The sequence below is a fragment of the Anomaloglossus baeobatrachus genome, chromosome 1 (assembly GCF_048569485.1).
Source record: "Anomaloglossus baeobatrachus isolate aAnoBae1 chromosome 1, aAnoBae1.hap1, whole genome shotgun sequence".
Taxonomy (NCBI): domain Eukaryota; kingdom Metazoa; phylum Chordata; class Amphibia; order Anura; family Aromobatidae; genus Anomaloglossus; species Anomaloglossus baeobatrachus.
Genome location: NC_134353.1, coordinates 257,195,299 through 257,267,387, shown reverse-complemented (window position 1 = coordinate 257,267,387; position 72,089 = coordinate 257,195,299). Strand labels below are relative to the sequence as shown.

Here is a 72,089-nt window from a genome sequence, read left to right as displayed (position 1 = left end):
GGCGGAACTTTTCTTCTAACTCTGACGCAGAATCTCTGAGCTCTTCAGTTCGGCTTGGATCAAGAATTTAAAACAGAGAGCGCCCTGCTGTCTCATTGTCCCTCTCGGTCCCATAGTGTAGCACAGGGGACACATAACATAAGCGTGGTACTAGTTTGATGAAAAAGCAACATCGGCAGTACAAACAAAACAAACTGGACAGTACAGACAAAACAAAGTGTTCAATGTATCTGACTGGTGTAACCCCTGCAGTAGACCTCTGAGACCTCTTTCTGGTGAGACTTGGCTGTTTTCCAGAAGAATGGTTGCCACAGAGGGCTCAGAAGGGTCCTGGTGCATTTTTTCTCAACACAGCATTAATGGCTCATCCGTGGAGTTACTTATATCATCAGGCGGCGGACTCACTACTCCACTTTGAACAGCTCACCAGTCATATCCAGGTGACACGGTCACAGGTCACAGGACTGGTACAACTGTGATCGACGGAGTCGGAGCAAATTCGGACTGACATGGCCATAGCATGTCCCGGTGGAGAACTCTGGGTCCAGTCATTCTATCTTCAATCTACATCTTGTATATCGGACCATAAGCATACACCTACTCGATCACTGTGTAAGGCTGCATCTTGAACCTTTCACTCAGTTTGTTCTTGGCACGCTTCTCCTGGAACAACACTTGGTCATTGAGTCAGGGGGGAACTTCCTGGACTGGGTTGTGGTCACTGTGCACTTTCTTCTGCAGCTGCTGTCTGGCTAGCCACTGGATAGTCTGCAACCGTTGGTGGTGTTCCTTCATCCATAAGATGGCAATCCGCTCTATTATGTCTTCCAGTTGGTCCAAATGAGGTTCAAAGACCTCTTGCCCAGCTTTTCTGAACAACAGGTAGGGGCTGTACCCTGTAGTGGAGTGGACCCGATTGTTATTGGCCCATACCAACTCTGACAACTAGTCTGGCCAGCGCGCCTTCTTGTCGTTTCCAAAGTCCTCAGCATCTGGAGTACTGTCCTGTTGAAGTGCTCACATGCTCTGTTGCCCTGGGGGTGATAAGGAGTGGTCCTATATCGCTAAATGCCATACAGACATAGCGAAGATAAAGCAGACAGCTGGGGGCTGGTATTGTTAGGCTGGAGACACCCATGATTATTTCGACCCCCAGCCTAAGAATTGCAGAGTGCAGCTGTTACGGGGGCCTGTCTGATAACCTAAAGGAGTATCAGACAGTCAGGGTCCACCGTGCAAAGACTCTGCTGCAGACTATGGCAGAGTGCAATACCTCTGTTAACTCACAGAAGGATATAATAAGTAAGTAAAGCAATTCCTCCCTTACTTGGAGGGTGTGTGGAATGATCTCTGTTAATAATCACAGAGACAAAGGCAATGTGTGCGAAATGGCACCTACCTAGGTCCGCTCTTCTAGTGGTGCAAAAGAGACGAACAGCAGCGTAAGCCGCACAAAGCTCCTACCTGCGTTCGCTCCACTAGTGTGCGAGGACACGAACCACTAGATATGGCACCTGCCTAGGTCCGCTCTTCTAGTGGTGCAAAAGAGACGAACAGCAGCGTAAGCCGCACAAAGCTCCTACCTCTGTTCGCTCCCCTAGTGTGCGAGGATACGAACAACTGCCAGACGCAGTATAAGGAACGTTACCCTAGCGGCAACGTCCACCTACGAGTCGAACCACAAGGCCCAGCCAGACCATGTGCCTCAGGCACCTGCCTATGTCCGCTCCCCTAAGAGGTAAGGATACGGACAGCAGCCGAAGCTGTAAGGTATAAGAACGCTACCCTGCCGGTAGCGCTCACCTAGCATAGACAGAGGAATGCCTAGAGGAACGCGCACAGAGCGTCTACTCTTATGCATGAACCAAGAGGACTGAGCGCCATGCGGCGTGTGTCAGGGTCTTATATAGACTCTGTGCCTCATCCAAGATGGAGGACACCAGAGCCAATCCGCTGCCAGAACGACAAGAGTGACATCATGCTGGCCTATCACCGAGCAAGGCATCACAAGCACATGACCAGCGACCAATCGGCATAGAAGGTGTCAGAGACATGTGACCTCGTGTCAGCGATGATGTCACCCGCACATGTGCAATGGCTCCAAGATAGGACTTAGTCTCCAGCGCTCGCACATGTGCAGTAGCAAGAAATCTGGACTTAGTCTCCAGTGCTCGCAGCAACCGTAACAGCAGCTGCCCATCTAAAGGATGTGACAATTCCGGGGCTGCTGCCGCCTACTATTCTTAGACTAGTGGGGTCCTAATAACCATGGGACTCCCCAGGCTGAGAATACCAGCCCCCAGCTGTCGGCTTTATCTTGTCTGGGTATCAAAATGAGAGGGACCGCACGTTGTTTTTTAAAATTATTTATTTATTTAAATTATGGAAAAAAAAAAAGCCACATGCAGTTCATCTTATTTTGATACACTGCCAATATAAATCCACAGTTGGGGACAACAACCTGTAGCTGTGGCTTTATCTGTGCTAGTATTGGTATACAGGGGGATCCTACACCTGTTTTTTATTTATTTATTTTACACTGCAGTATAAGGCCGCAAGCAGCGCCTGTGATTGCAGCCGATCACATGCAGTCCTAAAGAGGGTGGGGGAGTGGTCTACCGGCATACAAACAGACCCGATGGTGGTCGAGGAAAGCAGTGAATATGTATGAGCACTGATGAGTGGACCTGGAAGTAGTGTTACCACCGCGGGGAGGCTCCTGCGTTAAACTTTTTATTTTTTTTAATATCCGTGTGGCTTAACCCAAACGGTAACACGAACTTCCCAGAGAAGTCTCTGTCTGGGTCCAGGACCCGAACACCTGCTGTTTGGTACGGACGCCGAACTTTACAGTTCAGGTTCGCTCATCACTACTTGTAACCTTCAGAGCTTCCACCAGGTTACGGCCATTATCACACACGACCATGCCTGGTTGGAGCTTCAATGACGAGAGCCACAAATCTATGTGGTCTGTTAGAGCTTTCAACAACTCTGTGTCGGTGTGCTGTTTGTCATCTTAAGAAATTAATTTCATCAGAGCCTGTTGTCACTTCACCAAGGCAGTGGTGCAGTCCTTATAGCTTGCAACTGAATTGGGCAACAATTCGGAGATGGAGGATGAGGAGGTGCAGGAACTACTATGGAAGGTGAAGGAAGCCTTGATGGAACTAGGGCCCACACTTCTAGGAGTCAGAAACATGTGTGGGCATCCCAGTATCTGACTCAGTCCTGGACTCCACCAGGTTCACCCAGTGTGCCGTCAAGGAAATGTAGCGTACCTGGCCACAAGCACTTGTCCATGGTTAAGTAGACCTTCCCGGTAACTGCATTGGTCAGGACACAGGTGATGTTATGGGACACGTGCTTGTGTAACTGTGTCACATAATCACCATCCACCCCTTGAAACAGTAATTGCCGCTCCCCATCTTTGTTTTCTTCTAAAAGTGGCTGCTCAAATATTTGGGCATCTCCGCACATGATATCCTCATGTCTATTTTGAAACATGCATGGTAAGAGGCCAGAAGAAGCCATAAATGGAAAGGTACAGAGCTCTTCGGAGTGTCCAAGTGTGGGGTCACTTGTCTTCTGGGACTCGCTACGGTGGGAAGGAGGAGGATCAGGTTGAGCATTATGTGGTCCAAACTTTTGACTAGTCAGAATAGGCCATGTGGAAGACAGGGTGGTGATGGTAAATTGACTGATAGCATTATCTGCCATCTAACTCACAAGTTGCTTGCACTGTTCTGACTTCAACAATAGTGTCCCGTGCCCCCCAGCAAAGTGGGACAAAAAGCTAGGTCTAAATGATAAGTGTGTTTCGTACACTCCCACAACATGCCCAGTTTGCCTGTGCCCACAGCCATGACCTCAGAATGCACCACCATCAATGGGACATCCAGTTCCACGTCCCTTACTGCACGCCTTGCGCATGTTAAATGATAGATAAGTGTGGTGTTATTGGAGACTAGAATGTATTTAAATTAGCCCTGAAAAGGACTGTTGGCTGTATATGGCAGCGTCAGCAGGTACTATAAGACAATATACCCTGCCTAAATGCCTCTGGTACACTATACCTACTCCAGAAGCTAACCCTACTCTATTTGCTGACTCAGACCAGTATTATTAGAGAATAGAATGTATGTAAATTAACTATGAAAAGGTATTTTAGTTGTACGTGGCAGCACCACCAGGTACTTTAAGGCAATGACCCCTGTCTAAATGCAGCTCATAAACTATCCCTGCTCCAGAAACTAACCCTACTCTATTTGCAGATTCAGAGCGGTGTTATTAGAGACTAGAATATATTTAATTTGGCCCTGTAAGGACTTCTGAAGTGGTAGCACCAAGGACTGTACTGGAATGAACTCTGTCTAAATGCCTCTGGTACACTAGCCCTACTCCAGAAACTAGTTTTTCCTTTTTGTATGGATTTTTGTGCATTTATGTGGTTTTATATTTGTATGATGATTAATAAACTTTTTGCTATTAATAGTGGTGTGCTCAGTCATATGTTAAGCTGCTTTTTCTTTCATTCTCCCTAATAAAAATAGTATTCACAAGGAAAATCCCAATTTTTAAGATAATTCCAAAGTGAAGTACAGAGGGGTTGGTAATTGAGTTTATAAAACGTAGTGCATCAACTTGATTCCCAGATGATTTAGATGAGAGTCACAAATCCAAATTTCATGTTTATAAGTTTATTGTAACAGAACATGATTTCAGATATTTTACCACTGACCCATAGATCAAATAACTGAAGAACTAAAACATTTAATGTGAGGCAGGTAAGATGGTTTCCAGTTGCTTCTTGTACTGAATAGAACTAAATTACATTAAATCTGCAGGATTACAAATCCAATCTATAGTAAATTTTAGCCTACAAACAATATATAGTCAATCGATCACTAGGCACCATGAGACTGGATAATTTATTATGCAGAAAAACCTGAGTGCAGTGGAAATAGTTCATATAAAATAATATGTACAAGTAAATTCAAAGCTCTTGTTTACCTTATAGAGAATTTTTATTCAGCCTTATTGAGGCACTGATAGGAAGGAATATAACAAGGGACAAAATAGGTAATCATACTGCATCAATCTCAGGAAGTGTCTGTTTACCACACAGAAAACTTCTAAAGGCAGGTAACGGTCACTTCTATGTTATCTCCATAAACAAGAGTTGGTTATAGAGCGTAAAGCAGCTGCATGCGGAGTTTCCTTCCTTACACAGTTCCCTAGAAGCAGCAGGTAAGCCATGTTTCACCGCTGTCAGACATGTATTTCTCATTCTGTGAACTGCTTCCTGCTCAAGCTTGGGCAACTAGGTACTTTCAGAAGCTGCATTGAGAAGCTTAAAATAACAGTATAATAACAGTGCAAAAACTGTCAGCTCAGCTTTTCAAACATTTACAGTACATTTATGCTCAAAAAGGTCTCTCTATCTCTCACTCTTGATTCAGATATAAAATAGATCTCAGTATGAAAACCTTTAATTACATATGGATGTAATTGCAATTTGAAAGATCTTTTGGTAAAAAATAGAATGACCAATTGTCTTAAAAAAGCACTTCCATCAACATTTTTGTACTCAATATATTGCAGTCATCCTATTTCATAGCACTGTGTACTTACAATTGCTAATTTTCCCCTTCTACCCAGTTAATTCTTCTCTTTTACACTGGGTTTATAACATCACGTGATCAAAATCAGACTAGCTGAATCCATCTATAAAGAAACAGGAAGTCTCTTTTCCCTACTTGTGTCATCACTGCAAAAGTCAATGACAACGGGGACAAGAGAAGCAGCTGTGACAGGGGTTGAAGAGGTGGATGACTCATGCAGGGAAAATTGACCATTGAAAATTTGTTTCTAAATAAAAAATAGAGAAAAGAGGAGAAGAATTAACTGGGTATAAAGTCAAAATAACTAATTGTAAGTAAACGGCACAATATAATATGAAGATTCCAATATATTAAAATGATAAAAACTTTGATGGGAGTGCTTCTTTAATAAATGTATATGCCAGGGTAATGTTTTGCAATTACCATTTAATAACTCCAGTGATACAAAGGGAAGCAGTAACACATTAAATACAACAGTTCATTACATGGAAAACATGCTTTGTCATTTGTTTTTAGTTTTCACCATATTAGGAAACCCATTAGATATCTTTTTGAACATTTTATAGTACACCATTGTTCTGTCAGTACAGGCAGAGATGCATATGTTTGATAAAACATATACAAGAGACCAATGACAGTGAGCCAACACTACTGAGGTTTTAAGGTACTTGAGCACGTTCCACCCGCACTACAAGGAGTAGCCAGATGGATACTTAAAACTAAAGCAATGGGTTTTACTTAATGACAAGATAATTTAAGTAAATATTAATATCATCCTGTTAAATTGTGATTATATTTTTGCTTATTTCTGTGTTATTCTGTATTTTGTTCCATATAAAATTGTTTTTAATATTGAATTCCAAGCTGAGGAGTTAACTCCTGAGATACCAATCCGCTCTCTCCAGCCCATTATACAGAAGTTAGCTACTTACTTCCCCTCCTTCTAAGCTCCTGTCTGAGCTACTGTTATTAGTTGTGCCAAATCACAAACCCAGACTCCACCATTGGCAGCTTCCAGAAAAGTTCTACTAATCAATGCTCTAAGTTACTTGCACCACATGCTTGATCAAAGGCCCCCGTTTTCTTTCTAAGTAAATATAGTAATAACAGTGTAGACTTAAGCACAAGCACTGAGAGACCATTACTGTATCACAGTAGCAAAAGCTTAGCAGTTGGGCCAAACTACTCAACCAGAACTGTAACTCAAGGCGAAATGGATCACACACTAGATGCAAAACTCTAGAGATTTCAAGAACTGGACTTTCAAAAGGTAAAATAAATATGAAATAAAGACAAGTATACTGTATATCATATATAAAAGATATTTTAAGCAATAAAGTGATCCAAGCATGATTAGAAAAATTTAAAACTTCCCATTTAACTAAATCCTAAAAATTATAGTCCAATATTTATGATGTATCAGGATATGAAATTTAGCACATTTTGTGAGTATATTTTTGAAATATTGTCAAAGTTTCAATTTTAGATGACTAATTGACATTAGATGTCACCAATTATTCACTGAGACTATGTAATTCATAGGCACAGCAGGTTATAAAGTTGACAAGTAGTGATGAGCGAGCACTAAAAAGTTCTGTACTCGATACTCAAATTGAGAAGGTGAAACAGGCCCGATTTGAGTAACGAGTATAATGGAAGTTAATGAGAAACCCAATTATTTTTCTGGAAGACCCCCCAAGAAGGCCTGGGAGGAGCAGGAAAAATGGTTAAATGGATGGAAACAACAGTCAAAAGGCATGGAAACAGCATGGTGAAGATGCCTGGATGCATCTCTGACTCCCAGGGCACTGTTAGGAATAATGTTACAATATTACGCCACTTTTATGGACTGACAATAAAATATACAAAACCAAAGATAAAATGGATTTTACAGGAAAAAATATTAAGAAACATTCTTTCCTGTATAATGACTTGTATATAAGGCAAAATAAAAAAGAGGAAAACAAATGACTCCTCCACCCCTTAGACTATGTTCACACATAGCGTTCCTGGTGGTCCTATGGCAGCACACAATGGGTTAATACCTTATTCCTAGCTGGAACAGAAGATCGGTTAATTAGCAATAAAACATAATGACACTGACACATTCCCTACAATAAAGGGAGTAAGAAGACCCTACACCATGTATTTTTCCTCCTTGCAGGCGCAGACAATTTTTCCGGATAGGTGCAAGTGCTGTATACATTTGTAAGTCCCTCGGGTCCTGTTGCATATTCTTCCCTGTATACAGGGGGGTTCTCTCGTCCCTGGGAGTAGAAGTCCTGGCGAATGTATACAAAGGATATTTGTCCCTCAGTCATGATGTTAGCCCAGTGAATAGGTGGTTCGTTCTAAATGTAAACCAGTTTGCCCAAGTGCCCAGCCACCTATAAGCTCCTTGTCAGACTTTAAAACACTTTTTTCTCCCTTTATTCTTGTCTCCATGTGGATAGTTCATGGAGGGGAATGGTGGCGTACCCGGTAACGTGTAAGGGCGGCGTCACACGCGCCGATATATCGTGCAATCGCATGAGCGATCGCACTCGCCCCCGTTGTTTGTGCGTCATGGGCAATTTGTTGCCTGTGGCGCACAAAGTCGTTAAACCCCTGTCACACGTACTTACCTCCCGAATGACCTCGCTATGGGCGGCGAACATCCTCTTCCTGAAGGGGGAGGGACATTCGTCGTCACAGTGACGTCACACAGCTGCCGCCCAATAGAAGCGGAGGGGTGGAGATGAGCGGGACGTAACATCCCGCCCACCTTCTTCCTTCCGCATTGCCGGCGGCCGCAGGTAATCTGCAATTCGTCGTTCCCGAGGTGTCACACGGAGCGACGTGTGCTGCCTCAGGAACGATGAACAACCGATGCGCAAAAGGAGGAATGATTTTATGAAAATGAGCGTGTCAACGCGCAACGATAAGGTGAGTATTTTTGCTTGTTAACAGTCGCTCGTAGCTGTCACATGCTACGATATGTCAAACGATGCCGGATGTGCGTCACTAACGACGTGACCCCAACGACATATTGCCTGATATATTGTAGCGTGTGACGCTGCCCTAAGACTTACGTTACTCGCTGGAGACAGGTACTGGGTGCGTGCACCACTCTAACCCAGGGCATGCACACTCTAGCTGGGCCAGCAGGAAGGGATTCCTCTGTGGGTGACTCACTTGCACGTAATATTTAAGGCCTAAAACACACTTCCGCATAAAAAACATACGTGTCTCACGTTCCGTTTTTCGGGTTCGTGTTCTGTTTTTTATGGGCGTTTCTCCAGCATGTATGACATCCGTGTGATGGCGTATGCTTGCCGTATGTGCGTGTGGAATGGCTGTGTATGCGTACGTGTAATGTCCGTGTGAAATGATCCGTGTGTGATGCTCAATGTCGTTGATACATGTCGGCTGACAGCAGAGTTGCGCGATGAGAATGAACTCGGGTGAACTTCACCCGACTTCATTGTCATACCGCGGCTCTGTCTGGGTGTCGCGTACTGATTAGCGGTCACTCGTGATTGACTCACCGGTGACCGCTAATCCCCTGAGTGACTGAAGTGAGCAGCGCGATTTGCGCTGCCGTCACTTAGGATACCCGCAGCCAGCTGGAGTCCTCCACCCGAGATCGCAACTCACCTGTGACTTCATCGCTGTCACTCGGGCGACTTGCTGTCACAGGTGGAGGATCCAGCGGTGGCCACGAGTTACCTGAGTGACATCATCGCTGATCGCGCTACTCACCTCAGTTGCTGTGTGTCGCTGACAGGAGCAGCAGTGTTCTTCTGCAGCTCCTGTCACCTTCATGTAGCAAAGCTGGAAGCGACACGGGACCTCCGTGGATTACGCCGGACATGGATGGGTTTTTGGGGCTTAATAAAGTGGTGAACGAGGGTATTTGTTAGTGTTTTTTATTGCAAATAAAGGATTTTTCGTTGTGTCTGTTTATTAACTTTAAATTACAGGTTAATCATTGGGGGTGTCTCAATGATTAATCTAGGACTTAGTGGCAGCTATGGGTTGCTGCCATTAACTCCTTATTACCCCGATTGCCAACGCACCAGGGCAAATCGGGAAGAGCCGGGTAGAGTTCCAGAACTATCGCATCTAATGGATGCGGCAATTCTGGGCGGCTGCTGGCTGATATTTTTAGGCTGCGGGGCTCCCCATAACGTGGAGCTCCCCATCCTGAGAATACCAGCCTTCAGCCGCATGGCTTTACACTGGCTGGTATCAAAATTGGGGGGACCACACGTCATTTTTTTTTTAATTAATTATTTTACTGCACAGTATATACCCGCCCACCGGCGGCTGTGATTGGTTGCAGTGAGACAGCTGTCACTCAGCGTGTGGGTGTGTCTAACTGCAAAAAATCATAGGTGCCTGTGGGCGGGGGAAGGAGGGAATAGTAGATTGATTAATGAGCGGCCGGCATTTTCAAATTAATTGAAGCCGCGTAACTTTGGAACAGCTGTTCTTCGCCGCGCTGATGATCGGGGATTGGTGAGTATGCAACAGGGGAAGATACAGACCGAGCGCCAAAGGGATGATGACTGAGAACAGCAGAAAAAAAAGGTAAGTAGACTGATATTTAACAAAGAAAAAAACAAAACCCGACATTGTTCGTTTAAAAACGCACACGGACGGTACGTGCTGAACACGGACATGCTACGTGTGCCGTCCATGCACGCACGGACCAATTGACTTTAGCGGGTCCGTGCCTGCGCGTTGACGGCCAAAAACGGACATGTCGACCATGTGGAAAAACGCACACACGTACTAACCACACGGACACACGTTCCGTGTGATTTTACGTGTGTGTGCCATCTACCATAGGGTAACATTGGTCAACGTGTCTCCGGTACGTGCAAAAACGTACCAAACACGTACCAGAGGCACGGATGTGTGTTGCAGGCACAAAGTAGTGCAGCATATGTTTGTTAGCGCTAACTATCTGTGTGCAGAGGTATTTGGTGCACCTTTAGGCCTCTGCCACACTCACGTGCCTCCGGTACATGGGTGCCTTTTTTTTCACGTACCGGAGACACGGGCCCACGTGGTCCTATGTATTGTTAATGTTTTGGACACACGTAAGTATTCTGGAACAGAACGTGCATCCGTTTCGTACTTATGTGTGTCCGTTTTTTAAAAACGCTGACATGTCCGTGTTGTTCCGGCAGCACGGGTGTCACACGGCCCGCACCCGTACCACACAGATGTAGTTTGGATGCGGGCCCGTGTGACACGCGCCAGAGAAAGACACGTGTCAGTGTAAAAATAATAAAAACACATACCCACCTCCACCATACCTGCAGTCTCTGCCGCGGCTGTCCCCTGCATCTATCCCCCAGTGAATTTGAAAAACGCTTCTTCTTCACTGGGGGCCGGAAGCAGTGTCAGCGGGGCATGGCCTTGGCCGGACGCTGTCATTCAGCACCACAGACCGCGCCGGATGATGCAGGTAAGGCGTTATTACGTATAACAGACGGAGAACACGTACGTGCCATAAACACGGCACACGGGGACCAAACCACCCCTTTAGCACGTATGTGACAAAAACTTTACGATTTGTCACGCAAGTGTGGCAGAGGCCTTAGGGGCAGTTAATCACACTGGGCCATATGGTGAGAATTTGCCTTTTCTTTTTAGATGTTGGTTCCTCAGAAAAGGAAAAGGAAATCAAGGCATAGGCTCTGTTCTGCCTGTAACCAGCTGTTAGCTGATGACTACATTCAGGACATATGCTTCTCCTGTGTTACACCTCAGTTGGATCCCTCTCTCCAATCAGAGGCTACATCGTTCCTCAGCTGGTTTAGGGATCAGCTTTCAGACACCTTTCAGGAATTTAAGGTCTCCACCAGGAAAGCATTAAACATATCATAGGGAGCGCTCTCCCCAAATGTTGTCTTCCGCCTCATATGTGCAACCTGATAGTGGTAGCACCTCAGAAACGGCAGATGATTATCCTATGGATGACTTATATCTGCTTAATAATGAGGCTGTCTCCTCGCTTATAAAAGCTGTGAAAAAGGCGGTGTAATCAGACTGAGCCACTGACCATAGGTCAAAGAAACAAAGGTTATTCTATTTTCCTTCTCTAAAAGAAAGGGTATTTGCAGTGCATCCGATGTTGATTGAATGCCTCCAGAGTGAGTGGATGAGGTCTTTAAAAGGCTTAGATTTAGATTCAATAATGTCTACAAGGTAGACCCATTACAATCCCTGGACTGGGAACAACCTCCCAAGGTTGATCTCGCAGTAACCAGACTGACAAAGAGATCTGTCTTTGTGACGCCCCTGGCCTATCAGGTCGTCACAAGGTATTGCACAATCTGCCCTCCCATGCAATATCCACCTCCTTCTTCGTTTTGGGTCCCTAACTACATGGTGTTGCCTACATCAGCTAATCAAATCCTAGATACACCCTGCACCACATCCACCCAGCACACCAGTGGACGGCTTGAGTGGAATAGAGTCGCCCACTAGGGGGGTTGGAGAGGAGGTCAGGAGTGTCAGAAGGAGAGAGTCGGGTCTGAGAATTGAAAGTAAGAGGAGGTCAGGAGCAGGGCTCCTGGGAAGTAATCTAGGTGGCAGACGGTGGTCTGGGCCTAGAGGAGCTGGACCCCCAGTCGCAGGGGATAGTGGCAAGGGGCACAGATCTGTCAAGGAGGATAGCCGGCGACCTTGTAACATCACCGGGCTGGGACCAAGGCGTGATGGGGTACGTAGACCCTAGGTCGGGGAGTAGCTTCATGCAACCCGATAATTTACCTGAGGAGAATGGAGTCTTCAAAAGCCGTTCCCACCCACTCCAAAATCGGGGTACTAGCGCAACGAGGGGGATAGGACTTTCCACTCAAAATGGTCCAGAAAATCCCAAGCGTGAACCCTGAGAGCAAGCTCCCACACTTAGTGGGGAGCGGGACCCGGCAAGTTTCATACTACCGGGACCATAAAAGAAGTAAACTTAGTGCCAGGAGGTAGGTCACAGATCACCAGGCAACACCATTGGAGACGGGACCTGAACTAAGCTCCCCTCAGCGGCAGCGGTGTCCAGAGATTTGTTTGACCAGTTGTCGGTGTCAGCTTAATGGAGTGAGTGAGTACCACAGTGACCCCCTTGCATCCAACGGCACTCCCCCTACCATCACTGAGCCCTGGGGTATCCCCCCTACCCGTAGATGGTCATAACACCTGGCTTCCCCATTCCATCATCCTCGGGTACTTCGAACTGCAGAGGTGGTACTCCTAATTACCACATACCACGGGTTGCGTCACAAACTCTAATACATCCCTTGTAAATACCCCCCTTCATTTGAGTGGCCACACGACCCCCGGGTCCGGAGACCCTCAAGCCACTGAGAAACCCGGATCCGAGCAGCTCCACTGCTGGCACGGGGGCGGCACATCTTTCCAACTGAAGAATCCTCTTTTCAAGAATCCTCTTTTCTTAAAGAGCAAATGGAGATGAAGGCAGACTCTTTTCTAAAGAAGAATTATGTAGCCGCTGTTTAAACATTAAGATCGCCTTGGCATCTGTTCCGGTTGCTAGAGCAGTATGAATATGGCTGCGCCAATCATCTAACTATTTGAAGCAGCGAGTCTCTGGGGAGGAGATTGTAGATAAGCTTCCTCTTCTCAAAACAGCCATAAACTTCTTATGTAATGCATTGCTTGATATTTTAAAGTGCACCTCTAATTCTTGGGCTACAACAAACTTAGCTAGAAGAGCTCTACGGATCAAACAGCGATGTTCTGTCAAAAATTAATTTCTATAATTTACCTTTTCAACCTTCAAGTCTGTTTGATTCCCACTTGGAGGACATACTGAAAGTGCTCACTGAGAACAAGGGTTTGTCCTTCCCCAATCTAGAAAACCTGTCAGATCCTTTCGGCCTCTGAAAAGAAGGTCCCCCCAGGCTTAGAAGCAGAGTTGGAGTAAAAAAGCAGTACATGCCAAAGCCAGAGTGGGCCATTGCCAAAAAGAAGCCATCCTTTCGTAAGGAGGCAACCTTGTGATGTCAGTTATTCAACAGGAGTCGGAAGAAGATTATCCAACTTCTATCCAGCTTGGGTACAAACTTCCTTGGTTGCCTGGGTCCTGTCAGTGATAAAAAGAGGTTATTCCTTAGAACTAAAATAATTTCCTCCCAATCGCTTTCTGTTTAATCAAAACAAAAATGCAGTAGTGTGGCACCTGCTGCAAGAAATTCTACACAAGTAGACACTAAAAGAAGTTCTACCTCAACAAGTACATTTATTTCCAGTTCCCAAAACTGGGGAAAAGTGGCATCTGGTCATAGATCTTACCTTCCTTAATGGCTTCTTTTAGAAAAAGTTCAGAATGCAGACTATTCAATCAGTATTGTCAATTCTTCATAAAGGTGGTGTTCTATCAACCACAGATCTTCAGGATGCATATCTGCATGTCCCAATTCTTCCAGCACATCCGAGATTTTTTCACATGGCCATCCTGTGGGGTTCATGAGTGTACCATTTTCAGTTTACCTGCCTTCCATTTGAGATCTTGGTAGCTCCCAAGGGTCTTCACGAAGGGTACCGTCACACTTTAGCGACGCTTCAGGGAACCCACCAGCGAGCTGACTTGGTCAGGATCCCCGGTGAGTCGCTACATGGTCGCTGGTGAGCTGTCAATCAGGCAGATCTCACCAGCGACCAGCTCCCAGCCAGCAGCGACACGTGGAAGCGATGCTGCGCTTGGTAACAAAAGGTAAATATCGGGTAACCAAGCACTTGGTTACCCGATATTTACCTTGGTTACCAGCGCACACCGCTTAGCGCTGGCTCCTTGCACTCCTAGCCAGAGTACACATTGGGTTAATAAGCAAACCGCTTTGCTTATTTACCCGATGTGTACTCCGGCTACGTGTGCAGGGAGCTGGCACTGACAGCGTGAGAGCGGCGGACGGTAGTAAGGGCTTCGCTTGGTTACTTGATATTTACCTTGGTTACAGCTTAGCGCAGGCTGCCAGATGCCGGCTCCCTGCACATTCAGATTGTTGCTCTCTCGCTGTCAAACACAGAGATGTGTGCTTCACAGCGGGAGAGCAACGTCCAAAAAATGAACCAGCACTGTGTGTAACGAGCAGCGATTTCACAGCAGGGGCCACATCGCTGCTCAGTGTCACACACAGCGAGATCGCTAATGAGGTCACTGCTGCGTCACAAAAACCGTGACTCGCTAGCGATCTCGCTATGTGAGAAGTACCCCTAAGAAATAAAAATTGCATGCTTCTACTTAAATGCCCTACTTTCATGATAAAATATTACTGTAGTGTAGTGTTAAATATCTCAAACATTTTCTGAGTAGGAGTAGATCGAACACACAATAGATGTGCAAATGTTTCCATTATACTCTCAGATTTATGATCCACGCGTGGATCTAGATAAAAATATAGATATAAAACTGCACAAATGTGAGTAACTTTAATTTCCTGATAACCTATAATGCAATGGCAAATCATTGTCACCCTGAAATGTAGAGCTGTTACTGGGGTAATAGAGAGCCGTATTAACTGTCTTGACTGTGGCTTCTAGGGAACATTAGAAATCACTTTGATCTTGGCAATGTTCGTGATGTGAAGGCTGTGTATTGCTGGGGTCAATGCTTCTGATGGCGTGTGCACAGTGAGTAATGCAATGAAACCTGTGGAATAAATTTATTGTAAGGGAAGGACACAATGAAACCTTAAAAACGTTCATATGCGGTCTTGCCTGCCTCCTAGTGTCAAAGTAATGGATAACATTAACGTTTTTCAGACATTTATTTTTTTAAGTTTAAAGCATGAACTGAGGTAAAGTTATTGAAATTGTCACTAATCAATTTAGATTGAGTTTTGACATACACTGCTCAAAAAAATTAATAGGGAACATCGGATCTCTATTATTGAGAGTAAAGTGACAAAATCTTTAATAGAAATTGTCTAAATTTGTTGAGAAGAAAATAATGCTTCACTGATCTTTGGAAACCAAAATCATCAACCAGTTGAAGGCTAGATTCCAAATCACCCTTAAAATCAAAGTGAACAATCAAAATCATAAACCGATACAATTTGTGTCAATTTCATCACTAAAAGTTCATAATGTCACACTGTGGTGTGTGTGTGTGTGTGTGTGTGTGTGTGTGTGTGTGTGAGTATAGCCCCCACATGGCTGTATGGCAACATCTCGGTAAGATCCTGATGAAATGGATGGTGTCCTTGTGATCTCCTGACAGCCAAATTCACAGCATCAGTGAGCTCATGGACAGTGTGGCACTACTTTGCAGCAGGTGCACCAAGACATAATGTTCTGGAAACTCTTGGTTTGAAGTTATGGGAAATGTGAGGGCCTGTTAACAGTATCAATATCCAGGGACTGCCTACACACACTGACTATAAGGCTAGGTATTGTCCTGCCTCAGGAAGAACCAAGGGCATACTGTACCAGAGTAATGTCAAACTGTGGCTTTAAGGATTTCATTCCAGTGGTACAGTTGACCACCATGTGAAGATTTATGCAACATTAATGAGTTAGTGATGTCTGGGAAAGATATGTCCATCACCAAACTGGTCATGCTGGAGTTACAGGTGTCTCACGCGTGTCCCACCCCAGCAGCAGTCGAACCGCTCGGATTTGGGTGTTACTACTCGTGGCTTGGGGGTCTCCGGACCCGGGTGCTCGGAGTCACGCCACAACGTAATGGGGGGGTTATTTACAGGGGAGTTGGATAGTTTGTGACACCACCCGTGGTGTGCGGTAATAGGGAGTACCGCCGCTGCCGTTGGGAGTACCCGGGGTGATGGAGGGGGGCTGCCGGATGACGTTACCCTCCACGGGTAGGGAAAGGCCCCAGGACGCCGGATGGTGGGATGGAGTGCAGGAGGAGCGCAGGCTCGCTGGTTGCAGGGGTTAATCAGGTACTCACTCAGCAAGAAAGCAGATGCTGACAACGTGGTAAACCAAGTCTCTGGGTGCCGCTGCCCTCTTGGGGGAGCTCGTCCGGGTTCCGTCCCCTGCAGCACTGGCTGGTAGTCTGTGACCTGCCTCCGTGCACAGAATTTGAAAGTGTTCAGGTTGCCCGTAAGCTTGGAGCTGTCCGGGCCCCGCTCCCTACTATAGGTAGCAGAGGAGCTTACTCTCAGGAGCTCACGCTTGGGATTTCAGCGGGCTGCTTTGCTTGGAAAGCCCTATTTCCCTAGTTGCGCTAGTGCCCGCGATCTCTGAGCTTCGTGGGAACAATCCATATAGGCCCTGTCCTCCGCAGGTTAATTGCCGGGTTGCTTGAAGCCTCTCCCCGACCTAGGGTTCATGTACCCCGACGTGACTTCGGTCCCAGACCGGCTATTGAACTGCGGCTGCTGGCTATCCTCCAAGACTAGCCAAGCACGCAGTCCCAATCTCCCGCGACCGGGTCTCCGACTCATCCGGGTCCAGACCACCGTCTGCGACCTAATCTGCTTCTTCCCTGGGAGCTGCAACTCCCAGCTCAATCCGAGCTCCTCACAGCTCGAGGGCTATCACTGAACTTCCTCTCACTTTGCTCCCCTGGAGCCGACTGACTTGTCACCTCCCACCTCCCTGCCTGACCCCTAGGTGGGCGGCCCTATTCCAACTTAGCAGCCCGCTGGTGTGCCTGACAGGGTGTGGTGTGAGGTGTGACTAGGATTTTTTAGATGCTAGTGGAGGCGGTACTTCAAGTTGGGAACCCAGAACCATGGGGGTTTGAATCCTGCACTGAAGAGAAAGAGCATGCAGTACCCTGTGACGACCTGACTAGCTCAAGGGCGTCACACAGGCATCACGGCATCTCCAAATTGTTTTGTTCAGTGCAAATCTGCTCAAATCTAGGGAGAGAATGAGGCACCAATGGTAGAACTGCTACTATAGGACACCAGAGCCCACATCACACCCTCATGGAGTCAGTTTGGTACAAAATATTCACTCCAGTAGCAGTACTCCTGCTCACATAAAATGAACAGATTCCAGCCCTGCTGCTTGGGCGAGAACCTCTTATGGCCCTGTCCAGTACTCCTTGTGTATTGGCCCATGCCCTGGTATCTGCTTCATGCTTTTGAGATGGTGCCAGAAGACATATCAGACCTTATTGTGATGGCACGGGTGTGGCATTCTGTTGAAACTGGATAACCTGTGCAACCAGACAGTGCTGAATGTACATCATGCTTAAAGTAGTGACAAGGACACCAGCAAAGCTAGAGAATGATCAGGTCAGGAAAAATAACTATTTATCGCCACCAGCTAAATCATCCCTCTTTGTGGGTTTCTTGATGTTGCCTCTTCAATGGACCTTTTCTAACTTTATTCGTACCAAAGCCGGTGAAATAGTCACGAACGCTTAGGTTTCCTATCACTCAAGTTTTGACTCACCGTAAAGCTGAGCTCAGATTTACGCATTTCACAGTACAGATATGGACTGCAATGCCCTGACCCAAACTTAGTTTCATATATGCCCATAGTGCTTTGCTCAGGAGACCTGCTGTCAGTTCTTTCAATATGAGCATGGCATATACAGTGCCTTGCGAAAGTATTCACCCCCTTTGAATTTTTCAACCTTTGCCACATTTCAGGCTTCAAACAAATATAAAAAAAATTAGATGTATGGTGAAGAATCAACAAAGTGGGACACAATTGTAAAGTTGAACGAAATTTATTTTAAACGTTTATAAAAAATAATAACTGAAAATTGGGACGTGCATTATTATTTGGCCCCTTTAAGTTAATACTTTATAGCGCAATCTTTTGCTGCGATTACAGCTGCAAGTCGCTTAGGGTGTGTATCAGTTTTGCACATCGAGAGACTGAAATTCTTGCCCATTCTTCCTTTGCAAACAGCTGGAGCTGAGTGAGGTTGGATGGAGAGCGTTTGTGAACAGCAGTTTTCAGCGCTTTCCCCAGATTCTCGATTGGATTCAGGTCTGGACTTTGACTTGGCCATTCTAACACCTAGATACGTTTATTTGTGAACCATTCCATTGTAGATTTTGCTTTGTTTTGGATCATTGTCTTGTTGACAGACAAATCTCTGTCCCAGTCTCAGGTCTTTTGGAGACTCCAACAGGTTTTCTTAAAGAATGGTCCTGTATTTGGCTCCATCCATCTTCCAATCAATTTTAACCATCTTCCGTCCCTGATGAAGAAAAGCAGGCAAAAACCATGATGCTGCTACCACCATGTTTGACAGCGGGGATGGTGTGTTCAGGGTGATGAGCTGTGTTGCTTTTACGGGAAACATATCGTTTGGCATTGTTCCCAAAAAGTTCGATTTTGGTTTCATCTGACCAGACCACCTTCTATCACATTTTTGGTGTGTCTCCCAGGTGGCTTGTGGCAAACTTTAAACAACACTTTTTATAGATATCTTTGAGATATGGCTTTCTCCTTGCCACTCTTCCATAAAGGCCAGATTTGTGCAGTGTACAACTGATTGTTGTCCTATGGACAGACTTTCCCACCTCAGCTGTAGATCTCTGCAGTTAATCCAGAGTGATCATGGGCTTCTTGGCTGCATCTCTGATCAGTAGTGATGAGCGAGTACTAAAATGCTCGGGAGCTCGAGGCTCGGGCCGAGCATCTCAAAATACTCGTGTACTCGGCCCGAGCACCGAGCCCAATGTTATCCTATGGGAGACCCGAGTATTATTCTGAAATGACCCCCGGCAGCATGTAGAAACCATAAAACTGTAAATTAAAAAAAAAAACGTGCGTGTGTGTGTAAGCGTGCATATATATATATATATATATATATATATATATATATTATATACACGCGGAGTGGAGTGCGGGAGGGGCCGTAGCCGAGCGGGGAAGTGTCGGGCTAAAGGCACGGTCATGCTGTGAGGGCCGGCCAATCACTGCAATTCCAAAGTAACAGGGCTGTGGCATTGCAGTGGTCTGCCAGCCAATCCCTGCATAAGGGATGGCTCTAAAAAAAGCACCAACATGAAGACCACGAGTATCGCGAAATTACTCGGTCCCCGCCGAGTAGCCAGAGTACAGTGATACTCGTGCGAGTAGTGACAAGCATACTCGCTCAACACTACTGATCAGTCTTCTTGTTTGAGATGAAGGTTTTGAGGGACGGCCGGGTCTTGGTAGATTTGCAGTGGTATGATACTCCTTCCATTTCAATATGACCGCTTGCACAGTGCTCCTTGGGATGTTTAAAGTTGTGGAAATCTTTTTGTAACCAAATCCGGCTTTAAACCTCTCCACAACAGTATGACAGACCTGCCTGTTGTGTTCCTTAGTCTTCATGATGCTCTATGTGCTTTAAACAGAACACAGACTACCACAGAGCAAGTGCATTTATTCGGAGACTTTATTACACACAGGTGGCTTATATTTATCATCATTAGTCATTTAGGGAAACATTAGATTATTCAGAGATCCTCAATGAACTTCTGGAGTGAGTTTGCTGCACTGAAAGGTAAATAACATTAACATTTTTATCTTTATGTTTGAAGCCTGAAATGTGGGACAGGGTGGAAAAATTCAGGGGGGGGGGGGATAATACTTTCGCAAGGCACTGTATATTTGCAGATACCTTGACTATCAGTACAGTGTCAACCACCTACAAGGGACAACACTGGATAAATAAACCAAATAAGAAATATATCTAAAGGGTGTGATCAGCATTTTGATTGCATGTTTTGCAGACGTTAGAGCACCATGGATGTTAGAGTAAAGAGTGCAGTTTTTCTAAATGTATACCATTTCAGTGACCAATACATTACTAAGCTTATGCCATTATGAAGAGCCACTGTGATGGGGGTCACCTTTTGTTTGTTTGATGACTAGAGGAGTGAAAGAGCACCATGTCAGACCTAATTTAATGATTAAAGGGAACCGGTGTGATCCTTTTTTATGGATCAAAGATATTAATCTATTTCTCAGAAAGCTCAAGTGGAGAAAACACTTTATAACAAATGACAGAATAAGATGTCAACAACTTGGTATTCCTTTGGAATCCCTTGGTGATGTTAGGGTTTTGGCCGGACTTGCGGAGGAGAGCGACCGTGAAATTGGGGAGGGTCCCTTCTCAGAACTGAGACCTAAGAGCCTGCGATTACCTCCACCTGGAGAATACAGCAACATTGATATATTTGCCAAATTAGTATTGGCGGAGATTAGTAAAATAAACCCAAAAAGAAGGGAATTTTGTTTACTTACCGTAAATTCCTTTTCTTCTAGCTCCAATTGGGAGACCCAGACAATTGGGTGTATAGCTACTGCCTCCGGAGGCCACACAAAGTATTACACTTAAAAGTGTAAGGCCCCTCCCCTTCTGGCTATACACCCTCCCGTGGGATCACGGGCTCCTCAGTTTTAGTGCAAAAGCAAGAAGGAGGAAAGCCAATAACAGGTTTAAAGACAAATTCAATCCGAAGAAACCTCGGAGAACTGAAACCATTCAACATGAACAACATGTGTACCCGAAAAAACCAAAAATCCCTAAGAAAACAGGGCGGGTGCTGGGTCTCCCAATTGGAGCTAGAAGAAAAAGGAATTTACGGTAAGTAAACAAAATTCCCTTCTTTGTCGCTCCTAATTGGGAGACCCAGACAATTGGGACGTCCAAAAGCAGTCCCTGGGTGGGTAAAAGAATACCTCGTGATAGGGCCGTCAAACGGCCCTGTCCTACAGGTGGGCAACCGCCGCCTGAAGGACTTGTCTACCTAGGCTGGCGTCCGCCGAAGCGTAGGTATGCACCTGATAATGCTTGGTAAAGGTGTGCAGACTCGACCAGGTAGCCGCCTGGCACACCTGCTGAGCCGTAGCCTGGTGCCGTAATGCCCAGGACGCACCAACGGACTGGTAGAATGGGCCTTCAGCCCTGAAGGAACCGGAAGCCCCGCAGAACGGTAGGTTTCAAGAATTGGTTCCTTGATCCACCGAGCCAGGGTGGATTTGGAAGCTTGCGACCCTTTACGCTGACCAGCGACAAGGACAAAGAGTGCATCCGAGCGGCGAAAGGGCGCCGTGCGGGAAATGTAGATCCTGAGTGCTCTGACCAGATCCAACAAATGCAAACTTTTCTCAAATTGATGGACTGGATGAGGACACAAGGAAGGTAATGTGACATCCTGATTGAGATGAAAGGGGGATACCACCTTAGGGAGAAACTCAGGAATCGGACGTAGAACCACCTTGTCCTGGTGAAACACCAGGAAGGGAGATTTGCATGACAGCGCCGCTAGCTCGGACACTCTCCGAAGAGACGTGACCGCTACTAGAAAGGCCACTTTCTGTGAAAGACGAGAAAGGGAAACATCCTTCATAGGCTCGAAAGGCGGCTTCTGGAGAGCAATTAGAACCTTGTTCAGATCCCAGGGCTCTAACGGCCGCTTGTAAGGCAGGACGATATGACAAACTCCTTGCAGGAACGTTCGTACCTGAGTAAGTCGTGCTAGGCGTTTCTGAAAAAATACAGATAGCGCTGAGACTTGTCCCTTAAGGGAGCTGAGCGACAAACCTTTTTCCAACCCGGATTGCAGGAAGGAAAGAAAAGCAGGCAATGCAAAAGGCCAGGGAGAAACTCCCTGAGCAGCGCACCAAGATAAGAATATCTTCCACGTCCTGTGGTAGATCTTCGCGGAGGATGGTTTTCTAGCCTGTCTCATGGTGGCAATAACCTTTCGAGATAATCCTGAAGACGCTAGGATCCAGGACTCAATGGCCACACAGTCAGGTTCAGGGCCGCAGAATTCAGATGGAAAAATGGCCCTTGAGACAGCAAGTCTGGTCGTTCTGGTAGTGCCCATGGTTGGCCCACCGTGAGGTGCCACAGATCTGGGTACCACGATCTCCTCGGCCAGTCTGGAGCGACGAGGATGGCGCGGCGGCAGTCGGCCCTGATCTTGCGCAGCACTCTGGGTAACAATGCCAGAGGTGGGAACACATAAGGTAGCCGGAACTGTGACCAATCTTGAACTAAGGCGTCTGCCGCCAGAGCTCGGTGATCGTGAGACCGTGCCATGAAAGCCGGGACCTTGTTGTTGTGCCGTGACGCCATCAGGTCGACGTCCGGCATCCCCCAGCGGCAACAGATCTCCTGAAACACGTCCTGGTGAAGGGACCATTCCCCTGGGTCCATACCCTGGCGACTGAGGAAGTCTGCTTCCCAGTTTTCCACGCCTGGGATGTGAACTGCGGATATGGTGGATGCTGTGTCTTCCACCCACGTCAGAATCCGCCGGACTTCCTGGAAGGCTTGCCGACTGCGTGTTCCACCTTGGTGGTTGATGTACGCTACCGCTGTGGAGTTGTCCGACTGAATTCGGATCTGCTTGCCTTCCAGCCACTGCTGGAAGGCTTGTAGGGCAAGAAACACTGCTCTGATTTCCAGAACATTGATCTGAAGGGTGGACTCTTCCTGAGTCCACGTCCCTTGAGCCCTGTGGTGGAGAAAAACTGCTCCCCACCCTGATAGACTCGCGTCTGTCGTGACCACCGCCCAGGATGGGGGTAGGAAGGACTTTCCTTTTGACAATGAGGTGGGAAGAAGCCACCACCGAAGAGATTCCTTGGCCGCCTGAGAAAGGGAGACGTCTCTGTCGAGGGACGTCGACTTCCCGTCCCATTGGCGGAGAATGTCCCATTGTAGTGGGCGGAGATGAAACTGCGCGAAAGGGACTGCTTCCATTGCTGCTACCATCTTCCCTAGGAAGTGCATGAGGCGTCTCAAGGGGTGTGACTGGCCTTGAAGGAGAGATTGCACCCCTGTCTGTAGTGAACGCTGTTTGTCCAGCGGAAGCTTCACTATCGCTGAGAGAGTATGAAACTCTATGCCAAGATATGTTAGCGATTGGGTCGGGGTTAGATTTGACTTTGAAAAGTTGATGATCCACCCGAAACTCTGGAGAGTCTCCAGCGCAACGTTCAGGCTGTGTTGGCACGCCTCTTGAGAGGGTGCCTTGACAAGTAGATCGTCCAAATACGGGATCACAGAGTGACCTTGCGAGTGCAGGACTGCTACTACTGCTGCCATGACCTTGGTGAAGACACGTGGGGCTGTCGCCAGCCCGAAAGGCAGAGCTACGAACTGAAGGTGTTCGTCTCCTATAACGAAGCGTAGAAAACGCTGGTGCTCTGGAGCAATCGGCACGTGGAGATAAGCATCTTTGATGTCTATAGATGCTAGGAAATCTCCTTGAGACATTGAGGCGATGACGGAGCGAAGGGATTCCATTCGGAACTTCCTGGTTTTTACGTGCTTGTTGAGCAGTTTTAGATCCAGAACGGGACGGAATGACCCGTCCTTTTTTGGTACCACAAACAAGTTGGAGTAAAAACCGTGACCCTGTTCCTGCAGAGGGACGGGGGTCACCACTCCTTCCGCTTTTAGAGTGGACACCGCTAGCAGCAGAGCATCGACTCGGTCGGGAGGTGGAGAAGTTCTGAAGAAGCGAGTTGGAGGACGAGAGCTGAACTCTATCCTGTACCCGTGAGACAGAATGTCTCTCACCCAACGGTCTGTGACCTGTGGCAGCCAAACGTCGCCAAAGCGGGAGAGCCTGCCACCGACCGAGGATGCGGAGAGAGGAGGCCGAAAGTCATGAGGAAGCCGCCTTGGTAGCGGGTCTTCCGGCTGTCTTTTTTGGGCGTGACTGAGTCCGCCAAGAATCTGAGCTCCTCTGATCCTTTTGAGTCCTTTTGGACGAGGGGAATTGGGACCTGCCTGAGCCTCGAAAGGACCGAAACCCCGACTGTCCTCTCCTCTGTTGGGGTTTGTTTTGTCTGGGCTGAGGTAAGGATGAATCTTTACCCTTGGAGTGTTTAATGATTTCATCCAAGCGCTCACCAAACAGTCGGTCACGAGAAAAAGGCAAACTGGTTAAACACTTTTTGGAAGCAGAATCTGCCTTCCATTCTCTTAACCACAAGGCTCTGCGTAAAACCACGGAGTTGGACGGACGCCACTGCCGTACGGCTCGTAGAGTCTAGGACAGCATTAATCGCGTAAGACGCAAATGCAGACATTTGAGAGGTTAAGGGTGCCACCTGCGGAGCAGATGTACGTGTGACCGTGTCAATCTGTGTAAGACCAGCTGAAATAGCTTGGAGTGCCCATACGGCTGCGAATGCTGGAGCAAACGACGCGCCGATAGCCTCATAGATGGACTTCAACCAGAGCTCCATCTGCCTGTCAGTGGCATCCTTAAGTGCCGCCCCATCTTCCACTGCAACTAAGGATCTGGCTGCAAGCCTGGAGATTGGAGGATCCACTTTGGGACACTGGGTCCAGCCCTTGACCACGTCAGGGGGAAAAGGATAACGTGTATCCTTAAGCCTTTTGGAAAAACGCTTAGCCGGATAAGCGTGGTGCTTCTGGATTGCTTCTCTAAAGTCAGAGTGGTCCAGAAATACACTTAATTTACGCTTGGGATACCTGAAATTGAATTTCTCCTGCTGTGAAGCTGTCTCCTCCACAAGAGGAGCAGGGGGAGAAATGTCCAACATTTTATTGATGGACGCTATAAGATCATTCACTATGGCGTCACCGTCAGGTGTATCCAAATTGAGAGCGGTCTCAGGATCAGAATCTTGATCAGCTACCTCCGCCTCATCATACAGAGAGCCCTGCTGGGACCCTGACCAGTGAGATGAAGTCGAGGGCCGCTCATAGCGAGCTCGTTTAGGCTGTCTGGGACTGTCGTCCGTGTCAGAGCCATCACCCTGGGATGTAAGTGACACCCCCGGATCCCGGAGCTGTTCCAACTGAGGGGGACCAGGGAGCAATGAGTTAACAGTGCCCATGGCCTGAGTTACTGGTCTAGACTGCAAGGTTTCAAGAATTTTAGTCATAGTCACAGACAACCTGTCAGCAAAAACTGCAAACTCCGTCCCTGTCACCTGGACAGTATTCACAGGAGGTTCTGCCTGGGTCACCTCCAGCAGAGGCCCCGGCCGAGCAAGTGCCACAGGGGCCGAGCACTGCACACAGTGGGGATCAGTGGAACCTGCCGGTAGAACAGCCCCACATGCGGTACAAGCAGCATAGAAAGCCTGTGCCTTGGCACCTTTGCTTTTTGCGGTCGACATGCTGTTGTATCCTCTGAGTAATCTTATATAGGAGAGAATCACCGCGACCGTACAGTGCAATGTATAGCTGCAAGCATAAAATACAAATATACACTTCGGCACCAGTGGGGGTCAGCCCTTGAGGGCAGCTTACCGCCCACTAAAAAGCGGGTGTGTGGGCACCAGAATCCCATGTCTGGGTCTCCCAGTCTCCTCTCTCCAGCTTAGACTGCACACAGGAATGGCTGCCGGCGTCCTGTGAAGAGGGGCGGACCGTGGGCGTGCCTCAAACAAAGTGCGGGAAACTGGCGTCCCACTGTGCCCAGTGTGAGGGCTGGAGTATGCAAAGCAGACTCCAGCCCTCTGCGCTGACATTCTGTACAGCGTCCCGCCCTTCCCCTGACTGGCAGGCCTGGGGGCGGGAACGAAACGAAACTAGGCCGCAAAAAAGCCGGGGACTCGAGTAATAAGCGCGGCCGTCATATATGCACGGCCAGCGCGGAAGTCCCCAGCGCACCACAAGTCCCAGCCGCGCCGCAGCGCTAAAAACTGACAACAGCGGCCGCACGGCAGTTTCAATACATGTCCCCTCTCAGCAGAGCTGTAGATAGGAATGGCACCAGCGCGCAGCGCTGTTGTCCCCGGCGCACTAACACACCCAGTAATGCTGCGGTGTGGGCGCGATATATACGGGGACACAGAGTACCTTGACGTAGCAGGGCCTGTCCCTGACGATACTCAGCTCCAGATCCAGCAGAGTCTCCAGGGGCTGTGGATGGAGCTCGGTCTCAGTGCCTGGAGACCGGTAAAATCCCACTTCACCCAGAGCCCGAAGGGGGATGGGGAAGGATGCAGCATGTGGGCTCCAGCCTCCGTACCCGCAATGGGTACCTCAACCTTAACAAACACCGCCGACAAAGAGTGGGGTGAGAAGGGAGCATGCTGGGGGCCCTAGTATGGGCCCTCTTTTCTTCCATCCGACATAGTCAGCAGCTGCTGCTGACTAAACAGTGGAGCTATGCATGTATGTGTGCCTCCTTCGCACAAAGCATGAAAACTGAGGAGCCCATGATCCCACGGGAGGGTGTATAGCCAGAAGGGGAGGGGCCTTACACTTTTAAGTGTAATACTTTGTGTGGCCTCCGGAGGCAGTAGCTATACACCCAATTGTCTGGGTCTCCCAATTAGGAGCGACAAAGAAAAGGAGGCTGTGAGGCCAATTTGGGGCCAGTGGAAAGGGAGGCATTACTATCCCTGGAAAGGAATAAGAACATCGTTATCAAGCCCTCCGATAAAGGAGGGAACACAGTCATCCTTGATGTGGAAAAATATAGATATGTGTTGCTCTATTCTCCATGACTCAGACATATGAGATACTGAAGGGGGATCCCACTAGAAACTATGCCAGTGAACTGTTGGAGATTTTGACACATGCATTAGACAACATGCTAATCTCTAAAAGTGAATTAGACTTTATGTATCTGAAATATCCGAGAATAGCAACGTTCTATTCACTTCCAAAGATACATAAAGGTATTACGCCTTTGAAAGGTCGTCCAATAGTTTCTGGTATAGAGGCACTGTGTCAGAATGTGAGTGTGTATCTGGACAAAATCCTGCGCCCGTTTGTGACATCATTACCCTCATACATTAGGGATACTGCTGATCTAATTGGGAAGTTGGAAGGAATTTATGTGGATCAGGGCACCATCTTGACATCAATAGATGTGGAAGCCCTATACAGCAGTATCCCTCATGAAAAGGGCATCGAGGCAGTAGAGTATTTTCTGAAGAGCAGGGGGAGCCACCTTGGGCTTCATAATACTCTGATTTCAATAGTTTTACAGTTTGTCCTTGGACACAACTACTTCCTTTTTAATAGGAAGATGTACCACCAACTCAGGGGCACAGCAATGGGGAGCCCCTGTGCTCCCACATATGCTAACTTGCTCCTGGGGTGGTGGGAGGACACAGTTGTCTTTAGGGACGAGGATGTCATCTGGACCCCAAGAATTTTATTCTGGGGGAGATATATTGATGATATCCTCGTCCTATGGTCAGGTGACCAACACTCCTTTAGGTCGTTTGTGGAACATCTTAACGTAAACCACCTCAATCTGAGATTTACCTTCGAGATAGGGGGCGATAATATACAGATCCAAGAAGGGGATCCTAAGAAAATTCGAGATGGCTATTTGGATACAACTATTTATAGAAAGCCCACAGCCACTAATAGTTTATTACGGTGGGAAAGCTGTCATCCAACAAACCTAAAGAGAGGGATCCCAAAGGGACAGTTCCTTCGACTTCGAAGGAACTGTTCAAGTCTGGGAGATTTTCAGGCACAATCCAACAATCTTAGACGCAGGTTTACGGACAGAGGGTACCCAATGGGGGTAATTAATAAGGCTTACAATTTTGCTAAAGGGAGAAATAGGACAGAATTGATTGTACCCAGTCAGAAAACTGAGATTGACGGTCTAACCAGATTAAATCGGGACATATGATGACCAAGCGGATAGAATAATGGATATACTGAGGCGACATTGGAATATCTTACGGGCAGATCCGGATCTGACTGATACCTTAACAATTAAACCTTCGGTCACCTTTAGAAAAGGTAGGTCAATAAGAGATCATGTAGTCCATAGCCATTTTGAATTACCCAAGCCTGTAGGGACATGGCTAGATAGGAGACCTATTGGAACCTTTAGGTGTGGCTCCTGTAGCTTCTGTAGATTCCTTGATCCCTCAAAAACGTTCACAAGTGCGGTGACAGGGAGAACATTCACCAATAGAGATTTTGCGAACTGTAAGACCATGGGCGTGGTTTACATGTGTACTTGTCAATGTCCCAAAAACTACGTAGGTAAAACCAAGAGAGAGTTTAGAGTAAGGATAGGGGAACATATGGGGGACATTTTACACAAGAGAGACACCGCGTTAGCCCGCCATGTGGTCCAATATCAAAGAGAACACTTTTTGTGTCTCCATTATAAGGCAATAGAGACAGTTCAGAAACATGAAAGATTGGGGGATTGGAATAGGCTAATTCTCCAGAGGGAAACCAGGTGGATCTATCTACTGCGGAGTATGAGCCCTAATGGGATCAATGAACAGCTTAATTTCACGAGTTTTATATGATCTGTGGGTAGTTCCCTAAATAAAAATTTGGCGGTTCTTGAGATACCCTCTTTCACACACACAAATATAGGATGATTTATCTTTGGGATGGGCAGGAATGTCCTTATGCTGATTGTCCTGATAGGACGAGCATCTGTCACTATGTGGCAAATAAATTGTATTTCCTATAATTATTATTTTAAATAGCCCGACTAGGCTCCTCAGGCCCTTATGCAATAACTCCCTATGGAACTACCCCTCCCCTCTCCGGGTGGCCTTTAGGGGAGGTGTCCTAGGTGGAACGCATGGTGCGCTCCACACTGTGAAACTTCCTGGTTGACGTCCGAGATCTAGGATTGTGAGCATGGGCTTGTGGGTTACATTCACCCTGTGACATCAGACTATCCCGCCTCCGGAAGTATCCTCCGACTTTTGGGGGAGTCTCCACAAGTGGAGCGCATTTGCGCTCCACGTGACGCTTACTTCCGGTATGACGTTTGGGATCCTGAGCATTGTGGGCCATACTGATTTCCTGTGTGACGTCAGACGACACCGCAGCCGGAAGCACCCGCACGCGAATTGGCGCGAGATTAAAAAAACAATGGGACGGTAAGCTTCCTGGAGGCGGGATGGTATGGGCAGAACGGAGTTTATTTAAGAACAGGTGGAAGAAAAGAAAAAAAAAAAAAAAAAAAAAAGAAGAAAAAGTGGTATTATCCCTGACACCACCAACGAGATAGGACCCTGATTGTGCAGTCCGAAGTGACGCCACTAGTCACGATACTATCCGGATCTCCACTGTGTGACCGGCATTGGATTTAATATTTGAACATCTCCTGATGAACCCCCAGATATCCTGAGGGAGAAACGCGTTGAGATGGGATTTGTATGCAATGGGATAAGTACAACTAACTTATATTTTATATCTGAATGTACAGTCATTGTGGTGCTGCATTTTTGAATATATGTGCATTGGCACAAGCATGAGATATTTTCTCTCATATTTCTCTAGTTGGTATAATTAAAGCATTCTCACTGACTTTAGAGAGCAGCTACCAGACAAGTATATGACCTGCACAATCAATGTATGTATGTATGTATGTATGTATGTATGTATGTATGTATGTATGTATGTATGTATGTATGTATGTATGTATGTATGTATGTATGTATGTATGTATATGTATATGTATATATATATATTATATATATATATATACATTATATATATATATATATACACACACACATACACACACACACACACACACACACATACATACATATATGGTGTATGGTGGTAGTATATGTGGATTGGAGGGTCAGTAAGGGACAGCCGCCGAGGAGCGGGGGCACCGAGTGTTAGGCTATGTTCACACTAGAAAAATGATTTTTTTCTTAAGAAATTTCTTAAGAGTGCACCTGTGTTAAAAAACGCACCAAAAACGCACCTGCGTTTTCGGTGCGTTTTTGGTGCATTTTCGGTGCGTTTTTACCGCTGGTTGCTCCCTGCGTTATTGTGTCAATTATATATGGCAAAAAACGCAGTTAGCTGCAGAAAAGAAGTGACATGCTCATTCTTTTTCTTAAGAAATTCTACTGAAAGAATTTTAAGAAAAAAAACGCAGTGTGCGCACAGCTAATTTTTTTTGCCATAGGTTTTGCTGGGGAATGTCTGCAGAAAGGTTACAAGAATTTCTCAAGAAATTTCTGCAGCAAAAACGGACCAAAAACGGACCAAAAATGCAGGTGAAAAACGCAGTGTGTGAACATAGCCTTAGGGTGTTTGCACTCCGCTGGTAGGTAGGGGAAAATCATAGGGCCAGTACTAGGTTACCCCTACCCCTGCCTAACCAATATCTCTAAACATCATTTAGTATCGACACGATTGGCGCACTGGTCCCGCTCACCATTCATCCACCTGTGTTTGTGGCTATTATATGTGACTGCATTGACAGTTTTTTAGTGAGTTGACTAATAAAGAATTGGCATTTTAAATAGGAATTTTTTTTTCTTGGTTTGGTGTATTAAAGGGAACCGGTTACCAGATTTGGCAACTATAAGCTGCAGCCACCACCAATGAGCTCTTATATATGGCATTCTAGAACGCTATAGGTAAAAGCCCAGGCCGCGCTGTATAACAAAGACCTTTATAATACTAATCTAGAGGGGTGGTCCGGTTCGATAGGTGTCGCTGTTCTCTGCTCCAGCCCCTCCTCTCTGCAGTGATCGCCATCCTCCTCCTTCTGAGGCCTGTGTGCATGACACGTCCCAAGTCATCCACACAGGCCAGCATTGAAATCCTGCGCAGACTCACTTTGATCTACCCAGAGCTGGGCAAATCAAAGTATTGAAAACCAGAAAAAATTCTCTAAAACGTCACTTTTATTAATACTATTAAAATACTAAAATAATACTAAATTCTGGAATAATATCCAGAAGTAAAGACATCAACAAGTCGTGCTTAGTGATAACTAAGTAGGGTCTTGAAGGTGGACAGGGGACAAGGGGTGTGCACTGCCTACTAATTTCAATTGATATGCTGATAGTTATGAGGTGGGACAGGGGGTCTGATAATCCCTGATGTTATTCCCTACCTAACCACGGAGGTCAAAAGCACCTTAATTTTTTGGGTGCCCCCCGTTCCTCGGCAGCTAGCCCTAACTGCCCCTGTTACTACTCCTGACCCTAACCCACCACCAAGTGGATTGTGCAGTGGTGCATAACAGTCATGTGTCAAAAGTAATACCAATTACAATAATAAACCCAAATCTCATGTGCAAATTAAGGATTTCAAATCACAGTTTAATAAATTGCCTGTATGGCTATGAAACTGGGAAGATACATGAGAAAGAGGGTCTACACAAAAGATGATGGACCTGTGGTCCTAGTACTTATCCTGCCAGGACTAACTTGATCCCGACGCGTTTCCCCCCAGCGTCTTGGGGTTCATCAGGGGATATAGATATATCAAATTATCTCTAATCTGTTTAGGCCATCAATCTAAAATAGAGAGATTATCATTCCTTTTAGATAAATGCGGACATGACATATTAGTTGTCACATGACCCATGTTGAATTGCACATACCTCCTCGTTGTTTATATTCTCCATGAGATGAAGATCCTGTGTGGTCCTTATGTGGGTCCAGTTGATACTCTGTACCCAGCCCCTCCTCTCTGCAGTGATCGCCATCCTCCTCCTTCTGAGGCCTGTGTGCATGACACGTCCCAAGTCATCCACACAGGCCAGCATTGAAATCCTGCGCAGACTCACTTTGATCTACCCAGAGCTGGGCAAATCAAAGTATTGTAGTGCGCTTTGTGCGGGTGGTCTTTAACCTTTCTTCGCGCCTGCACATTACAGTACTTTGATCTGCCCTCAGCAGGGCAGATCAAAACGCGCCTGCGCAGGACCGCAATGCCAGCCTGGGCTGGATAGGAGGATGGAGATCGCAGCAGAGATGAGGTGCCAGACCAGAGAGCAGTGACACCCATCGGACTGGACGGCCCTATAATAAAAGTGTTACGTTATACAGAGCGACCTGGGCTCTTATATACACAGCATTCTGGAATACTGTATATAAGAGCAAGTGGTGGTGGCCACAGCTTATATTTGCCAAATCTGATGACAGGTTCCCTTTAACACCACATTGGCCTGCACTTGTAGGGATGCAAATTGAAATTTTTTAAACAAGAAAACAAAAAAAAAACAAAAACAAAACAAAAAAAAAAAAACACACCACACACATACACGCACACGCACACCTCATTTTAGAAATTACACCCCTGGAAAAGGAATTTACCAAAAGATGTTTTAAGCATTTTAACTGCAAAGGGTAAGTCGTGAAATGAAAACTGCATTTTGCTTAACAGATATTGCATTTCAGCACCCAATACTTCAACACACCTTCTGCCACCAGAAACGAACTCACCCCATACATTGGGTTCTCAGATACATGCAAATGTAAACTGCTTTTTTAGGCACGTGCAGGGCTTGGATGTGAAGGACCGCCATTAGGCATCTGGAGTTAGGACTCTGTATGGGGCCACGTGCTGCAGTTATCTAGTATTGTGGTCCTTACAAGGCCACATTCCTATGACACCCGCTCCCATTTGGTGACTATTTTTGTTAATTATTCAGGCTCATGTAAATCAGGACAACAGAACTACATTCATTATTTTTATTGACTCTAGCATGGTTATGACATATTGATGTTTGGATGCAGTGGTACAAAAGGATGTTGATGAAATAGAGAATCGTTACTCTAAGGCACTAGAGTGTCAATAAGTGCTGAGAATACCGTACAATGTAAAAAAAACGTAACGGTCATAGTAATCAAAGCAAGCAAGAAACTATAAAAATATAGATCTGCAATACTGCCAGGCCAATTATCTGTATTTAGAAAATCCTTCTCCGGTCTTCTTTCCAAGTTTCTTCTCAGCAACCAGCTTATTGAGCAATTCACTGGGGGCAAAAAGGGGGTTTTCAGGTTCCATCTGGTACCAACCTGGAGTTGTGGTGGAGGAAAAAAAAAAAAAAATAAATAAAATAAATAAATAAATAAAACCCCCAAAAAAACAAAACAGCCACATATTAATAGAATTTAAGACAATCCAATATCGTGTGAAATCACTGTATACTGCAGTCTTATTTCATCTAAGGAGGGTGGTGGAGGAATAATCATTCAGGGCGCTTTAAAATTGGAAAGTGGTCCAAGCGCACAGTGCCAGCATGAAACAATGGGCACTGGATCAACCTGAAGAAACATTAGGCAAGCTCATGACAGAGACCACCGATTTACATACAAGCATCCAATTATCAGCGTCTCTTCTGTCAAACAGGGACTACTATGTAAGGCAATGTGCGCATGTTGCGTAATTGCATGCATTTACGCTGCATATTGCACTGCAGCGTAAACGCATGCGTCCCCTGCACAATCTATGAAGATTGTGCATAATTCAGCCGCACGATGCTTTGAGTGCAGCGATTTGGATGCTGAAATTTTGATCCAGATCATTGCGCTCAAAAAAAAGCAACATCACTAATTTCGTGTGCTTTGGACGCTGCTCCCACTTTGTCTATGGGAGAGCCAGCATCCCGAGTGCATGAAATCAGCATCAATTCTGCAGACACACTGCATCCATTACGCAGTGTTTCTGCAGCGATTTGAAGCGCACGCGTTGCCAAATAGCTATAGAATATTTGTCACAGCAGTACGCAACGTGCGCACATAGCCTAACAGGTATTAGGAATCAAGAGTACACTGGTTGGCTGGAGGACAAATACAATCAATCTGTAAAATGAAAAAAAAAAGAAAAAACAAAAAACACCCCAAATATATTAGAACATTATGTCAATTGAAATGACTGGTCCTACCATCAATGATGTATTTACTAGTGTCAAGACCAACGTAATCCAGAAGCTCAAAAGGACCCATTGGGTATCCGGCTCCCAATTTCATTGCAACATCAATGTCTTCCTTAGATGCATGACCTGAAAGGTTCAGAGAATAGCCAAAATATAACATTTTTTGTTTTTACACCATTAAAAAGAAAAAAAAAAAAAAAAGTTAAACTTTGGTCTAAATACAGAAATTTTATTGCTGTTAATTTTTGTGTCCACTAGATGGCGACATCTTAGGTCTATGAATGTATGATTCACTTTTAACCCCTTCACGATGTGGCCACTTCTTCCCAGAGCTATACAACTTATTTTTCTGTTCATGGACTTATGAGAGCTTATTTCTTGGGGGACCACTTGCACTTTTGAATGACACCATTCATTTTACCACATAGTGAACTGGAACACCGGGAGAAGAAGGAGAAAAAATAGGAAGGGGGAAAAAGGAGAAAGTGTAGAAAAAATAAAAAATTATGACCGTTTGAGAAATTATGGTGTACATTTTGTGGAAAAATAAAAAAATAATAAAAAAAACCCAACACAATAAGATTCTCCTCATCAGTATGATTGCAGACATGGCCGGTTTTAGTAGTGAACACAAAAATATAATGTATGTTTCTATCGCTTGTTACAGCATTTTTAGTGGCATATTGCAGCAACAACAAAAATAAATAAATTCAAGAACGATAAAATTATTTGCAGCGTTTTACAGATTGGGTTAATCTTTATATTTTGATAGATTGGACTTTTCTGAACACGGCAATACCCTGTGCATTTTTCTTTTTATCTATTTTTAATGGGCGAAATGGAGGGTGATTTGAACTTATGTTTTCTTTGTTTCTTTAAACTTTTTTTTTTTTTTTTTTTTACTGTTCTTATTAGTCCACTTAGAGGACTCAAATCGATTGTTGGATCGCGTGATATATATACACATCATAGCTGCATAAAGTGAAAATCACAGTCTCCTTTAAAGCCTGGCCACAAGCAGTTTCAGAGATGTGCTAAGATTACAAGTAGAGATGAGCGAATCTGTGGAAATTTGGTTTGACCGGTACAGATGAACCGTACCTCCATGGGTTGCAATTCAAGTCTCCACCCACATCCATCCATAAGCAGATCACTTCCAAGGAGGGTGGGGCAGGGCACACTATCGAATCATGCTGTTACCCCCAGTGAGAGCCGATCAAACACTGCAAGCGGCTTGCACTAGTATGAGCACTGAGCGTATCAGAGCACAGCTATGCTCTTGCAATTGAAAAGCCCCCCCCCCCAGGGCTGTGGAGTCGGTAAACCAAACCGACTCAGACGCCTCAATTTCTCTTGCACCGACTCCGACTCCTACATATATTGCTTATAGTTAAGTGAAAAATTTATTGTAGCACATGAACATGTCTATGTGAACATCAGACATTTAATAATTTTTATGATACAATAATCAATATATTTGGATAGAACATAAAATATATTGAATACAACTTTAGAACACAAACTGTAATAAATTGTAAATATGTAATAGACTATGTAATATACAGTAGATTACATATATGTCTTGTGTGTGTAACGGGGTGCCAGGGGTGCCTCCGGCCTTGTAGTCGTGGCCCTTGCTGACAGGCTTACCCCTGGTTCCACCGTCACTTTGGGGACAAGAGAGGTCTTGCTGGGGCAGAGTGTGGTGGTGCAGGTGTTGTCCGGCGCACAAATACTCTTCAGGCATGGTTCAATGCAAATAACAAACATGTTTTATTCTTCGCAAGTCTCCACACGTGGCAGTAACAAAACACAGTGCTGTGGCGCTTCCTTTAGCTGAGGGAAAGCCTGCCCTAGCGTCCCCTCAAGTGGGTGACTTGCCTGACTACTCCTCTTCGCCCAGCTCCCACTTCTGGCTACCCACAGCCCGGACCCACACCGGACTGCTTCACTCTACGAGGTTCCGCCCGCTCCTGTTCTCTCCGGCTTCCCTGAACTTCAGCTGCCACACTCTGCCCCTGGCTGTTCCTTCTTCTTTCCTGTCCCAGAGACAACTGCCTGTGTCACACACTTTCTTCCCTCCTAAACTGTCAGCTCCTCCTTCCCAATGTGGTGACAGCCGTCCCACCCGGCCACTAGGGGGTACCCTAACTCAACATACATACATACATACAATATAAGACATTTTTATTAATAACATTTCCGGGTTAACTAGGCTTCTTTGTGAGGGGTCTGCCCACCCCTTACACATGTATGTGTATATATTACATATTTACAATTTATTAGTTTGTGTTCTAAAGTTGTATTCCAATAAATATATTTATGTTCTAATTATCTTGATTATTGTATCATAAAAATAATTGTCTAATGTTCACATTGTACTACAATACATTTTCCACTTAAATATAAGCATTATACTAAATGTTATTATTTAGTGAAATATTCAGCACATTCTGCATTGCACTCCTGTCCCCAATTTATTATATATTTTAGGAGTCTGAGTCGGTGCATTTTATACCGACTCCACCAAAATGAGCTCAGACTCCGACTCCACAGCCCTGGCGTTAACCAGCAATCATTTACATCTTATGTTATTCTGTGGTCACAAAACAGCACATGTATCGTGTGTCCAGAAAGTCTGAGATCTGTATCTATATAGATATATATGAAAAAGCAATAAAAAGGAATATAATTTCCCCACAAAATTCAGCAATTATTTACAGCAACAAGAGGGCAGCAGTCTTAGGCTATGTGCGCACTAGAAAGTGCCTTTTTCTTTAGAAAAAAAAAACGGACCCTCTGATAGAATCCCACACCCGTGGATTTTCTGCATGTTGGTCCCCGCAATTTTTACCATTATCTATGGCAAAAACCGCAGGTACCTGCGGAAAAGAAGTGACATGCTCATTAATTCCGCAGCGGTAAATCCTCGGGTATAACAAAAAAAAAAAAAAAAAAAAAAAAAAAAAAAAAAAAAGCGCAGTGTGCGCACAGCATTTTTTTCAAACCCACAGGATTTGCTGGGGAATGACTGCAGCAATGTTAGACACATTTTCTGCAGCAATTCCGCGGCAACTCTGCAGCGTGCGCACAGGGCCTTAACCTGTCCAGACTAAAGAATCTAATGCACTGACAGGATGCAGCAAAGCCCCCTAATAAAAGATGGAGGCAACACAGGTGCAAAACACTGATGGAGTGACCACTCACACACTAGCAATCCATGGAGGGGGTGATTGCTTGGTGATAAAATTGCACACAAATGGCTTGCAGGGGGCGCTATTCACACATGTAGGTGCACAGTGTCTGGCTAGCAGCCTACTGATGATGCCCATATTAGACTAGGTGCATCACATAGGAACGGAAACCCTACTTTAATAGGCCTGACTACATCCTGTATAAAAATATAATATGTGCATATATTTATTAATATTAAAAGATATAGGTTAATATTTTGGCCAAAATACACAAGCTCACAACCCAAACATCAAGGGTCCTCATGCATTGTGAGTCCCTACACTGATATATAGAAAAAAAACAACAAGCAGGAATATAATTTCCCCTGTGATGCCTATTGTGGGGTTCTGCTGAATCCTGTTGTGTATTTGATCCTTTGGCCTGGGCAGGTTACAACTGTTGCCCTTTTATTGCTGTAATTTGTCCAAGAAGTCTGCGACAATGAAATAGCAGCAATCTGCTGAATCATTACACAATAATTGTTGATTGCTTGACTATTGTTATTGGCTGCATTTATTTTACCTGTCCGGCTAAGTTCACATGTCCTGTAATCATCCATTAGCAGAGAGCCTGCAGAGATCTGTTGGGAAAAAAACTCCTGCAAACACAACTGTCTGTCGTTAAATAACTGATCTCTGCCTGATTAGTTTTTTTGGGTTTATTAATTTTTTTTGTTAACACTGGAGTCTATCGTGAACGAATCAGTTAACTGATTGCTATCTTCCATATGTAACAGATCCTGTAAGAAAACAGATTCATTATAAATGGAAGAATAATGGACGACTAAATAGCAATCAATTATCGGATCCATTCTCCATGGACTTCCATGATTAAAAAAAAAAAAAATAATCCACCAGAAAATCAGTTATTTTGCATTGGCCAAAAAAAGTTGTGTTCGCAGAACTTTGTTCCCCAACAGATCTCTGCAGGATCCATTCTAGTGGATGTTACAGGACATGTGAACTCAGCCTAAGATGTCAGAGTTCACATTGTTACTCGGTTAGTTCGACTATGCAGTAAATGGCATAAAATAAAAAAAAATAAAAAATAAAAAAAAAAAACTAAGCAGGGATAAAAGGGATTAGGTTCTGGTATCAGGCAAAATGTGGGTTCACTACCCTGCATATGCTGAGGTATTAGAAATACGGTAAAAATTAGATTATATTTTAGGCTCTGCACTGTACACTAAGTATATTTAATGAGTAGACTGAATAAAAGGTCATACTTTATCCCACTTTTGATTTAATTCCACTGTAACATGGGAGACGTTATGTATTGTGGAATACTAAACTGGTAAAACACTCACAAGTGGTAGATTTATCACTTTGTACACATGATCCCCAAGGAGAAACGGGTGGGGTAAGTGATAAAATAGAAAGCCACCGTATAGCTGTGGTGACCAAACAATACAAGTTATGACTTATGGATGATGGTGGAAAACACCAAAGGCAAAAAAAATAAAATAAAAATTGTTTCAACACCAAATAGTTAAAAGGGAGCGCCAATAATGATCACAGAGACTTTGATGGGAAGTCTATGGCTGCCTGCAAATTATGATCACCTGCTCTCCTGAGGTCACAGGCTGCACTCACGCTTTGCAACTATTTAATATTCACAGCAAAAATGCTGAAGTTCTATCATAATTGCAGGAGAATAATGCACTGTGGTCACCACGTGTGAGACAGCCTGAAACTTACTGCCAATGGCATGGCCACAATCAGCACTAGAGAATCTGAAGTGCAGTCACATTAGTCTTTGATTCTGCCCTTGCTCAAAGACTGGTACATTTTAAAGGCTTGTCCCCTACCTTAAGTGAGATTAATGAGTCCAAGTTGGTGCAATAAGTAAAAAAAAATAGGATATTGGAAACCCTTCACTACTCCATACTGTGTTCCTCGTGGGTCTCTTTGCTTCAGGTGATTGTCTGCATCATTGACCACATGCACCCACAGAACAGAAAATCAGGAGTCCAATTAGAAGCTGCGGGGGACACAGTAAGTATAAGCGGCAGGGACTTAGTTTGCTTTTTTTTTTTTGATATTTTTGGACCACCCTGAGCCCAATAATATTCTCCTTTGTGGTGAAAAACCATTTCATAGAGCTCTTAAGGTGTTAGGTTGAGTATCTCATGTTCATATTGAAACAAACCAATTTACGTTCACTTGTTTGTGTGGACATTATGTCCCCAAGATGAAAAAACCCATAGTATCCAAACAAAACAGTTATGGGCTGAACATCCAGAAACTAACTTTTGTATTTGATGAGAAATCTGTCTATCAGAGGAAGTAATTTGCACGAAACACGTGTTGGGACTGCTCCCCATGTGTCCAGGCATGTGCCCTTACTTACTCTGGTAAGCCCCACTCTGGTTTTTGCGCTGTGGTGATGTTACATGTAATTGCTGGCTTAAAATGTATTGACTTTTTTTTTTTTTTTTTTGTGATCCTGTCTTGTATATTATCCTTCTGGACATCAGCTGGCTATCCTGAATGTTTTCACTTGATGACCCAGCGCTCACCACTGTGAGGAATTAAGTGTACCACCTATATCATTGTATGTACCTTTGCAACATGCGGCTTCACATGAGGATTTAATCGCCTCGCTCTGTCTTAACCTGCTCTTAAAACACTGTTATGGTCTATACCCCTGTTATACTTGGTGTCTGACCAATTAAAAATAAAAAAACCTTTTTTTATGAGCACTAGCGCTGTTGATTGGCGACTATGTAATTATGGGGTATAGTGTTCATTAGGCAAATTTAAAGACTTCTGTCTCAGTTTTCATATTAGGTCATCAGCTATGCAGCGACTTACCTCTTTCATGAAGACGCACAGATTCCATTAGGTATGGTACCAGAAGTCTGTTCACAATGAACCCTGGGGTGTCCTAAGGAAGAATATTAGTTCTTGTCAAAGAAGGGAATTTTGTTTACTTACCGTAAATTCCTTTTCTTCTAGCTCCTATTGGGAGACCCAAACAATTGGGTGTATAGCTTCTGCCTCCGGAGGCCACACAAAGTATTACACTTTAAAAAGTGTAACCCCTCCCCTCTGCCTATACACCCTCCCGTGGACCACGGGCTCCTCAGTTTTGGTGCAAAAGCAGGAAGGAGGAAACTTATAAATTGGTCTAAGGTAAATTCAATCCGAAGGATGTTCGGAGAACTGAAACCATGAACCAAAAGAACAATTCAACATGAACAACATGTGAACACAAACAACAACAGCCCGAAGGGAACAGGGGCGGGTGCTGGGTCTCCCAATAGGAGCTAGAAGAAAAGGAATTTACGGTAAGTAAACAAAATTCCCTTCTTTGTCGCTCCATTGGGAGACCCAGACAATTGGGACGTCCAAAAGCAGTCCCTGGGTGGGTAAAAGAATACCCCAATAAAAAGAGCCGACAACGGCTCCCTCTTACAGGTGGGCAACCGCCGCCTGAAGGACTCGCCTACCTAGGCTGGCATCTGCCGAAGCATAGGTATGCACCTGATAGTGTTTCGTGAAAGTGTGCAGACTCGACCAGGTAGCCGCCTGACACACCTGCTGAGCCGTAGCCTGGTGCCGCAATGCCCAGGATGCACCCACGGCTCTGATAGAATGGGCTTTCAGCCCTGCAGGAATCGGAAGCCCAGAAGAACGGTAGGCTTCAAGAATCGGTTCCTTGATCCACCGAGCCAAGGTTGACTTGGAAGCCTGCGACCCCTTACGCTGGCCAGCGACAAGGACAAAGAGCGCATCAGAACGGCGCAGGGGCGCCGTGCGAGAAATGTAGAGCCGGAGTGCTCTCACTAGATCTAACAAATGCAACTCCTTTTCACATTGGTGAACTGGATGAGGACAAAAAGAAGGTAAGGAGATATCCTGATTGAGATGAAAAGGGGATACCACCTTAGGGAGAAATTCCGGGACCGGACGCAGAACCACCTTATCCTGGTGAAAAACTAGGAAGGGGGCTTTGCATGACAGCGCTGCCAACTCCGACACTCTACGGAGCGAAGTGACTGCCACTAGAAAAACCACCTTCTGCGAAAGCCGTGAAAGGGAGACATCCCGCAGTGGCTCGAAAGGTGGTTTCTGCAGAGCCTTTAGCACTCTGTTAAGATCCCATGGTTCCAGCGGCCTCTTGTAAGGTGGGACTATGTGGCAAACTCCCTGCAGGAACGTGCGGACCTGCGGAAGCCTGGCTAGACGCTTTTGAAAAAATACGGATAGCGCCGATACTTGTCCCTTGAGAGAGCCGAGAGACAACCCCTTGTCCATTCCGGATTGAAGGAAAGAAAGAAAAGTGGGTAAGGCAAACGGCCAGGGGGTAAAACCCTGATCAGAGCACCAGGATAAGAAGATCCTCCAAGTCCTATGATAGATCTTGGCGGACGTTGGTTTCCTGGCCTGTCTCATAGTGGCAATGACATCTTGAGATAAGCCTGAGGACGCTAGTAGCCAGGACTCAATGGCCACACAGTCAGGTTGAGGGCCGCAGAATTCAGATGGAAAAATGGCCCTTGAGACAGCAAGTCTGGTCGGTCTGGAAGTGCCCACGTTTGACCCACTGTGAGGTGCCACAGATCCGGGTACCACGACCTCCTCGGCCAGTCTGGAGCGACGAGGATGGCGCGGCGGCAGTCGGACTTGATCTTGCGTAACACTCTGGGCAGCATTGCCAGAGGAGGAAATACATAAGGCAGTCGAAACTGCGACCAATCCTGAACTAATGCGTCCGCCGCCAGAGCTCTGTGATTTTGAGACCGTGCCATGAATGCCGGGACTTTGTTGTTGTGCCGAGACGCCATGAGGTCGACGTCCGGCGTCCCCCAGCGGCAACAGATCTCTTGAAACACGTCCGGGTGAATAGACCATTCCCCTGCGTCCATGCCCTGGCGACTGAGAAAGTCTGCTTCCCAGTTTTCTACGCCCGGGATGTGAACTGCAGAGATGGTGGAGGCTGTGGCCTCCGCCCACAGCAGAATCCGCCGAACTTCTTGGAAGGCTTGACGGCTGCGCGTGCCGTTGATGTACGCGACCGCCGTGGCGTTGTCCGACTGTATGCGGATCTGCCTGCCCTCCAGCCACCGATGGAACGCCTTTAGGGCTAATTACACTGCCCTTATCTCCAGAACATTGATCTGAAGGGAGGACTGTCGGAGTCCAGGTTCCCTGAGCCCTGTGGTGGAGAAAAACCGCTCCCCACCCTGACAGACTCGCATCCGTCGTGACCACAGCCCAGGATGGGGGCAGGAAGGATTTTCCCTTCGACAGAGAAGTGGGAAGAAGCCACCACTGAAGAGAGGTCTTGGCTGCCAGAGAAAGGGAGACGTTCCTGTCTAGGGACGTCGCCCTCCTGTCCCATTTGCGGAGAATGTCCCATTGGAGTGGACGCAGATGAAACTGCGCAAAGGGGACTGCCTCCATCGCTGCCACCATCTTCCCCAGGAAGTGCATGAGGCGCCTCAAGGGGTGTGACTGGGCCCGAAGGAGAGAGTGCACCCCAGCTTGCAGCGAACGCTGTTTGTCCAGCGGAAGCTTGACTATCGCTGAGAGAGTATGAAACTCCATCCCGAGGTAAGTCAGTGATTGGGCCGGAGTCCATTTTGACTTTGGGAAATTGATGATCCACCCGAACCTCTGGAGAGTCTCCAGAGCAACGGCCAGGCTGTGTTGACATGCCACCCGGGAGGGTGCCTTGACCAGGAGATCGTCTAAGTAAGGGATCACCGAGTGGCCCTGAGAGTGCAGGACTGCCACAACGGATGCCATGACCTTGGTGAAGACCCGTGGGGCTGTCGCCAGGCCGAAAGGCAGTGCCACAAACTGAAGGTGTTCGTCCCCAATGGCGAAACGCAGGAAGCGTTGATGCTCTGGTGCGATCGGCACATGGAGATAGGCATCCCTGATGTCGATTGATGCTAGGAAGTCTCTTTGTGACATCGAAGCGATGACAGAGCGGAGGGATTCCATGCGAAACCGTCTGGTTCTCACATGTCTGTTGAGCAATTTGAGGTCCAAAACGGGACGGAATGATCCGTCCTTTTTTGGCACCACGAACAGGTTGGAGTAAAAACCGCGACCACGTTCCTGAAGGGGAACGGGGATCACAACTCCTTCTGTCTTCAGAGTGTCCACCGCCTGAGCAAGTGCATCGGCTCGCTCGGGGGGCGGAGATGTTCTGAAGAAACGAGTCGGAGGACGAGAGCAGAACTCTATCCTGTAACCGTGAGACAGAATGTCTCTCACCCATCGGTCTTGGACATGTGGCCACCAGGCGTCGCCAAAGCGGGAGAGCCTGCCACCGACCGAGGATGCGGTTTGTGGAGGCCGCCTTGGAGACGGTGCCTCCGGCGGTCTTTGGAGGACGTGACTTAGACCGCCATGCAGAAGAGTTCCTCTGGCTCTTCTGTGGCCTGTTGGACGAGGAGGATTGGGATCTGGCTGAGGGCCGAAAGGACCGAAACCTCGCCTGAATTTTTCGTTGCTGAGGTCTTTTTGGCTTGGATTGGGGTAAGGACGAGTCCTTTCCCTTAGATTGCTTAATAATTTCATCCAATTGCTCGCCAAACAAATCGGTCGCCAGAAAAAGGCAAACCGGTCAAGAACTTCTTGGAAGCAGAGTCTGCCTTCCATTCGCGTAGCCACATGGCCCTGCGGACTGCCACCGAATTGGCGGATGCTACCGCTGTACGGCTAGCAGAGTCCAGGACGGCGTTCATGGCGTAGGACGAAAAAGCCGACGCCTGAGAAGTCAAAGACGCTACTTGCGGAGCAGAGGTACGTGTGACCGCATTAATCTCCGACAGACAAGCTGAGATAGCTTGGAGTGCCCACACGGCTGCAAAGGCCGGGGCGAAAGACGCACCTGTGGCTTCAAAGATGGATTTTATTAGGAGCTCTGCCTGTCAGTGGCATCCTTGAGCGATGAACCGTCAGCCACTGCTACTACGGATCTAGCCGCCAGTCTAGAGACTGGAGGATCCACCTTGGGACATTGAGCCCAACCCTTGACGACGTCAGAGGGGAAGGCGTAACGTGTGTCATTAAGGCGCTTAGAAAAGCGCTTGTCCGGAAAAGCTCTGTGCTTCTGGACAGCATCTCTGAAGTTAGAGCGATTGAAAAAAGCACTCCGTGTACGTTTGGGAAACCTAAACTGGTGTTTCTCCTGCTGCGAAGCCGACTCCTCCACAGGTAGAGGCGGGGGAGATAGATCTAGCACCTGGTTGATTGACGCTATAAGGTCATTTACTATGGCGTCCCCTTCAGGTGTATCAAGATAGAGAGCAACGTCAGGGTCAGAGCCCTGGGCTGCGACCTCTGCCTCATCCTCCAGAGAGTCCTCAAGGTGAGACCCCGAACAGCGTGATGAAGTCGGGGAAGATTCCCAGCGAGCCCGCTTAGCCGGTCTGGGACTGCGGTCCGTGCCGGAGTCCTCCACGTGATACCTAGGGGCCACCCCAGGAGCATGCTGCGGCGCAGACCGAGAGGGGCCTGGGGGCGATGACCCCGCAGTGCCTGGGGCCTGTGTAAGGGCCGGTCTGGACTGCAAGGCTTCTAGTATCTTAGCAGACCATTTGTCCATAGACTGAGCCATGGATTGTGAAAGTGACTCAGAGAGTTTCTCAGCTAAAACTGCAAACTCTGTCCCTGCCACCTGGACAGGGGGGGCCGGCGGTTCTACCTGGGCCGAGGGTCCCACCAGTGCCCGAGGCTCCGGCTGAGCGAGTGCCACAGGGCCCGAGCATTGCTCACAGTGAGGGTAGGTGGAACCTGCAGGTAGCATAGCCGCACAAGAGGTACAGGTTGCAAAATAACCCTGTGTCTTGGCACCCTTGCTCCTTGTGACCGACATGCTGTTCTCTCCTAGGAGAGTAATCACTGAGGGTATATAGCCAAAGGCTAAACACTGCGGCCGAACCTAGAAAATATAATATAATATAATATATAATAATATAATATAATATATAATAATATAATATAATATAATATATATATATACACACAGTTCGGCACCCTAGGGGGACCAGCACCGTGTGACCGGTGTGGCTTACCGACCGCCCAGAGCGGTGTGTGTCCACCAGATTCCCTGCCTTGGGTCTCCCAGAGCTGTGGCCAGAAGTCCTCCACCGGCAGAATGTGTTTAAAACATGGCTGCCGGCGTTCTAAGGGGAGGAGGGAGCCGTGGGCGTGATCAATAAAGTGCGGGAATCTGGTGCCCCAGAGTGATGAGTGAGGGGGGGAGGAGGACACTAAAGTATGCTCCAGCCCTCACAGTCGACGTCAGGCCGACCGTCCCGCCCTTACCCCTGACTGGCAGGCCTGGGGGCGGGAGTTTAATGCACTAGGCCGCAAAAGCCGGGGACTAAATTTAATACCGCGGCCGGCAAGCAGGCGCGGTAGTCCCGGTCGTCACACAAAAACAGCAGCCGCTGCACGTCTGAGACCAAGTGCTCCATGCACCGTCCCCAAGGGGACACAGAGTACCTTTATGATGCAGGGCCTGTCCCTGATGATACTCAGTCTCCTGTCCGTCAGAATCCCACAGGGGCTGCGGAGGGAGCCCGGTCCCAGTGCCTGGATGACCGGTTAGGATCCCACTTCTCCCAGAGCCTCTAAGGGATGGGGAAGGAAAACGGCATGTGGCTCCAGCCTTTGTACCCGCAATGGGTACCTCAACCTTAACAGCACCGCCGACTTAGTGGGGTGAGAAGGGAGCATGCCGGGGGCCCTGTTAGGGGCCCTCTTTTCTTCCATCCGATACAATCAGCAGCTGCTGCTGACTAAAATGGGAGCTTGAGTGAATGTGTGCCTCCTTCAACACAAAGCATAAAACTGAGGAGCCCGTGATGCACGGGAGGGTATATAGGCAGAGGGGAGGGGTTACACTTTTTAAAGTGTAATACTTTGTGTGGCCTCCAGAGGCAGAAGCTATACACCCAATTGTCTGGGTCTCCCAATGGAGCGACAAAGAAATATGAATATATGATGGACAGTCATATTACTGATTACCATAAACTGAAATACTTGGAAAATAAGGTATTAGTGTGATCATGTCCAAAGAACAAATATTTTTTCGTTTTATCTGTCATCAGTACACTTTACCTTACATGACACAGGTGTCTTTCCTAGTGCTTTACTGAAGTCCATGAGAGAGTCAAAAGTCGTTTGGCTAGTCATTGGTGTCTTAATGACCTGTAAGAGAGGACAAGAAATTAAATACCTCAGCAAAACTATTTCCAACAACGCACACGACACTCCCTACAGTGAGGTTAGGAGAAAGAAGTCTGAAATGAAAAGAAATATGATACTCTGACACTTACTCCACGGTGGATGACATTATTTGGGGGAAAATTGAGGGAGTAGTATGTGGAAGGCCAGGCTCATCATCTACTCACTGCCTTTTTTGTTACAGATTCCCCAGAGTAACAGTGTGAGGATTTTCATTTTGGAGGTGGAAATAGAAAATTACCTATATTTTCCCCTGTAGAAAATCAGTCAAGGGGCTAGTTAAAAATATAATCCCCTCACCTTTACATTGAAAGATCATAGGAATTCTGTGGCTTACTGTGTACATTTTCCATTGTACTTAGGGGGGGTGGGGTTGTTCACTACTTGGATAACCCTTCTTATTTAGTTTTATAAGACGCACCGGATTATAAGACACACCCTAAATTTAGAAAAAAAAAAAAAAAAAAAAAAAGAGAGGGGGGGGGGGGGGGGGAGGAGAAGAAGAAGGGGGTCTATCTTATGTCACAGGAGGCAGAGGTTGTGCTGGCAGCAGAAGCTGTGGTGGTTGTGTGGTGGAGCTGCCAGCGCAAAGAGTCCCGGATGCTCTGAAATGGCACCTGGAGCGGCGCGTGCGCAGATGAAGCTCTCCTCTAAGAGCGCCATCATTTGAAGCCCGGACAGACCATCTGGGACACCCGCTGCACAGCCTAGCGGCCGCACAGAGTGTCAGGCAGTCGGCCAATTATCCACCTCCCAGTAAGCTATATTTTGTTTTTAAGACGCAGCCCTCATTTTCCTCCCAAATTTTTGAGAGGAAAAGTGCATCTCATAATCCGAAAAATATGGTATACTTGCCTCCAGTTCCAGCAGTGTCAGAACTTGCGTTCCTGGGGCTCATGTGACATTGTTATGACCTGCAACTGTGACCAATCAGCGCCGGCTTCTTGCTTTCAGACATGTAAGTAAAAGGAAGTGAGCAAATGTCGCAGCTCTCACTTCCTGTTAAATCACTTAACTATCTGAAGTCGGGGCACGAGAAAATGTCACGTGAGCCCCAGTAACACAAGCTCTGACACTGACGGAACTGGAGGAGAGTATAAGCTTGTTTATGAGAGTGAACATGTGGCATGTGCATTAAAATGAACAAGCTCACCTCCACCAGCTTCATCATTGGTACTGGATTAAAGAAATGCAGCCCTCCGAACCGATCCTGCCTAGTTGTGGAGTTGGCTATGTCAGTTATTGGCAATGAGGAGGTGTTGCTGGCAAATATGGTGTGTCTGTAAGATATAAAAAGCGGTTAGGATCCATCTCCGAACATATAGTATTTATCCAAGATACAACTTCCGTATAGTATACATGAGTGGCGATCATGAAAGAGCATCCGACAAAATTCAGTGATCGTGAGAAAACTTTAACTCAGTTTAATAGACGTGAAGCACACATTTTCAAATTCATTTGAAACTAGCTTTATAATGTATACTTTGGTCAATTCTTGACTACATACTGTGAATTCGTAGACCTTTGTTTTGTGTGCTTTTTTTGTCTCTCCTTTGTCCCATTTACCCTTTCCTCCACCCTTCAACTTTAACAGCATTTTGGATTGTAATTAAGATGTCTTCCCTAAGGGCTCTTTTCCACTTGTGTACCGCTTCTGATGCCAGAGCATTGGAAGTGATATGCTAATGACCCTCTGCTGCGGGTGTCATGCGACTGATGTGACCTTGTGATCGTTTCACAGCCTCGGAGAAGATGGAGTGAACACTTTCTCCCATCTCCTCTGCTGTCTGTCTCTCATCAGTCCGCGATACATTAGGACACGCGACACACTTACCGCATGGGAAGCAGCCGCCCCTAGCAGTAGATGTATTAAAGAAGACTGGAGTCATGGTATTATCATGGAGACTGCGGACCAAATGGTCCTTAAGATTCTTAGCTCTCCGTATAGTAATCTGTGGCCTCTTGGGCAAGATTTTAGCCAACGTTGGGTCTGCTTGTAAAATAGGCCAGGATTTGGTAAGTGCCTCCCGTATAGCGGCATGTTGGTTACAATAGTTGGTGATAAACCTGACAGTAGTATCACCACCTCTTGGTTTGCTGGAATACAGTAATTGATTCCTGGAAGAATATTTTGCTCTATGATAGGCCCGCTTGATCATACGTCTACTATAGCCTCTTTCGAGGAATCGGTTAGTCAATTCAGCCGCCTGCATTTCAAAGTCTCCGTCACTGGAACATAATCTTCGAATGCGTAGGAACTGGCCAGTAGGCACAGAGCCTATCATATGTGGTGGATGAAAAGATGACGCATGGAGTAGAGTATTGGTCGCTGTATGATTATTTGTCCGTGTATGGCATGTGTTGTGTTGACCCCATGTTACTGATGTGACAATGATATGGATATAAAAGGATATTGGTGCTATACGCGGCAGCATGGGCTCAACACATATACCTCTATGCACCACTTGTTAGCCATTTTATTACTAAATATTATCACCTTACACTGTGGTGATGTAAATCGCTTTTTGCCTCCCATTCTTTCACCTGTATGCCATTATTGTGAATAAAAATAATTTTTGTACCAATTGATCGCCTCTCTCCTTGCCTGTCTTGTAACTGTTTAGCGATTTGGTCCATATTTAGTAGTCCTTATTTGCAATTTAGGATTTACATATATGATATATCCTTATGAACATGCTGATGGTTATGCCGTTATTTATATTGTCTCTTTTTACTGTGTTTTGCACAGATACTGGTGTATTTAAAATGGACTACAAGGCCATGGAATCTTCATGGCTTAATCAAGCTGATCAGGTGTTTGGGGAGGCTCAAGCGAACATTGAAACTAGTAGTGGACCGGATTTGGATCTCATGTTTTCGGAAATTGTGGCATTACTCTCAAAACGCACACGTCTCTGGTGGAGTAGGCTACTCCTTACGAAATATATTGATAAAAAACTTATCCCACGTGGCCTTAGAGTTAGGGTGACACCTACGTTTGTGGTCGAAGACCAGGAGTTTATTACTAAATGGGAAGATATTTGTAATACATGCTCCGCGAATCTGATGCAGCTTTTGGTGGATTTAAATACTGCAAGTATTTTGAAAATGGATACTACCATTGATCAGAAGCAGATATCCTTTCGGTCTATTTGTCCCCCTGATAAGGCTGACAAATACGACTCAGAGGCCTGTAAGAAGGTTGACTCTCTTGTTAAACAAATCCGAGATGTTCATCTACGTAAATTCAAACGTGACCAGAAAGATTTTTCTGAGAACAAAATCTATTTTTGGCGTAAACCATTTAATACGCAGGAGGGAACGAGATGCCCATCAGTGCAATCAAATGTATCCTCTCTCAGTGAGGTATCTGAGGCCTCTGACTCAAGTACCAGGTCTGGAGCAACGTATGGAGGCGGTGGATTTTCCCGTTATCAACCTCAATGGTATAAGAAGCCGAGAGGATTCAGTGCCAAGACTGACAACAAGGTAATCAATTTGAGTACGCATGCACTTAGTGAGGCAGACCTGTCATTATTGACTAAAGGTCTATCATTCTCTCCAGTTGCGGGGTTCCATGCATTTACGGCAATTAAGGATTTACATATCTTTGCTAGGTCCTTGTTGTTTAAAAGATACTTTTATGATGATACATCTCGGATTTTGTTTCCTGCAGAAAAAGAACAAAGAGCACTAGCCATACTATCCGAACTTGAATCGGAACATAAAGCTGGTGAGGGAGGTAAGGTACCATCATGTATTAAACCTCCTTCTAAGAAATCTTTGCCACTCTCTTCATGTGCACATATTGATCTTTTTGTGCAGGTAGTGTCAAAAGCATTTGAGAGTCTGCCGGGTCATGTGAGAGGGGATAATCTGTCCAAAATGGAACGTATACGTCTAAAAGAGCTGCAACAGATGTCGGACATTACAATCAAACCTGCCGACAAGGGGGGTAACATAGTCATATGGCCTGTATCCGCGTACGAGAAGGAGGCATTTCGCCAACTGCGTGATGCGGTTTGTTATCGCAAGTTGACATTTAATCCTCTTGCCAAATATACAGAAGAGCTTAAAAAGATTGTATATATGGCCAAAGATGACTGTGTTATTTCCCCTGAGTTTGCCTCAGCTTTGATTGTGTCCGAGCCTAGGATTGCTACATTATATCTACTTCCCAAGCTGCATAAGGATGCGTCCTCGCCCCCCGGCCGCCCGATTATTTCGGGTAACGGCAACTTCCTGGAGAATGTAAATAGATGGCTCGATAGTCAGCTTCAGCCGCTTGTGAGAAGCCTTCCGTCCTTTATTCAGGATACTGGTGATTTTCTTAAGCGTATTGATGGATTGTATGTGGGGGATGATTCTTTGTTGGTATCATGCGATGTGGAATCCCTGTATACCAGTATCCGACACGCTGATGGAATTGAGGCTGTAAGGTTTTATTTGAGTATGAGCAATCTATCATCTAAATTTGTTGACTTGGTGTTACGGGTGTTGGAGTTCTCCCTTACGCATAATTTTTACGTTTTTAAGGGGTGTGAGGCAAATCCCGGGATATGAAGATGAATTATGACTCCAGTCATAATCCCTCATCACTCCCTGGCAGTGCCCCCTCCCTTCTTGTTCTCAGTGTTCCACTTACACCTCCATGGCCATGTCCTGTGATATGGAAATTAGGTGGCTTAGGGACAATGGACACAGGATGACTCCCTGCCGTGACCCTGTAGTGGGGGCTGCTAGCTAGTTAGCAAGGCTATGGAAATAGCCAGACAGAACGACTCCAGTAAAAAATGGTTCATATCTCGCAAGCCATATTTCCGATAAATATGGCAACCATAAAAATGGTGTCTCCGCATGCGGACGATGCTGGCACACCTTTTTTATGGGAGCGGGAGCTTGGGAAATACCCCAGGCGTGATATCAGCCAATGGGGAACTAATAGACAAGTCATGAGTCCTCTCGTTCTGTAGCTAAATTCATAACTATCACAATGAGAGCATTGGCGTCCGCCTACGACGCTCCCAGGCAAAGTTATGGCCATATTCCATGTTGTGGATTTTGTCCATAACTCCAGCCAGGGGTGGAGCAGTGCTCCCTCTGAGGTCACGAAGGTAGGAGGGGACCTGGATTTGCCCAGGTTGATAACCCTACTTCGGCCATTTTCCAGGGTTCTTTCGCTGGGGGTCACGTGTAGGAAACATCTGTGGGAGTTCCTGGAAACCTGGTCTACAGCGCCCCCCTGTGGCCAGACGCACAAGGTAACTGATTGAATTGCATACCTGTTTGTAAACCATGCTTTATCTGTAACTGTACTCTGACATATGTATATTCCCTATTGTATATATTGTAGTTTCTAGTGTGCTTTAGGCTGATTAAATTATATAATTAATCTTGGGCTGTTCTGTTATCTCGATCTTGAATCCCACGTCTGTGTGTTCGGCTAATAGTTACCGTGAAGCGGTTGGTGGCAGCGAGTTGTGCCAAGGATTATTGTGGGGAGGCCAGTGAGATTCGGGAAGATATTATATATTCCGCCCGCGGAGGTCGGGGGAATATATACCCTACTCTCACCGGGGACCCTTCAATAATCGGCATAAGTAGTATAGCGGCCTCCTTGCTTATTGTCGGGCAATTCCATAATTGGCCTGACTATAAGAGGGGCGCTAGAGAGCGCGTCACGTGCTCTGTCTGTCGGTCGGGAGGTATAAAGGAGGGGTGACCCCCACTTGTTACCCCCCCGATTGTGACGTACTGGTAGCCAGCGCGGGGGATTTCTGAGTGACCCCCCCGGTGGTTTGTGACAAGGGGTCCTTCTATCTCCAGCTCCAGGGTACAGCAATGGGCGCGGCCTTTGCGCCGGCGTATGCAAATCTGTTCCTGGGGCTGTGGGAGAGGGACCTCCCCCTGTCAGATTTGGAGTCGTCGATGGGCCGGGTCCTTTTATGGACCCGGTACATCGACGACATTTTCCTCATCTGGCAGGGAAGTTTTGATTTTCTTTCGGTTTTTATCAGGGAATTGAACTCCAACGCTCGTAACATCCGTCTGACTTATCAATGCTCTACCAATTCCATCGAGTTTCTGGATGTGCTGGTATACAGGGATTCTGATGACTTCCTACAGTCAAATTTACATCGCAAATCTACAGCGACCAATACTCTACTCCATGCGTCATCTTTTCATCCACCACATATGATAGGCTCTGTGCCTACTGGCCAGTTCCTACGCATTCGAAGATTATGTTCCAGTGACGGAGACTTTGAAATGCAGGCGGCTGAATTGACTAACCGATTCCTCGAAAGAGGCTATAGTAGACGTATGATCAAGCGGGCCTATCATAGAGCAAAATATTCTTCCAGGAATCAATTACTGTATTCCAGCAAACCAAGAGGTGGTGATACTACTGTCAGGTTTATCACCAACTATTGTAACCAACATGCCGCTATACGGAAGGCACTTACCAAATCCTGGCCTATTTTACAAGCAGACCCAACGTTGGCTAAAATCTTGCCCAAGAGGCCACAGATTACTATACGGAGAGCTAAGAATCTTAAGGACCATTTGGTCCGCAGTCTCCATGATAATACCATGACTCCAGTCTTCTTTAATACATCTACTGCTAGGGGCGGCTGCTTCCCATGCGGTAAGTGTGTCGCGTGTCCTAATGTATCGCGGACTGATGACTTCTGTGATTCCTCATTTACTAAAAACTTTAAAATCATTAAGAGGATCACGTGTGAGTCTAAGTCCGTGATATATTATGGCCTATGCCCTTGCCCTAAGATCTACATTGGGCTCACGACCCGCCAGCTCAAGGTTCGGGTTCGTGAGCACATTTTGGGGATAGAGGCTGCACGTGATCATGTTGATGTGTCGACGTTAAAGACCATTCCACGGCACTTTAAGCAGTTTCATGAATGTGATTCAGCCAAGTTTTTGGTACGTGGAATTGATAGGTTAGACGTTGACATTCGTGGTGGGTTTATTAGTCAGCGGTTAGCAAGACTGGAGACTCAATGGATCTGGCGCCTGCGGACTGTCCAGCCCCAGGGCCTAAATGAAAACATGAGTTTCATTCCATTTCTTTAGAGTTGGGTGTTTTTTGACTTGATTTTAATTGTTTTTAATTTTTATTTTTACTTGCAGGCCTACTTTCATTATGTGTTAATATCTTGGAGTGGCTCGTTATTTTTGAAATATTTCCTCATATGTGATTGTGGACTTAGAACTGACGCCCTGAAATGCAAGATCAAGAATATATGTTTTTTTCAATAAATATTTATGTATTGTATAATTGCTAGTTTACATCACATGGGACGTTGTTGTTGATTTTTGCTGTAATATAAATGGAATCATATATACATGTGTGGCTTTTATCTGGCCGCATGGAATGTATGTGAACATGCTGTATATGCATTGATTTTCTATGGTATGCCGTTAACATGTTTTGTTTTATAGATTGGTTTACTCGGAAATGATGTATATGCAGCTTGGATAGATGTGTATATAACACTATATGTGCTTTAATTATCTTTGTACAGATTGCTATGGTCTTTATATTACTGTCCTATGGGGTTTAATCTACATCGAGCTCTCTCCTATTATGAGATTCTTAATATCACTGATGAAGGATTATGTATTATTGGTTATGATCCACATAAAGTATTTCTGTCTTTCCCCACCTGGTTGGGCTGTCTACGCATGCGTCGCCGGCCCTGGATTTCTCTGTCTCCCGGGCGCGTCTCTATGGTTACGGGAGCGCTGGTTTTCTTACCCGGCGTTCTCTGTGGCCATGACGCGTCTGTGAGGCGGGACTTCCGCCCGGCCGGCTTCGGATGCGTCATGATGGCTGCCCAATCAGCTGGGGATTGAGGCCTTTTTAAACGGCACCCCCTTTCCTTTCCGGTCACGCCCCCTGACGAAGGTACACACCGAAATGCGCATCGGGCGCATTACCATCACAGTGTTTACTATCATCTAGTTAATGTTATCCACGCGGATTTATGGCTGGTGGTGCATTTTTTCTACTCTCTGCACTTTTGTATGAGTACCGATAAGTGTATGGCTGTGTCTATGGTATCCTGGCGTGCTATGTGTGCTGCAGTTGACTACGCCTTTTGGTGGACATATAGGGAATGATGTTGGCTCTCTATCTGAACGCAATCAGTTAATGGACTACCTGTGAGACACCTGCTATGATCTTATGCTAGATATATTCCTTTTCTCTGCATGTGATTATGTGGTGACGCCTGAGGTGTACTCCATTATGTACTATATTGCGATTATGTGTTGGAGTATTGAGTAGACATCCCTTGATCCTATGGTGGATGATAATTTTGGATGGGTTTCCATTTAAATATATAGATATGCAATGTTGGCTTGTGTGTAGTCTCTTATGGACAGCTTTGTATACACACTGGTCATGAGCCTTCTCTATGGAGTAATCTATTAATCCCTGACATATGTGTCTTCATCGTAGCGCCAGGTTATATTCTATGATCGGAATTAGTGTGATCGTGGAATAATGAATAAATGTTTACATGGACATAGCAGCATGATACTGGTATGAACATATGTGTATGATTATTTGTCCGTGTATGGCATGTGTTGTGTTGACCCCATGTTACTGATGTGACAATGATATGGATATAAAGGATATTGGTGCTATACGCGGCAGCATGGGCTCAACACATATACCTCTATGCACCACTTGTTAGCCATTTTATTACTAAATATTATCACCTTACACTGTGGTGATGTAAATCGCTTTTTGCCTCCCATTCTTTCACCTGTATGCTATTATTGTGAATAAAAATAATTTTTGTACCAATTGATCGCCTCTCTCCTTGCCTGTCTTGTAACTGTTTAGCGATTTGGTCCATATTTAGTAGTCCTTATTTGCAATTTAGGATTTACATATATGATATATTGATATATCCTTATGAACATGCTGATGGTTATGCCGTTATTTATAACATGCGAGTGCAGTGCGATGTTTCACACACTTTCATAGGCTTGTATGGGGGTGTGTGAGTGGAGACTCGCTGCAAAACGCAGCATGTACGATTGCACCAAGAACACGATTACTGTTGAGAAATAAAAGGAAAGGACACTCCGCAAGTGCGATCCGATGTTTTATCGGATCGCACATGAAAATCGCAAGTGGAAAAGAGCCCCAACTCTTTCCCTTGCACAATCTCTCGCCTTACACAACCAATTGATATGTTATTTGCTCTTCTGTTATAATCTAAATTCAATAAAAAAAAAAATTAAAGAAAACATTAGATTGCTAGTCTAAGGATTTGATTTTTCACATTTTACAGAAAAAAAAATAAATAAAAAGCTGCTAAACAGATGCATCTTAATGCTGCATTATGGCAATAATTCAATATGTCCCATTCGATCTACTGGGTCAAACATAGTAGCTGAAATAGACTGCAATGGAGGGAAGTTCAGTATCCGTAAAGGGTAAAACTTCACTTTTACTTCCATGGTAAAAAACTGAACATGTTAAAATGCAAAGCATGTGTAGACCTTAAGGCCCCGTCACACTAAGCAACATCGCTAGCAACATCGCTGCTGATGGACTTTTGTGACGTAGCAGCGAAGTTGCTAGTGATGTCGCTGTGTGTGACATCCAGCAACAACCTAGCCCCTGCTGTGAGGTCGTTGGTTGTTGCTGAATGCCCTGGACCATTTTTTAGTTGTTGCTGTCCCGCTGTGAAGCGCACATCGCTGTGTGTGACAGCGAGAGAGGAACAACTGAATGTGCAGGCAGCAGGAGCCGGCTTCTGCGGACGCTGGTAACCAATGTAAATATCGGGTAACCAAGAAGCCCTGTCCTTGGTTACCCGATATTTACCTTCGTTACCAGCCTCCGCCGCTCTCAGTGCCGGCTCCTGCTCTCTGCACATGTAGCTGCAGTACACATCGGGTTAATTAACCCGATGTGTGCTGTAGCTAGGAGAGCAGGGAGCCAGCGCTAAGCAGTGTGCGCTGCTCCCTGCACGTGTAGCTGCGTGCGCTGGTAACCAAGGTAAATATCGGGTTGGTTACCTGATAGTTACCAAGCGCAGCATCGCTTCAGTACGTCGCTGCTGGCTGGGGGCTGGTCACTGGTTGCTGGTAACAGCTCACCAGCAACCCGTGTAGCGATGCTCCAGCGATCCCTGCCAGGTCAGGTTGCTGGTGGGATCGCTGGAGCGTCTAACTGTGTGACCTCTCACCAGCAACCTCCTAGCAACTTACCAGCGATCCCTATCAGGTTGTATAGTTGTTGGGATCGCTGGTAAGTTGTTTAGTGTGACGGTACCTTTAGTCTACGCTTTTTCAGCAAGGTTTGTGCTCTTAGTCATGACAAGTACTATACATTCACAGGGCACCGCACCCCAATTGTCAACTTTTTGAGCTGATACAGATGCTACATTGCAGCAGTTTGGTAATAATAAACCGGACATATACATACATTAACACATGTATTTGGGAGTTTAAAATTGGCCCTTTACAGTAAAGTACCCTATATCAAAAAGTCAACTCTACTGTAAGGTACTTTTGCACAGCAAGTTCTAATACACAACCATGCTAATTAGAACTGCATTACTCCTACATAATACGTGTGTAAATCAGATGGCAAGTTAATGAGTCATGAGGCACGCTGCCTTATACAGCATCTGGAATCAACAGAAGGTACCCACTTCCATAACCAGAGCATTATGCTGCAGAGAGGATTTATGGATTTCAGTCGACCCATGTAATACAAAATTTGTGCTAGCAGACGATACCTGTGATAAGCTGGTTCACCATTGGCCAATCTTAAAAAGGAACCCATTAGGAGTAGTACAAGCTTAAAACTAAAAAGGTGTGCCTGTTTAGGTGTTCTTATGACTAGTAGAAATCTGACCTGCCATTGTGGAGAAATCCACCGTTGAAGTTATCGGCAAAATAGCTACAAGTGCATTAGGGCGTGTCAAAGCACTTCCAGCTCTCCGGGACGCACTACTTGTTCCCCACCTAGTGCCTCCATCAACTGCCAATCGTTGCTGATATTTTGGTAAATTGCCATTGGTGCTTGGGGGAGAGGCAAGGGGGAAGGGGAGGGAGAGGGGGGGCAAGCGTGCAAGATCTTGTTACGTAGGGGGAAGATGACATCGGCTGGATGACTTACCAAACACAAGACTCCATGCTCTTGCAGCTAATATACTTATAAATTCAACAGCGAATTTTTCAGCCATCATTGAGCAGATTTTTACCAGAGAGGCATTTATTCATAGTAACAGCTACACAAGCCATACCTTTAGTTTTAGGTTGAAGTTCCTACTAACAGGTTCCCTTTATCTATAAAATTACGGAAAAAAGGAGCAACACTGTAGTAAATTTAAAAAATCCTGATCACTCGGAAGAGAGGATATTCTATGTACTGTACTTATTAAGATGCGTCTTACTCTGGTGCAAATTTGTCCAGTGTCTTGAATAGTTCGTTTTTGATTTCCAAGTTTTCTATTATGGCTTCTACCACCAGATCAGTGCTGTGCACCACGGCTGCTGGGTCTGTGCTTGTGCTGAAGTTTGAAAGGGTTTTGCTGATGAACTGTGAAGCAGCCTGAAAAGAAAAAAGTTACACAAGTGAAGAACTGAATGTACTTCAGAGAATCTTCACAAGCCCCATTAGTTACAATGGGGCCTGTGCCAAGTGCTGCTGGACACTAAGGCATAGATTCACCAGATATGTGAATATGGAAGACGTGCTCTGTTTATGCCCCTTTCTGTACTATTGAGGTTTGGCATAAATCTATATGTAGCACTAATTATTTAATGGCATTAACCCCGTCTCACAACCATGGCCAGATTGCAAGTAGCTTGTAATCCACAGTACAAATATGTCTCATGGATGAAATAGGCTCAGGAGTTGTGTCCATCCATCCACAGCAGGAGCCAGCTGAAATATACAGCTAAGCTCCAGCTACGTGCGCTGGGACCAAAAACAGCTCTGGTGCCGCTATTAACAGTGACATGTAAGAAGTCTGACAGATGAGATTGGTCTTTGTGTCATTCCGTCTGCAACACTACAGCAAGACTGCTGGGTGACAGAGGCTGAATAGCAGCAGGGAAGCCTGACAAAGGTCTCCGTGTATGCCCTACACCCCAGCCCATCAGATCCTGACAGATATAAGGATGAGTGTTCAACTGCCATATAGCCTAACGTAAGGTAATGTACTGCACTGCAATAATAAAGTGCAATATTGACACAATCAAAATGACTATACATTTAAGTCCCCCTGTCGAACCATTAAATTGAGGGGGGAGGGGGGGGGAGAAGTTGTGTCTCTTGGACTAAGGAGATTGGGAACAATTTTAACTGAGAAAAAGGCAGTCGCACCAAGACTAGATTAGGTTTTAGACTCCAAGAAATTGAAATCTTCATCTATTTCTCATATTGCAGATAAGTTAAGGCAAATTAAAATACCAGCAGGTCACCTCAGGCTTGTCCGCAAACATCTTCTTGGTGACCCTTTTCAAGCTGTCTTCAATACTTTTGGCTGACTTTTTCAAGATGTCATCAGTCTGGTCCACTAAAACAACAGTGTGTCCGGTTGCTGCAGCCACCTGCAGAGGAAGTGCAAAATGAGTCCAAAAATTAAGCAACCTTTTCTGCTCCATACTGAAGGGCACCACGGTCACTGCCCATCTGTGATCACACTATCGGTAAGCCAAAGCAACCAAAAGCTTTATATGGAAATTTATTGCATCTCTGAAAACTAGTGCGGATATATTTTCCTACGAGTTTAGTCTGAAAATCCCATTTACTACCATACTTTTTAGTGAATTTCTTGGTATGAGAGACTTCTAAAAGCCACAACTTATCTATCACCACCTAACGTGACCTTCTTCAAATGGGAAACTCAGGGAGGATAAAGCGATTAGACAAGGGGAGATGACTTTAGACCAGAGCTGAAGTCTAGAGACAAAACCGTTGGGTAATCTACAGCATTTTCAAGGTCAGCACAGACTGAGCTAAACATTAACCTGAGCCATCAGATGTAGCCGCCTCTGTGCGTGCATGATGGGGCCAATGCTGAGCCTTCATCTTAATTACCCTAAACCTACATTTCTAATTCTGTAGAGCAGGAGCAGCTCACCCGCAGCACAGATGTATCAGGAGTGGAATTTACACCCCAACTTGTCCACTGAAGTGAGAATTTATTTGTATTAATGGAAGTCACAGACCATAATTATATACGTATAGGAAGCGCCAAAAAACTACTTAACTACTTCCTGATACGTGACATGTATGATAGGTGCAAGTGTATGGAGGGAGCTTTGAGGCAAAGATTGCTCCATAGAATAATGCTGTCCTCTGCCCCATCAGGTAATGGCAGTTCTGAGTTGTTGGCAGACAGGGTAGACTAAAGGGGGCTTTATATGCAGCGATATCGCTGGTGAAAGCACCTGCCCCCGTAGTTTGTGCGTCACGGGCAAAATCGCTGCCTGTGGCGCACAATATCGTTTGGAGCCGTCACACAGACTTACCTGCCTAGCGACGTTGTTGTGGCCGGCGAACCGCCTCCTTTCTAAGGGGCCGGTTCGTGCAGAGTCACTAAGCGGCCGCCCAATAGAAGCAGAGGGGCGGAGATGAGCGGCCGTAACATCCCGCCCACCTCCTTCCTTCCGCATTGCCGGTGGACGCAGATAAGCTGTAGTTAGTCATTCCCGAGGTGTCACACAGTGATGTGTGGTGCCTCGGGAACGACGAACAACCTGCGTCCTCAACAATTTTTAGAAAATAAACGACGTGTCAACGATGGACGATTTGGTGAATATTTTCCATCGTTAGCGGTCGCTTATACATGTCACACGCAACGACGTCACCAAAGATGCCGGATGTGCGTCACGGAATCCGTGACCCCGGAGATATATCGTTAGATACGTCGCTGCGTGTAACGAGGCCTTAAGGCCATGTGCACACGTTAAGTATTTGGTAAGGGGTTTTTTACCTCAGTATTTGTAAGCCAAAAGTCAGGAGTGGAACAACAAGAGGAAATGTGTAATAGAAACATGGCACCACTTCAGTATTTTCTACCCACTCCTGGTTTTGACTTACAAATACTGAGGTAAAAAATCTCCCAGAATACTCAGCGTGTGCACGTGGCCTTAGACAGAGAGTGACCTATGGTCCACATAGGACTGTTGTGAGCCAAGAAGTGGAAAGAGGACCAGAGCACCGCTGGAAACAGTGACCATATTTTAATGCACTCACCACACAATTGGTGACGGTTGGAGTTTATTTTACTCACTAAGGCCCTGTGCGCAGTAGAAAAAGAATTTTCCTCAATTTCTTGAGTCTGAAAGATTAGCACACTTGTGTTAAAAAAAAACACAAAAAAAAAAACGCACCAATAACGCATGTGTTTTTACTGCGTTTTCTCCACAGGTTGGTCCCTGCGTTTTTTTTACCATTATCTATGGCAAAAAACGCAGGTACCTGCAGAAAAGAAGTGATATGCTCATTTTTTTCCCCTCAAGAAATTCTGCAGAAAGAATTTTCTTGAGAAAAAAAAACCCCAAAAAAACCCAAAAAAAACAAAAAAACGCAGTGTGCGCACAGCTATTATTTTCCCCCCATAGTTTTTGCTGGGGAATGTCTGCAGAAAGGTTACAACCATTTTCTCAAAAAATTTCTGCAGCAAAAACGCAAGAAAAAGGCGGCTAAAAACGCAGTGTGCGCACAGGGCCTTACAGTTCCACAGTATTTGACAGACACCATTATCACTGTCCCTACTAGGGATCAAAATTTAAGACCCCCATCAGTATGGTGTTTGGCGATATTCTTATGACGGACTATTACGGAGGGGATTCATGCTGAAAGTTTGGTAGTAAAGGCATGTTCACATGGTGAAATTGTGCAGATTTTCCTGAAAGTATAGTATTATAATAAAAAAAAAAAAAAATCACCTGTTCTTAAAAGTCTGCAATAACTACAGGTTTTTTTATAGGATTTCGGAAAAATTTCCAGCTGGACTGACACTTTATATGAGAGTCCCCTAAGGCTAAGTTCACACATCAGTTTTTTTTCCCGTCAGGCAGAATCCAGCGTTTGTGTCCCGCAACGGATGCGGCAAAATTTGTGAAAAAAAACTGATGCGCCGGACAGTTTTATTTTTCCGGATGCGGCATACCGGAACCCATAACTATAACCCCTGCCTTACACTCTCCTGCCGCCGTCTTCATCTTCTATCAGCGCCACTCCTGGCGGTCTCCGACAATTTGTGACCTGCTGGCATGAAGTGGCTGAGCCAGAGGTCCCAACTCAGAAGTCTATGAAAGCCTTGATCTGACCTTGTTCTGACTCTCATACAGATGCATTGAGCACTTCTGACAACTTCTGGACAGTCCGAAATTACAGTCACAAGCAGGGCTGTGGAGTCGGAGCTCATTTTGGTGGAGTCGGTATAAAATGCACCGACTCCGACTCCTAAAATATATAATAAATTGGGGACAGGAGTGCAATGCAGAATGTGCTGAATATTTTACTAAATAACATTTAGTATAATGCTTATATTTAAGTGGAAAATTTATTGTAGTACAATGTGAACATTAGACAATTATTTTTATGATACAATAATCAAGATATTTGGATAGAACATAAAATATATTTATTGGAATACAACTTTAGAACACAAAACTAATAAATTGTAAATATGTAATATATACACACACAAGATATATATGTAATCTACCGTATATTACATATTGTATGACATATTTACAATTACAGTTTGTGTTCTAAAGTTGTATCCAATAGATATATTTTATGTTCTATCCAAATATCTTGATTATTGGATCATAAAAAAAATTAAATGTCTGATGTTCACATACACATGTTCATGTACAACAATAAATATTTCACCTAACTATAAGCAATATATGTAGGAGTCTGCGTCTGAATCGGAATCGGTGCAAGAGTAATTGAGGAGTCGGAGTCGAAGGTTTGGCTTACCGACTCCACAGCCCTGGTCACAAGATGGCGTCATGGGACAGGAGGAGTGCCAAAAAAGGAGAAAAATGCTGAAGGTTCAGTATATGACAAGGGACTTACATTTACACCAGCACTGAAAAATAAAAAAGCAGAGCTGGAGTGACGATTTAATAAACCTATTGCCAATGTAGGGTAATTCATTTTGATTGTAACTTGGTGGCTCATTGGTCAGCACTGTTACTTTTCATAGCTGGAGTCCCGGGTTCAAGTCCCACCGAGGACAACATCTGCAAGGAGTTTCTATGTTCTCTTCACGTTTTCATAATAAATTCAAAATTAAGATACCGATATTCTTAGCACTGCCAGGAAAATACAATATTCTTTAGCGGGATCTTCATCAAGGACATGATGTCCTCTTCATCACGCTTGTTCTAACAAGGCTCCGCTCGCAATAAAAAAATATAATATAATAAATTATATATATATATATATATATATATATATATATATATATATATATATATATATATATATATATATATATATATATATATATATATATATATATATATATATATATATATATATATATTTATATTTTTTTTTAACCCTTTGGGTTTCACACAGTTACATGTACAAATATGCATATTTGAAAACAAAACTCATGAAATAAGATTTTTTTTTAAACAAAAACACACCACTATTAAAACCGCGGCAAAGGGCACCCGAAAACCGCATGCAGTTTGCCGCGGTATTGCCGCGTGCGGGTTGGTATGTGCTTTATTGCATTCAATGCAATAAAGCACATTGAAGAAGAAAAAAAAAAAGTAATTTCATTCTGAGACAGAAGAATAGACAGAAGAATAGATAGACAGACAGAGGGATAGATAGAAGGATAGATAGATAGAGGGATAGATAGAGTCCCTGTGAGCACACTCTGCATTTCTCACGGTCGGCAGTGAGTTCACATTACCGGCCGTGGGAAATGACCGGTAATTACCTCTGCTGTCTCGCTGCGAGGCTGCTTTCATTCAGCGCTATGACAGTGTCAGTCGCGGCTGGATGTAAGCAGCGCAGGACCTGTGGATTACGTCGGAGCTTTGTTTCGGGAGGGGTTAATAAAAGGGTGAACGAGGCTTGTTTGTGTTTTATTTAAAATAAAGGATTTTTCGGTGTGTGTTTTTTCACTTTACTTACAGGTTGATCATGTCAGCTGTCTCAGACACTGCCATGATCAAGCCTGGAGTTAATGGCGGTGATCCATCACCATTAACCCCTTGAATTACCTTGACTGCCACTGCTACACGGCAGCAAGAAGAGCCGGGGACACTCCGGTACTGCCGCATAATGCATGCGACAGTGCCGGGGCAGCTGCGGCTGATATTCTCGGCTGCGGGAGGGGAAGTGAGTGAGGCGGGGGACATTAACCCTGCCCCTCTCCCTCCCCAGCCTGAGAATACCGGGCCGCCGCTGTGTGCTTACCTCGGCTGGACGGTAAATATACAGCGGAGCCCACGTGCTTTGTTTTCTATATTTCCGTTTGCTTTCTATGTGTGTTCTATGTGTCTGTGATGTCTGTGTGTCTGTGATGTGTGTGTGTGTTTACTCTCTGCTCCGCTTCCTCTTCCTGTAATGACATCACTTCCCTGCAAAACCGCAGGCAAGCGATGTACATTACCGCAGGTAAACTGCGAAATACCGCAGGAAAACGCAGTGAACCGCACAGAATTTGCTGCCTGCGTTATTCCCTACGGGATTTCACGATTACATTGGAGTCAATGGAGTGAAATCCCGCAGCAATGTGCGGAAAAGAAGTGACATGCACTTGTTTTTGCTGCGGGATTCCCACAGCAAAACATGCAGCTGTCAAATTCCGCCTAGTGCGCACAGGATTTTTTTTCCCATAGGTTTTGCTGGTGATTCACTGCAGAGATGTTATGAACATTTTCTGCAGCGAAACATGCAGCAAATCCGCAGAAAATCCGCAGCAAAATCCGGTAAGTGCGCACAGGGCCTAGGGTGATATTGCTTAAATTATATTCGTTACTTAAACAGCTTACCCTCTCTTAATTTAGTGGGAGCAAACCGGTGTGGAGGTTCTAACTGTAAGTGCTGCCATATGGTGGTACATGGTAGTAAATGCTTTTACAAGTGAGCTATTGAAAATTGAACACTTTACTAATTGTAACAGCTCCTTTGTAGTGTATCTTTTGCAATGTGACTGTGGATATCAGTATGTGGGTAGGAGCACTCTGGAAGTTCAAGTGAAAATGAACAAACATAGGTACAATATCGGACATGGTGTTACCAATCATAGTTTGTCAAGACATTTCCTATGTACACACTTGAAAAATCCTGAGTGTTTAACTTGAAAGTTTTGGAACAAGTATCTAATTCTGTCACTAAGATTGCGGAGGTTGATTAATAGAGAATCATACTGGATTTTTTAAACTATCTACAATATACGGTACTCAGATGGCCTTCGGGCCGTTTCACACATCCGGCTTTTTGCCGGATTACCGGATGCGGCACACTCCAGTACAGTGTTAATACTGTACAATCACATAGCGGCAACCTCCTGTCACATGCTGCGGTCACATGACCAGCGCTTGCCGAGATGCCACTGTACTGTATTACACTGTGCTGGAGTGTGCCGGATCCGGTATTTCGACGGATGTGTGAAACGGCCCTTAGTGTATTGCAAATACAAAATAACGTGTTGGCCTTTTTGATAAACTAAGATTCATAACGTCAGATGCTCCACCGAGTGTGTTGAGAGTATTATAATAATAATAATAATAATAATAATAATAATAATAATAATAATAATAATAATAATTCGCTTCTATAGCACTATTAATTCCACAGGACTTTACAGATGTGATCACACTGTCCCTATTGGGAATCTATATTCCCTAACAGTATTTCTTTGGAGTGTGGTAGGAAACCGAAGAATCCGGAGGAAACTCACGCAAACAGAGGGAGAATATACAAACTCCTTGTAGATTTTGTCCTGGGGAGATTCGAACCTTGGACCCCAGCTCTACAAGACTGCAGTGCTAACCACTGAGCCCCTATAAAATATATATTTATTTAGAAAGTGTTTAACATAATTTTATTATATTTGTGTTTTTTCTTTAAAGGGAACCTGTCACCACTTTTTTTGGCCTATAAGCTGCGGCCACCACCACCGGGCTCTTCTATACAGAATTCCAACATGCTGTACATAAGAGCCCAGGCCGGGGGTATAACATAAAAAACACTTTATAATACTTACGTAACGGTCGCGCTGTGGGCCTTATAGGAGTCTCCGTTGTCCGGTGCCGCCTCTTTCGGCCATCTTCGTCCTCTTTCTGAAGCCTGTACGCATGACGCGTCTACGTCATACACACGCGCCGGTCCTGTGCAGGCGTACTACAATACTTTGATCTGCACTGCTCAGGACCTGAATGCCGGCGAGTGTAGAGGATGTCGGACGCGTCATGCACCGCTGCTAGAGAAGAAGGAGCACAAAGATGGCCGAAAGAGGCGGCACCGGCCACGCCCATTAGGCCCACAGCACGACCGTTCGGTAAGTATTATAACTTTTTTTATGTTATACCCCCGGCCTGGGCTCTTATATACAGCCTGTTAGAATGCTGTATATAAGAGCCTGGTGGTTGGGGCCGCAGCTTAAGGGCCAAAAAAGTGGTGACAGGTTCTCTTTAACCTCTTCACGACACATGATGTACTGGGTACATCATGGATCGTATCAGGTTAAACCCTGCCTGCTGCCGCCGGCAGCAAGCAGCGATTACTGAACAAGTCAGCAGACTTGAACAGCTGACATGTGCGGCTATCAGGCACAAGTGGATTCACTACCCATTTGTGCCTGTTAACCCCTTAGATCGTGCTGTGAAAACGTCAACTCGATGAAACAGTGCACCGTGGTAATCATTCCCTTACCCGGCTGCATCGAACGCCACATGATGTGGCACGGTATCTCAGTGGTTAGCACTGCAGTCTTGCAGCGCTGGGGTTCTGGGTTCAAATCCCACCAAGGACACCATCTGCGAGGAGTTTGTATGTTCTCCCCGTGTTTGCGTGGGTTTCCTCCGGGTTCTCCGGTTTCCTCCCACTCCTCAAACAGACATACAGATAGGGACTATAGATTGTGAGCCCCAATGGGGACAGTGTTCCTGATGTATGTAAAGCGTTGCGGAATATGTTAGCGCTATATAAAAATAAAGATTTGATCACGTGGATCCCATGGTTGCCATGGTAGCACAGGGTCATGTGAGGACTCCTGTAGCTATCAAAAGTCAGTTCCTCTTACAGCCGGCAGAGGGCCGTGTGTGAGAGGACAGCTGCTTTTGTACAGATCACAGTAATGCTGTTCTGATCTACAAGAAAGAATGCTTTATCAGACTGCCGATTGCAAGACTGTGTGCACACCTTGCGTAGTGTCCATGCTGAAAAATCTGCAGTGATTTGTCAGCACATGTGCGCTTCAAATCGCTGCAGAAACACTGCATAATGGATGCAGTGTTTCAGCAGAATAGATGCCGATTTCATGCGCTCGGGATGCTGCCTCTCCCATAGACAGAGTGGGAGCAGCATCCAAAGCTCACAAAGTAAGTGACATGCTGCTTTTTTGAGCGCAGCGGTTTGGATCAAAATTTCAGCATCCAAATCGCTGTGCTCAAAAAAGCATCGTGCGGATGGATTATGCACAATCTTCATAGATTATGCTGGGGACGCAGGACGCATGAGTTTACGTTGCAGTGCAATATTCAGCGCGATTGCATGAAATTACGCAACGTGCGCACATAGCCTTATAGTTCCCTAAGGGGCCTAGTAAAGTTAAAAAGTTTTACAAAATTAACAAAAAAAAAAAACAAACAAAACCCTAAAAAGTTCAAATTACCCCTTATTGAAAATTAAAGGGTTAAATAATTAAAAAAAAACAAAAAAAAAAAAAAACACATTTGGTATCGCCGACTTCAGAAATGCCCGATTTATTTTTGGGACAAACTTTGAATTTTTTTTTTAACCCCTTAGATAAGAGTAAACCTAAACATATTTGTTAATCTACAAACTTGTACCGACCTGAAGCATCAAACTGACGTATCAGTTTTACCATATAGAGAACACTAAATAAAATCTCAAAAACAATCATGCAATCGCACTTTTTTCCAATTGTTTTGCAACTAGATTTTTTTTGCCATTTTCCAATACATTATATGGTAAATCTTATGGTTTAATTTAAAAGTTGACCTCGTCCCGCAAAAATTAAAGCTCTCATATGGCAAGATTGATGAAGGGGGGGAAAAAAAAAAAAAGTTACAGCTCTTGCAAGAAGGGAAGCTTAAAAACCCCCCTGAAAATTGCACAGGGGTGAAGGGGTTAAAAATCTTGTCATGAACTTTGCATTCAAATATGCATATTTGTACATGTAACTGTGGAACCCAAAGGGTTAATATATCATTTAATCTGACTTGTGGTTAGCCCGGTGTCTGTAATCCTATATACTGTATGATGTGAATGGAGCTCTATTAGAATGTGCCTGATGAAGAGAAGATCATCATGTCCTTGAAACACATTGCATGAAGATTCCAATAAAGAATATTGTTTCTTACTGGCAGAGCGAAGAATATCGCTATTTTTATTTCTTTAAGATTTTTTTTTTTTTTTTTTAAATATATCCCAGCGGGGAGCAGTGATAAAGCATCAGCCAGTTTCTCTAAGGCCCCCTTCACACATTCGTTTTTCACAGTCCATGGTGTGGGTGCGTTTGTGTGTGCGCTGTGATAGCACACGGACAGCAGAACTTCTATACTTACCTGTCCCCGGTGCTGCTGCTGCTTTTGGATCCGCGGTGCAGTGAATATGAGCGGGCCCGAAAGCATGTGAAAGCAGCGCCGAAGACAGCAGCGCTGGAGACCGGTGAGTATAGAAAATCATTTTATTTCAAAGACCCGTGTTTTCTCCGGTACGTGTCACACAGATCACATCAGTGTGCGGTCCGTGTGACATTGTGCCGTCGGAGATAAACAGACTTGACTTTTTTTTCTAGAGTGAAAAAAAGCTGAAAGTTGACATGCCGCCGGTTAAAAAAAAAAAAAAAAAAAAAAAAAAAAGGCAATCATGTGCATGAGATTTCTGGGATCTCAACTTTTGCTGGTACTGTGAAAAGCAGATTGTAATTTGCATTCAAAATGCTTCAAAGCTCAAGATGTGACCTTGGCCTAAGATGGAATGCCGTGTTCAGAAGCCAAGATGGAACTGCCATATATCAAACAGCAGTTGTGCTCCAAGACAGCACCAATTCTGAAGACGTCACTGCTTACATTTAGGCCCATTTTTTTGTGTGCTTCTTTCCTGCACACAATAAAAGCATGTTTTGCCAGGAAAAAAAAAAAAAAAAAAGCTGAAAAAAAACGTGCATTTTTTATGACTTTTTCTCATGGCGATCGCGGTGGTTCAGGCACAGTACCCTTGTGATCGCCGCCAGGTCTCCGGCTGATGTTAGTCGGGACGCAGCTCTCACTGCCCGGAGTGGTGCCTGTGCCTGTCAGTTTAACCCCCTGAATGCTGCGATCAGATCATTCAGAAGGGAGGGAGAGGAATCGCTTACCTTTCCCTGGCGATTGGGTCCCTGTAATGCGATCACAGGGCCCGATCGCTGCCATAGTAACCCTAGGGTGTCAGCACGACAACCCTGGGTTACTTTTGCTTCGTAGAGCCTCACACACCATGCTGTATGCATGGTGTGTGAGGCAAAGTGCTGAGCTACAATCCCCTGTAGTGACAAAGCAATGCAGGGGATTATAGAAATGTAGGGGAACCCCCCCCCCAAAAAAAAACGCAAAAACAAATGGCATGTCGCTTCTTTTTTCAGCAATAAAATCTGCAAGGAAAAAAAGCAGCGTGTGCACAGCAAGTCAGGAATGTCAGACTTTGCTAGTATGCTGCTTCCGGTGTTAATCAAAAACGATCAAAGAAAAATGCATGAGAAAAAAAAAAAAAGCCACGTGGGCACATAGCCTTAATATCACTATAATCTGCTGCCATTTACACCAGATTTCACACCATGAACGGAAAAATCACAACACAAACGGACACGGAGATCTCATCCACATCACAGGACAAGACCCAATCTGTACACAGCGTGCGGATGAGATGTGCAGTGTGAATGCACCCCGGGCACCTCTTACACCGCCTGTGTGACCTAATATGAAAGGCTGCAGCGCCCTGCCCGTGACACCCCGGCCACAGGGCACCTTACACCGCCTGCATGCCATGCGCAGGGCACAGCTTAGCACACTCCGGTCACGTGACTCACCTGCGCTATCCCGGCTCCCATCAGGCCTCCTCCGATCACAGTCACGTGCTTGATCGTCAGCTTCTTCGCGGCGGCACTGGAGGACATACATTTCGCGATGAGCTGCCGGCAAGAGGAGGCCATGTCTGCTGCACTGCTGGGAGCTGAAGAACACGCACCTGAGGCTACTAATGACAGCGAGTGACGTCAGCACAGCGCGCCGGGATGAAGGACACAGTGCAGTCATGTGACCAATTGGGGGCGGGGCCAAGTACAGCTGACTAGAAGTCAGAGCGAGAGAGGGAGGCAATGAGGAAATAGTGTGTAAGGAGGAGGACATGAGGAGAGAGCAGTCCATAAGGAGAAAGGGGACTTGGGGGGAACAGTCTGTAAGGAAGAAGAGGGGGCATGAGGGGGGACCAGTATGTAGGGAGGAGGGAGGGGGCAGTCCATAAGGAGAAAGGGGACATGGGGGGTGAACAGTCTATAAAGGGAACCTGTTTTTCACTATGAAACCAAAAGTGTCACCTGCAGCTCCTGGGCTGCATTCTATGAAGGTGCACCTTGTGCCCTGACTCCTCTTCCAGACCCCGAATATCTATATATATAATTGCCTTATTCTGTCTGTCTGTCTGTCTGTCATGCTTCAAAATTGTGTCCTTCCGGTGACATTGTGTCCTTACGGTGACACAAAGCTGATTGGCCGCTGGGCTCGCCATGGCCCCGCCCCCCCACACGGATTGGCCTCTCGCCCCGGCTCTCTGCAGGCCCCGCCCCCCTCACGCAATGCACGCTCGCTCTGGCCCAACTGACACGGAGCTCCGATTCCCAGGTGAGTACACACACACATCACACTCACTCTCACACACACCTCACACATCACAACATCCTGGGATATCGCTTGCTTCTACACCGGCTCCGTCAGGATCCCAGCAGCGCCAGACATAACCTTGCGATGCTGGGATCTTGACGGAGGCCGTGAAAGCTGGTAACCATTATACACATCGGGTAACTAAGGTCCCTTAGTTACCCGATGTGTATCATAGTTACCAGTGTACACCGGCTCCCACTCACTCTCACACACACCTCACACACACATCACATCGCATCCACACATCAAGGTCCTGCAGCGGCGGAAAATACAGACACATAACAGCACACACACACACATACACACATCAGATCACACTCACCCTCACACACACACATCACATCGCATCCACATACTCACAACATCCTGCGATATCGCTTGCTTCTCGGCCTCGATACTGTGCTGTGAGCTTCCAGGACCTGACGGAGGATCACATGGCCAGAAGCATGTGATATCTCCGGATGTTGTGAGTATCAGCGCGTATGTGCGATTTCGTCAGTGTCTGTGTGTGTGAGTGTATGCGATCGGGTGTGTGTGAGTGTATGCGATCGGGTGTGTGTGAGTGTATGCGATCGGGTGTGTGTGAGTGTATGCGATCGGGTGTGTGTGAGTGTATGCGATCGGGTGTGTGTGAGTGTATGCGATCGGGTGTCTGTGAGTGTATGCGATCGGGTGTGTGTGAGTGTATGCGATCGGGTGTGTGTGAGTGTATGCGATCGGGTGTGTGTGAGTGTATGCGATCGGGTGTGTGTGAGTGTATGCGATCGGGTGTCTGTGAGTGTATGCGATCGGGTGTGTGTGAGTGTATGCGATCGGGTGTGTGTGAGTGTATGCGATCGGGTGTGTGTGAGTGTATGCGATCGGTTGTGTGTGTGAGTGTATGCGATCGGGTGTGTGTGAGTGTATGCGATCGGTTGTGTGTGTGAGTGTATGCGATCGGGTGTGTGTGAGTGTATGCGATCGGGTGTGGGTGAGTGTATGCGATCGGTTGTGTGTGTGAGTGTATGCGATCGGGTGTGGGTGAGTGTCGGCAGAGGAGCACGGCGTGCTGGAGGAGGCTGGGAGCAGAGAGGCTGATCTTGGGGAAGGCTGGGAGGGGGAGGCTGATGCTGGGGGAGACTGGGAGGGGAAGGCTAATGCTGAAGGAGGCTGGGAGGAGAGAGGCTGATCCTGGGGAAGGCTGGGAAGGGGAGGCTGATGCTGAGGGAGGCTGGAAGGAGAGAGGCTGAGGCTGGGAGGAGAGAGGCTGATGCTGGGGAAGGCTGGAAGGAGAGAGGCTGAGGCTGGGAGGAGAGAGGCTGATGCTGGGGAAGGCTGATGCTGAGGGAGGCTGGGAGGGGAAA

The 72,089-nt window shown here is 45.8% G+C and overlaps 1 protein-coding gene across 1 annotated transcript; it reads right to left on the bottom strand.

Annotated features, from left to right (window-relative positions):
* Positions 1–32,949: 32,949 nt before the first annotated feature.
* HADH (hydroxyacyl-CoA dehydrogenase) lies at positions 32,950–70,100 on the bottom strand. Its single transcript, XM_075336388.1, has 8 exons — positions 69,897–70,100; positions 59,074–59,202; positions 58,041–58,198; positions 47,750–47,876; positions 46,471–46,560; positions 40,198–40,270; positions 34,160–34,276; positions 32,950–33,290 (listed from the first exon to the last, which is right to left on the bottom strand). The coding sequence occupies exons 1-8, from the start codon at positions 70,017–70,019 to the stop codon at positions 33,172–33,174; spliced, it is 936 nt and encodes a 311-aa protein (XP_075192503.1). The 5' UTR covers positions 70,020–70,100; the 3' UTR covers positions 32,950–33,171.
* Positions 70,101–72,089: the final 1,989 nt, after the last annotated feature.

Bases quoted from the DNA above. Each gene is read 5' to 3' on its own strand.
- HADH (XM_075336388.1), bottom strand. From the start codon at position 70,019: ATGGCCTCCTCTTGCCGGCAGCTCATCGCGAAATGTATGTCCTCCAGT. The intron at 58,199-59,073 runs GTGACCTGCTGG...TTTTCTTTTCAG, and splicing joins TGTTTGCGGACAAGCCTGAG to GCTGCTTCACAGTTCATCAG. The intron at 33,291-34,159 runs GTAGGACCAGTC...CCACAACTCCAG, and splicing joins TAGTAAATACATCATTGATG to GTTGGTACCAGATGGAACCT.